This window comes from Eptatretus burgeri, chromosome 17, assembly GCF_056783735.1.
Source record: "Eptatretus burgeri isolate ZD-2024b chromosome 17, Ebu_testis_v1, whole genome shotgun sequence".
NCBI classification, from domain to species: Eukaryota; Metazoa; Chordata; class Myxini; order Myxiniformes; family Myxinidae; genus Eptatretus; species Eptatretus burgeri.
This window is the reverse complement of record NC_140977.1, coordinates 9085975-9158063: the sequence shown is the minus strand read 5'-3', so window position 1 is coordinate 9158063 and position 72089 is coordinate 9085975. Positions and strand designations below refer to the sequence as shown.

At 46.4% G+C, this 72089-nt stretch overlaps 2 protein-coding genes across 5 annotated transcripts in view; one reads left to right on the top strand and one right to left on the bottom strand.

Annotated features, from left to right (window-relative positions):
* Window positions 1-9235, bottom strand: part of LOC147009259 (uncharacterized) — a 51411-nt gene extending 42176 nt beyond the window's left edge. The window contains exons 1-5 of the mRNA XM_085863019.1: window positions 9126-9235; window positions 6333-6533; window positions 6186-6242; window positions 522-623; window positions 375-431 (exon numbers count right to left, since the gene is read on the bottom strand). Of these exons, the coding sequence (XP_085719145.1) occupies window positions 375-431; window positions 522-623; window positions 6186-6242; window positions 6333-6533; window positions 9126-9226 (518 nt within the window). The 5' untranslated portion in view covers window positions 9227-9235. The remainder of the gene's footprint in view (window positions 1-374; window positions 432-521; window positions 624-6185; window positions 6243-6332; window positions 6534-9125) is intronic.
* A 25460-nt stretch (window positions 9236-34695) lies between these two features.
* LOC147009258 (uncharacterized) lies at window positions 34696-62840 on the top strand. 4 transcript variants are annotated; one of them, XM_085862200.1, is made up of 6 exons: window positions 34696-34853; window positions 47290-47457; window positions 47547-47600; window positions 50685-50737; window positions 53108-53160; window positions 54145-62840. In XM_085862200.1, the coding sequence occupies exons 2-6, from the start codon at window positions 47300-47302 to the stop codon at window positions 54220-54222; spliced, it is 396 nt and encodes a 131-aa protein (XP_085718326.1). In that variant the 5' UTR covers window positions 34696-34853; window positions 47290-47299; the 3' UTR covers window positions 54223-62840. The 4 variants fall into 4 exon arrangements, with proteins under 4 accessions (XP_085718326.1, XP_085718328.1, XP_085718329.1 ...); XM_085862202.1 differs by having other exon boundaries at window positions 34697-34853; window positions 53549-62840; XM_085862203.1 differs by having other exon boundaries at window positions 34698-34853; window positions 62583-62840.
* Window positions 62841-72089: the final 9249 nt, after the last annotated feature.

The following is a 72089-nucleotide window of genomic DNA, read 5'->3' as shown; positions in this document are numbered from 1 at the left end:
GTCATGACCTGTTCTATTTTCCAGCTCTTCCACGAGCCTCGACTTTGTATGCAAAAAATATTAAATAAAATAAAATAAACCAAGAAAGGCACTCTCAATGATCTGTCACCCTTCATGTTAAGTACCACGATGACCGTTAATATCTGGGTCCAGATTCCAATCCAGGCTTGACAGGTCAAAGGAGAGTGTGAGCACGTTGAGGTACCCCAACCCCACAACCCCTAATCTATGGTACAGAAAACCATAAAGGAGTAAAATGTGATTGAGATGCGATGGGGTGAGGTTTCATCCTTCTCTCGAAAAGGAAAATCATTTTACATGTTTGTGTGTTTCACGTCAAGACATCCTGAAGGGATATTTGTTTCATTACTTACGTGGAATTTCTGGCAGCACCACGTTTCCACATAGTTTTAAATCTTCTGAACTTTTTCCTGAGGAGAAAAGGATTGAAAAGTCAATTTGTTACACACTTTGTGAGGAAGATACATCCAAAAAAACGAGCTTCAATGTAACGTATTTACTTGAGCCAATTCCACAGGGAGACTTTCTGGGCTGAAGGCGATGGTGTTGCTTCATTCACAAAAACATCTGATGAATCTTGAGACCGATTCATCTTTGCTTTCCTGAAAAAGAACAAAACTCTTCAATCCACAACCGAGTACAAATTTGCTAAACCAGATATCACACACATTCTCCATTTAAACAAATCTTTCCTTCAACTCATTTGCACTCCAATGGATCATTACTCCACTCAACACACAAAAAACAACAAAACACGAGAGCGAGGTGGATGACACGACATCGTAAATCCCCACGCTTCCCACCGAAAGCAAGGTTGAAAGATGGGAAAAGACTCCACCAAGATTGATGTCAAATTTTCCGTTTAACCCTTTGAACCCGAGCGGCTGTTTTACCAGCCGTGATTCAAACTTCGATACAGCCGAGTGGTGGGTTTACCGGCCACTATTCAAACTTCGATACAGCCGAGCGGCGGGTTTACCGGCCACTATTCAAACTTCGATACAGCCGAGTGGTGGGTTTACCGGCCGCTATTCAAACCTCCATACACCCGAGCGGCGGGTTTACCGGCCACTATTCAAACCTCCATGCACCCGAGCGGCGGGTTTACCGGCCACTATTCAAACCTCCATACACCCGAGCGGCGGGTTTACCGGCCACTATTCAAACCTCCATACAGCCGAGCGGCGGGTTTACCGGCCACTATTCAAACCTCCATACACCCGAGCGGTGGGTTCACCGGCCGCTATTCAAACCTCCATACACCCGAGCGGCGGGTTTACCGGCCACTATTCAAACCTCCATACACCCGAGCGGTGGGTTCACCGGCCGCTATTCAAACCTCCATACACCCGAGCGGCGGGTTTACCGGCCACTATTTAAACCTCCATACACCCGAGCGGCGGGTTTTCCGGCCACTATTCAAACCTCCATACAGCCGAGTGGTGGGCTTAGCGGCCACTATTCAAACCTCCATACAGCCGAGCGGCGGGTTTACCGGCCACTATTCAAACCTCCATACAGCCGAGCGGCGGGTTTTCCGGCCACTATTCAAACCTCCATACAGCCGAGTGGTGGGCTTAGCGGCCACTATTTAAACCTCCATACACCCGAGCGGTGGGTTTACCGGCCACTATTCAAACCTCCATACACCCGAGCGGCGGGTTTACCGGCCACTATTTAAACCTCCATGCAGGCGAGCTCAAGAGGTGCACAAGCCACGCCTTCAAACCGCGTCACTCAGGGTGACGGGGTTTAAGAGCCACGCCTTCAAACCTCCGTAGACCCGAGCGGCCAGATTTCTCTGCAGGGAGCCGAAAATCCAAGGAGCTCAGTGTTCAAAGGGCTAAAATGTTTCTGTTTTGACTCCTGTGACCCAAAGTCCCCACCCTCGAGGGAATGAACCAGCGGACAAATCCAAAAATCGTTACACATTTCATGAGTCCCTAATGTTGATTGCATGTCCAACGTGACTTGACAAAGATGTTTAGAAATGTGTCCGTCATTGCATTTTTTGTAATCTCACCTTTTGAACCCACCCCAGGGGCTCAGGGGCCAAAATGATCGTCTTGCATAGTCTTGCCATGTGGTGATCATAACTATCAAGTTTGGTGGAGTTATACACAACTGTTTATCAGGAAAGAGAAGTCCTTCATACTTCGTCTGTCCTTTATACCATGGAGACCCCTTTTCAGACTCCTCAAACCTTCAGACCTTTATACCCCTGAAGTCCCTTGACTCCCTTTCCACCCATTTGAACTCATCACCCACTCTTCATACCCTTTCGACATGCGAGACAGCCTTAAACCCCTTTTAGACTGATTGGATCCTTGACCATTTTCCGCTTTTGACCCTTGAGACCACTTCAAACTTTTCAGACACTTCAGAATCTTTTCGACCCCTTAGACATTTATATCCTTTTGAGATTATACCCTTGAGAGTTTAGACCCTAACTACTATTGGAACGTACCCTTTAGACCATGTGGAACCTTTTCGACGCACACCAAACAAACGTGTGAGAGGGAGAGGGAGAGAGGGAGAGAGAGAGAGAGAGAGAGAGAGAGAGAGAGAGAGAGAGAGAGAGAGAGAGAGAGAGAGAGAGAGAGAGAGAGAGAGAGAGAGAGAGAGAGAGAGAGAGAGAGAGAGAGAGAGAGAGAGAGAGAGAGAGAGAGAGAGAGAGAGAAGAGGGAGAGGGAGAGAGTGGAGAGGTGGAGGGGAGAGTGAAGAGGTGGAGAAGAAAGGAGAGAGGTGTTTGGGTGCGAGGAAGGGTGTGGGAGCAAGGATGGGTGGGGGGAATGAAAGATTGAGGTGAGAGGAAGGGAAGGCAGACGTGTGGTGGAGCGTTAATTGTGATTCATACTGTTTCATCAAAATGATTCTGAACACAATAACAGTGAAGATGGAAACAAAATTACATCTGAAATCCATTTTCTACCAGTCATACTATAAACATGATCCGGAGACAAACTCCCATCTGGACACTTCCGGAGATACACTCCCGTCCAGAGACAAACACCACCCGGATGCATCCAGAGACTAACACCACCCGGACACGTCTGGAGCCAAGCTGTCCGGAGACAAATACCGCTCAGACACGTCTGAAGAGAAACCACGCCCAGACATAATCACTGTCTGGATATTCTAAAGACAGAGACAGACAGATAGACAGAGAGAGGGAAGGGGAGAGTGAGAGAGGTGTGAGATGAGGGTGCTGAACTGAATGGGAGGGGGTAGAGCAAGGATCGGATGAAAAGAGAGAGGGGTGGGGGTAGGGGAGTTAACAGATTTCATATGTTATGCTTTAAGAAACACACACACACACACACACACACACACACACACACACACTAGTGGAGATAATATTGCACAAAGCAGTTGTTTCCCTGCATATTATGGATCAAATATTTGATGCAAGCAAATACAACCTGTTGCTTCACTGATTGGAATATCAAAGGGGGAGGGGGGAAGGGATGAGGAGAGATGGGAGGGAGAGAGGGTGGAGAGAGGGACAGGGTCGTGGGGAAGGGAAAAGGGTGTTCTGGACCTGCGTTTGACAGTATGACTCGAGGGAAAGCAGTGGGGAGAGGGGGACGATCCCATTATATGAACATTGCTGGATTGAACGAAATTGGGTGTGTTTAAACAGCACGTTCAAACGGGTCATACTAAACAATGCACGGACACTGCCCAGAGACGTCCGTGTGGTGTGGAGGAGCTTTGGGAGGAAGCAAGCATGGGGGGGGGGGGAAGGGGAAATAGTATGAGGAGAGGGAGAGGAGAGAACAGCGTGATGGAAGTGGTGGGGAGGCAGCGTGGGGAGGAAAAGTGGGGGGGGGTGGCCGAGTGAGGGACAGGAGAGCGGATGAGAAGGTAGCATGAGGTGAGGGGAGGGGAAGGCAGTGCGACACAGAGTGAGGGGGGAGGCAGCGTGGGGTGGGGGGGGTAGAAGCAATGGGAGGAGAAGCAATGGGGGTAGTGGTGAGGAAGAGTGAGGGAACGGTAGACCGATTCCTTATTGTTTCCCTGAAAAAGAACAATACTCTTTTATCCACAACTAAGTGAGTCCAAATGTGCTAAACCAGATATCATACTCTATCTCCATTGAAACAAATATTCCCTTGAAATCATTTGCACGGCAATGGATCCTTCACCCAACACCACATAAAACAACAAAATACGAGTGAAGTCGATGTGACACGTCATCGTAAATCCCCACGCTTCCCATCAAAATCAAGGTTTAAATTAGGGAAAACGTTCCACCAAGATTGACCAAATATCAAATTCTGAGTTTAAAAATTTCCCGTTTTGACCCCTGTGACCCCAAGTCCTTCCTCCATACTTCATACGTCGCCCAATGTTGATCACATGTACAAGGTTTCATGAAGAAATGTTTAAAATGTTCCCGTAGTTGAATTTTTTGGTGTTTGACCTTCTCACCTCATCAGGGTAGTGCTGGGAATTGTACTGTACTCACAGCTTCTTGCCATGTGATGATCATAACTACCAAGTTTGGTGAATTTCTCTCCAACCGTTTAGGAGATAGAGTGATGGATGGACAGACAGACAGATGGAGCCGATTACAAAAAGCGTGTGGATAATTAGTAAATAAATTGATTAATTTAATTAATGCGGCTCCCAGCGCTGGCAAATGATTCATTGGCATGACGTCCTTTGATTGGACGGCCCTTAAATTGATGTATCACCCCTCAGGTAAATCAACAGGGTCCAACATGACCATTTACATCAGGGTCAAGATTCAAAGGTAACCCCCAACCCTCCAACCAGGGTGAGGTTTAACCCTCTCTCACCAAGTGTTTCTACCGAAGGTGAGCAGACGATGTGTTTTCACCCCTGTTGCTGTCTGTAAAACACAATATCTCAAAAAAGTTGTGGCCGTATTCGGACCAAACGAGGTGGATGAGTTGGGTGTGTGACAAGGACGAATTAATTCGATTTTGATGAAGATCCAGATCAGACTATGAGAATTATTTTAGCGATTTTTCACCGTTGAGAGATCGGGCCAAACTAAACAGCAAGGTGTCCCTGCCTCGGGCCTGGTTTGAGGCTCTGCGAGCCACCTTGGAGTCTGACAAGAGACAGAAATGGTCCACGAGCTGCAGGCTGCCTGGAATTCAGCAGCAAGTAGAGTGTTGTTGTTGTTGTTCGGGTGGTGCAAATAAACGACACTTGCGCCTGCTCCAGGGCCGAGACCATCCTGCCAGCGCACTGAGCCTGAACTCGTGATGAAAAGAGAAAATCAATCAATGTTGTGGGAAAACCCACGGGAAATACCTTTGTCGTCTTTTCCTGAAGAATCAAAACATCTTCATGGATAAAATAAATCCCTGGTTAATCCTGAAGAAGATAAAGCTCGGAATTCTCAAACGCCCAATATTCACGGTTTTCCGTCTGCAGCGAACTCATTCAGAACAGGTTGCTCAGACAACGCGGTTAATGTGACATGACCGCCTCATTGTTACGTCAAACATTGTCGTCAATCAAGTGCCCCCCCCCTTCCATCTCATTCAGAAGTGCCCCTCGCTAGACTGAGTGGCTTCCCTTCGCATACCCTTCGGAGGAATGCGCTCTCCCGAGAGCCCTTCGAGTTTCCCTCTTTCCCTCTCCCTGGTACTTTGTAGCCGCTTCTAACACAATTAATCCGTTGGAGAAGTTGTCACAAGAGGATCGAGTCGAATTCAAGTGCTTCCTTGATGGAGGGGTACATGGACATTAGCTGCACATGTGGGCCAGGCTTGTGAATGTGCTCTTGAGATCAGTCCATCATTTACCCAACACCTCATCACCCTTGCTCTCTCCCCAGGAAGTAAATGCACAAACTAAAAACAAGTGGTTCTCTCACTTTATGGTTCTTTACATAGAAGGCACTCACATTGATCTGTTATCTTTCATAAAAAGCACCAGGATGACTGTTTATATCTGGGTCCGGATTCCAACCAAGGCGAGACAGGTCAGAGGAGAGTGCGAGCACCTTGAGATACCCCAACCCCACAACCCTGAATCTATGGTATAGAAAACAATAATTGAGAAAAATGCGATTGAGATACAGTGGGGTAAGGTTTAATCCTTCTCTCGAAAAGGAAAATCATTTTTCTTGTTTGTGCGTTTCACCTCATGACATCCTGAAGGGATATTTTTCCATTACTTACGTGGAACGTTCAGCAGCCTGACGCTTCCCCATCCTTTTAAGTTTTCTGAATCCATTCCTAAGGAGAAAAGGATTGAAAAGTCAATTTGTTACACACTTTGTGAGGAAGATCCATACAAAAACACGATCATCAATGTAACGTATTTACTTTAGGCGCTTCCAGAAGGAGACTTTCTTGACTGGAGTCCACGGTGTTGGTTCGTTCATCGAAACCTCTGATGAACCCAATGGCTCATTCACAGAAACGTCGAGTGAACCCAATCGCACGTTCACAGAAACGTCGAGTGAACACAATAGCTCGTTCATAGAAATATCTGATGAATCTTCACACCAATTCATCTTCGCGTCCCTGAAAAAGAACAATACTCTTCAATCCAGAACGAAATACAAATTTGCTCCACCAGATATCATACACATTCTCCATTGATACAAATCTTTCCTTCAACTCATTTTCACCACAATAGATCATTCCTTCACTCAACACCACATAAAACAACAAAACATGAGAGTGAGGTTGATGTCACGCCATCGTAAATCCCCACGCTTCACACCGAAAGCAAGGTTGAAAGATGGGAAAACATTCCACCAAGATTGATGTCAAATTTTCCGTTTAACCCTTTGAACCCGAGCGGCGGGTTTACCGGCCACTATTCAAACCTTCATACACCTGAGCGGTGGGTTTACCGGCCACTATTCAAACCTCCATACACCCGAGCGGTGGGTTTACCGGCCACTATTCAAACCTCCATACACCCGAGCGGTGGGTTTACCGGCCACTATTCAAACCTTCATACACCCGAGCGGTGGGTTTACCGGCGACTATTCAAACTTCCATACACCCGAGCGGTGGGTTTACCGGCGACTATTCAAACCTCCATACACCCGAGCGGTGGGTTTACCGGCGACTATTCAAACCTCCATACACCCGAGCGGTGGGTTTACCGGCCACTATTCAAACTTCCATACACCCGAGCGGTGGGTTTACCAGCCACTATTCAAACCGACATACACCCAAGTGATGGGTTTACCGGCCACTATTCAAACTTCCAAACACCCGAGCGGTGGGTTTACCGGCCACTATTCAAACCTCCATACATCGGAGCGGTGGATTTACCGGCCACTATTCAAACTTCCAAACACCCGAGCGGTGGGTTTTCCGGCCACTATTCAAACCTCAATACACCCAAGTGATGGGTTTACCGGCCACTATTCAAGCCTCCATACACCCAAGAGATGGGTTTACCAGCCACGCCCTCAAATATCCATAGACCCGAGCCGTGGGTTTGTCGGCCACTCTTCAAACGTCCGTGCACTCGAGTGGCCTGATTTTTCTTCCAAGAGCCCAGGATGGAGGAGCCGAAAATCTCAGGAGCTCAGTGTTCAAAGGGTTAAAAATTGATTCCTGTGACCCTGAGTCCCCACCCCCTGGGACATGAACCAGTGGTCAAATCCAAAAATCATTACACATTTCATGAGTCCCCAATGTTGATCGCATGTACAACGTGATGTGACAAAGATGTTTGGAAATGTGCCCGTCATTCCATTTATTTCCCCTTTTGACCCCACCACAGGGGCTCGGGGGCCAAAAAAGATCGTCTTGCATATTCTTGTCAGGTGGTGATCATCACTGTCAAGTTTGATGGAGTTATACAAAATCGTTTATGAGGAGAGAGAAGTCCTTCATACTCCGTCTGTCCTTTACACCATCGAGACCCCTTTTCAGACTCCTCAAACCTTTAGACCTTTATACCCCTGAAGTCCCTTGAGTCCCTTTGGACCGCTTTGACCTGGTCACCCACTCTTCACTCCCTTCAGACATGTTAGACAGCCTGAAACTCCTTTTCGACCGATTGGACCCTTGAGACCACTTCGACCTTTTAAGACACTTCAGATCCCTTGACACCCTTTCGACATTTACATCGTTTTGAGATTATACCCGAACGGCGATTGGAAAGTCCACTTTGGACCATACAGAACCATTTAGACATACACCACACAAACATCTACCGTCTTTTTGGAAAACACAAACAATACCTTTTTCAGCAAGTAATGTGCAAACTCGACCCACCAACAGGGAGGGTACACTGCGTGTTGCAAGATCCAAACATTGTTATCAGAGGTAAAGTGACATTGTTCACTGTGCTGTTTGAAAGTAAAAGTTCATTCCAAGTTTACACAATGAGGTTATCCTCCCGCCATCACGTGGTAACTTCTTCAGGTTAGTCCAGGTGTGCAGCTTTACCAATTCCCAACTTACACACAGGTGGACTGATTGAACGATATGTTAACAAATCAAAACTCAATGAAACTCCACACTCAGGGATACAGTACAGACATCAATAAATCTCCGTGCTGTGTCCCTGCCTCGGGCCTGGTTTGAGGCTTTTCGAGCCCCTTGGAGTCGGACAAGACAGAAACGGATCACCATCTGCAGGCTGCTTGGAATAACTGGGCGTAGTGGCGTGCGCCTGTAATCCGGCTACTCGGAGGATTGGCTTGGAGGATCGCTTGAGGACGGGTGCTCTGCACTGGGCAGGGTGGAGAGCAGCCCGGAATCATGGCGAAACCCAAATCCTGATCCCTGTGTCGTAAGAGGCGACCAGGGTTGCGTCAGGAAGGGCATCCGGCGTAAAACCTGTGCCAAATCAGTATGCGGATCATAACGGATGATCCGCTGTGGCGACCCCGAATGGGAGCAGCCGAAAGATGAACAACAACAACAACAACAGGCTGCTTGGAATAAAGCAGCAACTACAGTTGTTGTTGTTGTTGTTGTTGTTGTTGTTGTTGTTGTTGTTGTTGTTGTTGTTGTTCGGGTGGTGAAAATAAACTAAACTCGCGCCTGCTCCCGGGCCTAGGCCATCCTGCCAGCGCACTGAGCCTGCACTCGTGATGAAAAGAGAAAATCAATCAACGTTGTGGGAAAACCCGCGGGAAATACCTTTGTCGTCTTTTACTGAACAATCGAAACATCTTCATGGATAAAATAAATCCCTGGTTAATCCCGAAGAAGATAAAGTTCGGAATTCTCAAACGCGCCATCTTCACGGTTTTCCGTTCACAGCGAACTCAGTCAGAACAGGTTGCCAAGACAACGCGTTGTTGTGATATGACCGCGTCATTGTTACGTCAAACGTTGTCGTCACGCAGGTGACCCGCCCTCCCTCCTCAATGAGTTGAAGTGCAGTAACTATCGTAGATTCGAACTCGTGTTGGTGAGGAGAAAACACCAGAACGTTCGATCCGTGATTGTTTCCCTCGGGGCGGGACACACGTGATCGTGATTAAACCCTCTTCATGAAATATTTTATTAAATGTAAAACTTCCATTATCAACGTCCTGATGATGACTCTGTGTGTCTGGTGTGTTCCCTTGGATGATCGAATCTCTCATTTATTTCAACATTTCAACGTCATGACATAGCGAGGATCTGCGCATAATCAAATAATCCTTCACTGAAACATGGACATGAAGGGGAGGGAGAGGGGAGGGGAAGGGGAGGGGAAGGGTAGGGAGTATGACGGGAGGGAAAGGGGAGAAGGGGCGGGAGTGTGAGGGGAGGGGAAGGGGAGGGAAAGGAGAGGGGAAGGGGAGGGAAAGGAGAGGGAAAGGGGAGGGGTGAGAGGGGAGGGGTGAGAGGAGGGAGTGTGAGGGGTGAGGATTTGGAAAGGGGAGGGGTGAGGGGGGTCGTGTGAGGGGTGAGGGGAGGCACAGGGGAGGGAAAGGGGAGAGGTGTGAGGGGAGGGAAAGGGGAGGAGTGAGGGGAGGGAGTGTGAGGAGGGAGGGGAGGAACAGGGCAGGGGTGAGGAGAGGGAAAGGGGAGAGGTGTGAGGGGATGGAAAGGGGAGGGGTGAGGGGAGAGAGTGTGAGGGGTGAGGGGAGGGAAAAGGCAGGGTGAAGAGAGGGAAAAGGGGACGTGTGAGGGGAGGGAGAGGGAAGGAGTGAGGAGAGGGAGAGGGGAGGGGTGTGAGGAGAGGGAACGTGAGACCGATTCCTCATTGTTTCCCTGAAAAGAACAATACTATTTTATCCACAACTCAGTGAGTCCAAATGTGATAAACCAGATATTACACACAATCTCCATTTATACAAACATTCCCTTCAAATCACTTGCACGACAATGGATCCTTCACCCAACACGACATAAAACAACAAAACACGAGAGCGAGGTTGATGTGGTACACCATCGTAAATCCCAACGCTTCACACCTAAATCAAGTTTTAAATTTGGGAAAACGTTCCACCAAGATTGACCAGATATCAAATTCTCAGTTTACAAATTTTCTGTTTTGACTCCTGTGACCCCAAGTCCTTCCTCCATACTTCATACTGTTACAGATTTGGAAACCTTTTGTACACAAACAGCCAGAGTCCCCATAGTTCAGTTATTTCGATAAGTATGTGTATAGTTAGAATCCATTCCCTATGTCTAATCGGAATTTCGTATGTGCGCTGAGTTATTTTATAGTCAGGTTTAATACATCTACTACAACAACAACAACAACAACAACAACAACAACAACAACAACAGTGGCACCGTCCCTCACTCAACCCGGTCGCCATTGCCCACGTGTTTTTGGCTTGGGGCGTGGGCGGAGCCTCCATTGCCTCAGATCGAGGCTCCGCCCCAAGGAAGGGCATAGAGCGTTTCCTCCAGCCAATGAGCGAAGAGCGAGCATCACACGCACGCCCCAGCCAATGGGAAGCCAGCGTGCCAAAAGCTACGACAGAGCCTCTTCGGGTGGCGGGCCTCCGAGACGCCTCGACACCCCCCCCCCCGAGACGCCTCGTCCAATCAGGAGGCTGACCACTTCAGGGCTGGCTCTGCCTTAGCCAGATGGAGTGTTTGGCCCGACAATTAAGGGCGGCCACTCGTCGCAGGACAACCCCTCGTCCAATCCGGAGGCGAGTCCTTCAGATCGGTACCCTCGACCCACGGGGAAGGGATAGGAGAAGGGAAGGGTCGTCGTCATAAAAAGGGGAAGAAGGAGAAGGGAAGGTTCGCCCCGTCGTGAAAAAAGGGCCAGAAGAAGAAGGAGAAGAAGCCTCATCTTGCCTGCTGGCATTCCCGTCTTCCCGTGGGTGCTCGTCTCGTCTGGTCCTTTCCTGTGCTGGCTGGTGTCCATTGCGTCATTCCTGGTCCCTGGCGTTTGGTGCTGCGTTGTGGTGGTGGGTTCGAGTCCTGCCACCAGACAAGCTCGACCAGACCGCACGAGGCGGACAGGTGCAAGAATAGGCTCCTACCCTCAGCTTGCCTTTCCCTCCCGAGCTGAAGGGCCAAATAAAGGCCGCCGCCACCATTTATTTGGGTGTGCGTGTGTGTGTGTGTGTGTGTGTGTGTGTGTGTGTGTGTGTGTGTGTGTGTGTGTGTGTGTGTGTGTGTGTGTGTGTGTGTGTGTGTGTGTGTGTGTGTGGCGCCAGTCTTTTAAGTTGAACTGTTAAGTGCTTTTCGCTCACTGTACATTGCCTGCATTTCTTTTATTCGGATAACTCTGCTCTTTGTGTGCTCCCCTGCCCGATTATTATTTATAAATAAACCCCTGTGTTAAATGTTGCAGTTCGTTGTCCGTGTTTTCTTTCATTTGCCTAGCATGGTGTGGGTTTGAGAAATAGTGAGGCCGTCGGTGCCGTTAAGTTGTCATTGGGTCTGACGGACTCTGGTAATTTCGCCCGGTTACACTGGACCGAGGTCGCTTGAGCCACCCGGTTCGACAGAGTCCGTTGAGGGTGTGACTGCCCCGGTAATTTAACGACGTGGGTACTTAGGTATATGGACGCGACCCTACGCCGTCAGAGAATTGGCGATCACGGTCTTTAAGTGACCCGTGACCTTTCGGACTTATCTGAGAGACACGACCTAAATTCCAGATGTTCGGTGGGAGACGACTCCACTGCTCCACCCACCAGTCGTTTATCGCCACCGAACCCCGGCCCACAACAATACGTCCCCCAATGTTGATCACATGGACAAAGTTTCATGAAGAAATGTTTAAAATGTTCCCGTAATTGAATTTTTTGGTGTTTGACCTTCTCACCTCATCAGGGTTGAGCTAAAAATGATACTGCACTCACAGCTTCTTGCCACGTGATGATCATAACTACCAAGTTTGGTGAATTTCCTTCTTACCGTTTTGGAGATAGAGTGATGGACGGACAGACAGACAGACAGACAGACAGACAGACGGAGCCAATTACAATAAAGCGTGTGGATAATAAGTAAATAAATTGATTAATTTAATTAATGGGACTACCAGCACTGGCAAATGATTCATTTGCACAACGTCCTTTGATTGGACGGCCCTTAAATTGATCTATCACCCCTCAGGTAAATCAACAGGGTCCAACATGACCATTTACATCAGGGTCAAGATTCAAAATAAACCCCCAAAACCCACAACCAGGGTGAGGTTTAACCCTCTCACCAAGTGTTTCCACCCAAGGTGAGCGGACGTTGTTTTCACCCCTGTTGTTGTCTGTGAACACGATATCTCAAAAAGTTGTGGCCGGATTCGGACGAAACGAGGTGAATGAGTTGGGTGAGTGAGAAGGACGAATTAATTCGATTTTGGTGAAGATCCGGATCCGGATCCGACGATGAGAATTATTTAAGTGATTTTTCACCGTTGAGAGTTCGGGCAAAACTAAACAACAAGGTGTCCCTGCCTCGGGCCTGGTTTGAGGCTCTTCGAGCCCTTTGGAGTCGGACAAGACGCAGAAACGGATCACCATCTGCAGGCTGCTTGGAATTCAGCGGTAACAACAGTGTTGTTGTTGTTGTTGTTGTTGTTGTTCGGGTGGTGAAAATAAACGAAAACAACAAGGTGTCCCTGCCTCGGGCCTGGTTTGAGGCTCTTCGAGCCCCTTGGAGTCGCACAAAACTCAGAAACGGATCACCATCTGCAGGCTGCTTGGAATTCAGCAGCAACTACAATGTTGTTGTTGTTCGGGTGGTGAAAATAAACTAAACTTGCGCCTGCTCCGGGGCCGAGACCATCCTGTCAGTGCACTGAGCCTGTACTCGTGATGAAAAGATAAAATCAAATATAAGGGAATGTTCTTTTGAACATATGAGTCCCCGAGGACCACCAGGTGGCGCCATGAATAGATACACAGCGGGAGGTGATGCCGCTCGGCGAGTAGATGTTGAGCAGCGTCATCATGGTTGGGGTCTCGCAATATAAGATATGAGCGCGATTAAAAATACCGTTTTTTCCTCGAATCTTCATGTCTGTCAAAAAACCAGTGTCAAGGTGCACAACTACAGCTCATAACCTATCCATTGAGGTGTTTCCCCCCCCCCCCTGCTTTCCCGTCTTCACGCCACTGTCCACACAAAATTCATCAATCAATTCGATACAGAGTCCGGGGGACTCAATCAATGTTGTGGGAAAACCCGCGGGAAATACCTTTGTCGTCTTTTCCTCAAGAATCGAAACATCTTCATGGATAAAACAAATCCCTGGTTAATCCTGAAGAGGATAAAGTTCGGAATTCTCAAACGCGCCAATTCCACGGTTTTCCGTTCACAGCGAACTCAGTCAGAACAGGTTGCCAAGACAACGCGTTGTTGTTATATGACCGCGTCATTGTGACGTCACTCAAATGCCCCCTCCCCCCTCCTCTCAATGACAATGACGAGTTGAAGTGCAGTAACTATCGTAGATTCGAACTCGTGTCGGTGAGGAGAAAACACCAGAACGTTCGATCCGTGATTGTTTCCCTCGGGGCAGGACACACGTGATCGTGATTAAACCCTCTTCATGAAATATTTTATTAAATGTAAAACTTCCATTATCAACGTCCTGATGATGACTCTGTGTGTCTGGTGTGTTCCCTTGGATGATCGAATCTCTCATTTATTTCAAAAAATCTTCATATTTCACCGTTAAACCTGACGGTGTGTTCAGTGCAGCGTTGTGTTGTATGACATCATGACGTCGCGAGGGTCTCTGCATAATAAACTGGTCCTTCACTGAAACATGGACATGAAGGGGAGGGAAAGGGGAGGGAGTGTGAGGGGAGGGAAAGGGGGAGTAAGGGGATGGGAAGGGGGGGGGAAGGGGAGGGAAAGGAGATGGAAAGGGGAGGGGTGAGGGGAGGGAGTGTGAGGGGAGGGAAAGGAAAGGGAAAGGGGAGGCAGTGTGAGGGGAGGGAGTGTGAGGAAGGGAAAGCAGAGGGAGTGTGAGGGGAGGGAAAGGGGAGGGAGTGTGAGGGGAGGGAAAGGGGAGGGAGTGTGAGGGGAGGGAAAGGGGACGGAGTGTGAGGGGAGGGAAAGGGGAGGGAGTGTGAGGTGAAGGAAAGGGGAGGGAGCGTGAGGGGAGGGAAAGGGGAGGGAGTGTGAGGGGAGGGAAAGGGGAGAGGTGTGACAGTAGGGAAAGGGGAGGGAGTGTGAGGGGAGGGAGTGTGAGGGGAGGGAAAGGGGAGAGGTGTGACAGTAGGGAAAGGGGAGGGAGTGTGAGGGGAGGGAGTGTGAGGGGAGGAAGTGTGAGGGGAGGGAAAGGGGAGGCAGTGTGAGGGGAGGGAGTGTGAGGGGAGGGAAAGCAGAGGGAGTGTGAGGGGAGGGAAAGGGGAGGGAGTGTGAGGGGAGGGAAAGGGGAGGGAGTGTGAGGGGAGGGTAAGGGGACGGAGTGTGAGGGGAGGGAAAGGGGAGGGAGTGTGAGGGGAGGGAGTGTGAGGGGAGGGAAAGGGGAGGGAGTGTGAGGGGAGGGAAAGGGGAGGGTGAGGGGAGGGAAAGAGGAGGGAAAAGGGGAGAGTGTGATGAGGGAGTGTGAGGGGAGGGAAAGAGGAGGGAGTGTGAGGGATGAAAAGAGGAGGGAGTGTGAGGGGAGGGAGTGTGGGGGGAGGGAAAGGGGAAGGAGTGTGAGGTGAGGGAAAGGGGAGGGAGTGTGAGGGGAGGGAAAGGGGAGGGAGTGTGAGAAAAGGGAAAGGGGTGGGAGTGTGAGGGGATGGAAAGGGGAGCGAGTGTGAGGAGAGGGAAAGGGGAGGTAGTGTGAGGGGAGGGAAAGGGGAGGAGTGAGGGGAGGAAAAGGGGAGGGGTGAGGGGAGGAAAAGGGGCGGAAAAGGGGAGGGGTGAGGACAGGGAAAGAGTAGAGTGTGAGGGGAGGGAACGGGAGACCGAATTCCTCATTGTTTCCCTGTAAAAGAACAACACTCTTTCATCCACAACGAAGTGAGTACAAATGTGCTAAATATCATACACAATCTTCATTTATACAAATATTCCCTTCAAATCACTTGCATGACAATTGATCCTTCACCCAACACCACATAAAACAACGAAATACAAGAGTGAAGTCGATGTGACACACCATCGTAAATCCCAACACTTCCCACCTAAATTAAAGTTGAAATTTGGGAAAACGTTCCACCAAGATTGACCAAATATCAAATTCTGAGTTTACAAATTTTCCGTTTTGACCCATGTGACCCTCAGTCCTTCCTCCATACTCCATACTGTTGTGGTGCCGGGTATCGGTGGCGAGCACGACCGCTCGGGAGAGCAGTGGAGTCGGCTCCACCGAACACACCGGAATTTAGGTCATGACCCGAGGATAAGTCCGAATGGCACGGGTCCCTTACAGGACCTTGAATCACCAATAATTTGACCGCGTGGGGTAGGGTTAATTAACAACTTCAATATACCTAAGTACCCACGCGGCAAAGCTTACCGGGGAATTCACACCCTCAACAAGCCTCGAGCGGAATGAGCCATTACCGTGCTCGAACCCTGTGTAACCCGGGCGGATGGTTACCGAGGCCTACCGGTCCATATGAACAATTTGCCGCTTTGCTATTGCCCAACACGCACCATTCTAAGCCAATGAAAGAAACACAGAAACGAGCTGGTACATTCAACAAAAGGTATATTTATTTAAAACAATAATTGGGGAGGAGAACACAGAGCAGAGTTATTATGAATACAGAAAGGTATCAAATATACAAGAAATTCCTCAAACAATTCGACTTAGAGACAGGGCCCACGGACACAAACACGCACACACAAATACCCAGAAAGAGATGGATTTCGAGATCTTTATTGCCCCTTCAGCTCGGAGGGAAGACGAGCTGAGGGAAGAGAACGTGCTGGTTACCTGGCCGCGTTCACGCGGCTGTACGACCGCACCTTCCCGGAGCACCAGTCGCCAAAGAAACGGACCAGGGCAGCCGAACCCAGTGGAGGCGAGACGACGTGATCTCCCGTGATGAGATGGTCGACCGCTTGTTGTAATACGCCAGACGAGACGCCTCCGATGGGCGGGATCCAGTCAACCGCAGTCGCAGGCAGAAGCGCCTCGAGCAGACGGGACGCACTCTTCAATTCTCTTTCGTCGTCCTTTATGGGGCGCAGTCCGCTGCTCCGTCGGCTGCTCCCCTTGGGTGGACGGCGTGTCGCGGCTCCGCCTTCTTGAGAAGGACCGCCCCGGCTTTGGTCCGTGCGTTGCCCATTGGGCGTAAAATGACGCATACCCTTATTTGGTGCCAAACCAGAACGAAACGCTTCGTGACCATATTTGGTGCGAAATCCACACCGCCTGGGATATGGAATTCTGCCCACACACACGCCCACATGGCGGCGAACACGCAAAGAATTCCGTGAGCAGAGTGTTGTTGTTATTTTTGTTGTTGTTGTGGTTGGGGTAAAAATCCTATCCATAAAATAATTGCCCAGCGCACGTACACTTAATCACCCATTAAACATAGGACGGGACCCTACCTCGACACACATACTTACCGATATAACTGATCTATAGGACCTGGCTGTTGTGTGCAGTAAGCTTCCAAATTCGTAACAATACGTCCCCCAATATTGATCACATGTACAAGGTTTCATGAAGAAATGTTTAAAATGTTCCCGTAATTGAATTTTTTGGTGTTTGACATTCTCACCTCATCAGGGTGGTGCTTGGAATGATACTGCACTCACAGCTTCTTGCCAAGTGATGATCATAACTACCAAGTTTGGTGAATTTCTTTCTAACCATTTCGGAGAAAGAGTGACAGACAGACAGACAGACAGATGGACAGACAGACAGAGATACAGAGGTGATTGCAAAAAAGCGTGTGGATAATAAGTAAATAAATTGATTAATTTAAATAATGAGGCTCCCAATGATTCATTAGCATGACGTCCTTTGATTGGACGGCCCTTAAATTGATCTATCAGCCCTCAGGTAAATCAACAGGGTCCAACATGACCATTTACATCAGGGTTAAGATTCAAAGGTAACCCCCAAACCCCCCAACCAGGGTGAGGTTTAACCCTCTCACCAAGTGTTTCCACCCAAGGTGAGCGGACGTTGTGTTTTCACCCCTGTTGTTGTCTGTGAACACGATATCTCAAAACGTTGTGGCCGGATTCGGACGAAACGAGGTGAATGAGTTGGGTTTGTGAGAAGGACGAATTAATTCGATTTTGATGAAGATCCAGATCCGGATCCGACGATAACAATTATTCTCGTGATTTTTCACCGTTGAGAGATCGGGCAAAACTAAACAACAAGGTGTCCCTGACTCGGGCCTGGTTTGAGGCTCTACGAGCCCCTTGGAGTCGGACAGGACACAGAAATGGATCACGATCTGCAGGCTGCTTGGAATTTAGCAGCAACTACAGTGTTGTTGTTGTTGTTGTTGTTGTTAGGGTGGTGAAAATAAACTAAACTTGCGCCTGCTCCGGAGCCTAGGCCATCCTGCCAGCGCACTGAGCCTGTACTCGTGATGAAAAGATAAAATCAATCAACGTTGTGGGAAAACCCACGGGAAATACCTTTGTCGTCTTTTCCTCAAGAATCGAAACATCTTCATGGATAAAATAAATCCCTGGTTAATCCTGAAGAAGATAAAGTTCGGAATTCTCAAACGCCCAATATTCACGGTTATCCGTTCACAGCGAACTCAGTCAGAACGGGTTGCCAAGACAACGCGTTGTTGTGATATGACCGCCTCATTGTGACGTCAAACGTTGTCGTCCCTCAAGAGCCCCCCCACCCCCGGTCTCCTTCACAACGAGGAGTTTAAGTGCAGTTACAATTCATCGAGTCAAACTCGTGTCGACTCTCTGTGTGTCTGGTGTGTTTCCTTCGATGATCGAATCTCCAATTTATTTCAAAAAATCATCATATTTTCCCGTTCATCCTGACGGTGTGTTCGGTGCACTATTGTGTTGGATGACGTCACGACGTAGGGAGGGTCTGCCTATGCGCATCATAATCGGGTCCTTCTGTGACGTCTATAGGAACGTGTTAACACGTTAATATCATGTACATGTCGAGCACACTGTCATTTTCAACCATGTCATGGAGAAACATGTATTGTGTACGTAATATATAGACGGCGACCAACGACCACAACTCGGTAGTGGAGCATCGCAGAGGGTCGTGCGACGGCTCTTCACATTCGGAGGAGTCTCTCGTACACTGTGGACCCTGGTCTTGCCCCCTCAGAGAACCGTTTCTTTGTCAGCACGAAATGTGAATATCTCATATTTGGCCTTTTCAGTACAAATTATTCACAAGGCGATAATTAATCGATATATCGATTAATGATCGATCTATATCTATCGATCCATTTATATTGTGTGATAGAGGAGTGAATCAAACTATTTATGATCAATGAAAACTGCAATGTCAGGATGACGAACCACAGTCAGACAAAATGCAGACACGTACGATGTACTGTTGCGAATCTGGAAGCCATGAGCACACAGACATACAGTGTGTGTGTGTGTGTGTGTGTGTGTGTGTGTGTGTGTGTGTGTGTGTGTGTGTGTGTGTGTGTGTGTGTGTGTGTGTGTGTGTGTGTGTGTGTGTGTGTGTGTGTGTGTGTGTGTGTGTGTGTGTGTGTGTGTCGCCAGTCGAATAAGTAGGAAATTGTATAAGTACGTGCTGTACATACGTGCCTTCTATATTCGGATAACTCTGCCCTTACGTGCTTCCTTTTTTCCCCACCTATTGTTTAATAAATATCCCCATTTGTGAAATGTATCAGCTCATTCGTGTCATTTCCTCCATTGGCTTCACGTTCTGCGTGTTGGAAAACTAGCAACGCCGTTGTGCTGCCGTAAGGGGACATCTGGACCGACAGGGCTTCGGCAACCGTCCGCTCGGGTTGCGCACGGGTTGGGCCCGCTAACGGCTCGACTCGTACGAGCACCGTCGAGGGTGAATTTCTCCGGGAGTTGGACAACGTGGGTATTTAGGTTAATTGAAATTGGCAATCGACCCTACCCCACGTGGTCGACCTATTGGCGAACTTCGGTCCGAAAGGGACCCGAACTTTTCAGAGTTTTCCAAAAAAGTACGATCTAAATTCCGGGTGATCGGTGGAGCCGACTCTACTGCTCCATCTTGCGGTCATGCTCGTCGCCGATACCCCAGCCCCGCAACAGTACAACATGCACATTCGTACTTACGTTATCAATCACTAAACCGTGCTTTTCGCTTCACGAGCGCAGAGTAACAATGTATTCATCCAGCCTCAGGGCAAACAATGACCTCCACTGAGAAATGTTCAAAATAATTAGTGTGGATACCTTACCCAATCCATACTCTCACTAGTACCTTACCCAATCCATACTCTCACTAGTACCTTACCCAATCCATACTCTCACTCGTACCTCACCCACTCCATACTATCACTGTAGTACACATACACTCGGGTGTTTAGTAAATGTGCTCGAGTAAGAATTTCGTTTTCTGTCCCCCAAGTACCTGCCCTGTCCATACGAGAAGCTCTTGTGTCGGTTTCAACACTGGACACACCAGTGGAAAGGATGAATGGCTCAATATCAGACATGTATGCGACAATTGTGGATCGCACAGCTCCATGTTGTTGTGAGCCACTGATGATATGTGCAATGAGCGAAACAAAGTTACGTCTGATTAATTGAACAGTGATTACTCCACTCGATGTAAGATGTCAAAACAAAGATGAAATGAACACTAAATGTGAGTTCAAATATTTCTTTAACTCGTGGGCCCGTTGATCTGATGGACCAAATTTTAATTGGTCTTCACATCCTTGTTGCATACCCCCCTGCTGTCCTGCTTGAGCATTCGATTGCCTTTCACGAAGCCCAGATGTGATTGGGACCAACGCAAGGATTTTCTGAACTGTTCGTAATCATTATTGCCGTACGATACCACAATTATTATTATTATTATTATTATTATTATTGTAAATATTATGAGAATTAATTCGTTTAAAATGCTTTGTTTCAATGTTATCATTGATTTTGTGATTTATTTTGTAATTAGAATGCCATGCCGTGGTAGAAGGACTTATTAAGGTGCGTAATATTGTTACGAATCTGGAAACCATTCGCATTCACACATTCAGTTGACCCAAAGTTTCGTTATTTCGTTAAGTACATGTGGATGGTTAGAATCTCTCCCATCTGTCTAATGGGAATTTCATGTGTGCTGCGAGTTTCTTTCTAGTTAGTTTTCTGCTTCAATCCCCTCCACTCCGTCAGCTCCATTACGCACGTGTTCAAGGCCACGAACGTAGACGGAGTTTCCATCACTTCAGAGCCGACTCCGCCCCAGCAAGATGGAATGTTCCTCTCGTCCAATCAGGGGTGAGATCGCTTCAGCTCTGACTCCGCCCCATCAAGAAAGAATGTTTCCCCTGTTGACATGGGGAAGACAAAGGCGCCTCTCTCCGGGGAGGAGCACCGAGACGCCGACACGCCCCTCCTCCTCCAATCGCGGCTGGCCACCACGACACCCAAAAAACGCCCTGTCCGATCCGGAGGCCGAGAGCGGATCCCTCCACCCTTCACGTTGGGGGGGGGAGGGGATAAGAAGGATCACGAGCTGTATCCGTGTGTGTGTGTGTGGTTCCTTGGTTCCTTGGTTCCTTGGAGGTCGATCCTTGCTTCTGGTCTGCCCGGCTCTCCTGGTCGTCGGTCATCGTTCATGGTTGGTCGGGTCGTTCGTAGGATTTTGGCTGCGCTCGTTGGATTCTGGATCATAGGTTCGAGTCCCACCGTGGTGGGTTGTGTTGGAGCGCTCAAGCTGGGGATCCCCGTTCCTTTCCACAGACTCCGAGCTCCACAAGTGCGAGTCGGTAAACCCCACGAGGCGGCCAGGTACCCGACCAAACTCTAAGCCCCAGCTTGCCTATCCTCTATGGCTGGAGGGTCCAATAAAGGCCAGCCGGCTCCATTTCTTTTTGTGTGTGTGTGTGTCTGTCTGTGGCCAGTCTTGTAAGTAGAACTGTTAAGTGATTGCCATTGTACATTTGCCTGCATTGATATTCGCGGTTCAGTCTGCTCTGTGTTTCCCTCCCGATTGCCTATTGTAAATAAATAACTGTTAAATGTTCCAGTTCGTTGTCTGTGTTTTCTTTCATCGACCCAGTATGGTTCGGGCTTGAGAATTAGGGAGGCCAATTGTGCCGTAAATTGTAATTTGTGCCGGTGCAGCTTTGGTAATTCCTGTTCGGTTACTCCGGATCCGAGTGGGTAACAGCGACTCGGTTCGTACAAAGCCGGCCGAGGGTGTGGCTTCCCCGGCAGCTAGACTGCGCGGCTAATTAGGTGAATTGGAATCAGACAAAAAGACCCTAACCGCGCGGTCGAAATATTGGCATCCACGGTCCATCAAGCGACCCGTCGACTTCGGAGTTATCCAGAGTGACGACCTTCAATTCCGGGTGTTCGGGTGGAGACGGCCCAACTGCTCCATCTAGCGGTCGTTCCTTGCCCCCGAACCCGGCACTACAACAATATTCCTCAACATTCAATATTCCTCACTTCCGGTTCCGGTTTTGAGCGGCAAGAGGTCTCCTTCGGGGCTCCCTGCTGACGTTCTCAAAGTTAAGTTCCGGTTGTTATTTGTCCCGTTTTAACTGTTTAATTTTCTCACCTACATGTTAATGTGTGTTCCTAGTTCGGTTTTGTTTCAAAAATCGTGCTATTTTGTGAGTATTTATGTCGACGTTCTTACTTGGTGTTTGAGGCCTAGTCCTAGGCTTGAGGCCTACCGGTTCCACTCGGTGTTCGATCGTTTTTTTTTTGTTTGTTTGTTTGTTTTTTCTCCCCATTACCTTCAATTTCTATCCTCCCCATTACCTTCAATTTTCATCCTCCCCACTTTCCAAACATCCCCCATTCTCCCAATTAATCTCTTTCTTATCTCAAAAAAATATATATATATATATATATATATATATATATATATACCCAACAACAACAACAACAACACGCTCACCTTCTCCCGATTCTGCTACTTCTTCTTCCTCTTAACTTCCTCCTCGTCTTCCTCGATTTTTTTTTATTTTTTTTTTTTTACACTTCCATGACCTAATCTGTTGAACTCTCTCATTCATTAATATTAACAACAAAAACGATCTTATAATGCTTCATCTTCCTCTCTCACACATGTGGTACTCTTTACTGTTTCACAATGCACTTCTCTTCTGCTATCTTAACAGACTGCTCTCATTTCGACCTCTCCTTCATTCCTTGCCTAAAAAATCCAACTATTACAGCGCTTCTTCTCTCCATGCTCTGAATTCGCCTTCATTGCATCCATCAAGAATTGTGTTAAATCGCATCTCTGACCTAAAACTTTTAAAAACCACAGTTTGCCATGGATGCTCGCTTTCCATCAACCATTCTTTTTTTCCAACTTCAGTGCCAACTCACCCCCCTCACCCCTCACTCTCACTCTCAAAGCAACCATCCCACTCTTCTCCCTCCAAGCCTCCCTCTCACCTCTTTCAAAAATTCCCCCCTCACCTTTCTCCCACCTTTCATCCCCCTCACTCTTCCTCCTCTAAGTTGCCCCCCTCTCATCCACCAACCTCCCTCCCTCCACTGCCCTCTCACCTCCATGTCTTCACTCCACCTCCTCAAAGCCTCAACTGCCATCTTCCTTGTCTCTTGTCCCCCCTCTCTCCCAGCACCACAGAGCCTTTTCTCCTCCTCATTCGGCCCCCTCCCCTCGCTATTCTGCAATACCCCACACTCCTTCAGCAACCCTCCTTACCTCCCCCTCGTCCCTCGTCCTACCCTCCCCCACCCCTCCACCTCCTGCACCCAAAGCCTCCTCCCCTACCTCTTCATTAAAAGTGTGGACCTCAAATATCCGGGGCCTTCGCTCAAACCTTTCAGATCTTTCCATGCAGGTTGCCACTGACAAACCAGACATTATCTGCCTAACAGAAACTTTCCTCTCCCAAGACGTGTCTGACTCCCAAGTATCTCTCCCTGGTTACTCCCTCTTACGGTATGACAGACCTGAGCCTCGTCCTAGTGGAGGTGTTGCTCTCTTCATCAAAGACTCTATTCCTCACTCTCCCTGCACTGCTCTCACTCCCCCACACCCCCAGGAATACCTCTGGCTTCGGCTTCCCCTCCACTCCCACCTCATGTTTATATGTGTACTGTACCGTCCACTGAACAGTGATGACTCCATCTACACCTCACTCTCCGAAAACATGGACCATCTTCCATCTTCTCATCCAAACTCTCTCTTCCTCTTATGTGGCGACTTCAATTGTCATCACGCCAGTTGGCTAGGTGTGGGTACCTCTCTCACCTGCCATGGGACATCAGCAAAAGCTTTCTGTGACTCATTGGGACTGACTCAATCGGTCAACTTCCCGACCCGGATCTCAACCAATGGTACTCCATCGCTTCTGGATCTGATTTTGACAAATTTCCCTGACAATATCTGCTGCTCTTCCTTCGCTCCAATTGGTTCTTCTGACCACGTCCTTGTTAAAGTGGACATCTCTCTGGCTGTTATCAGAGAACCACCTCACCGCCGTCGAGTCTGGCATTTCACTCAAGCCGACTGGCAGGGTCTCCGAGCAGCCATCAAACTTACAGACTGGTCTCCTATCACTACTTTCTCAAACATCAACTCATCCTGGGAATTCTTTCAAAGAAACTTGCTCTCCCTCATGCACAGATTTATCCCCTCTCGTGTTCAGTTGTCTTACCCTTCCTCCCGCCCTTGGTTTACTGAAGCTTGTGGCGAGGCAGTTGTCCTGAAACAACTTGCCTTTGCCTCATGGAAAGCAAACCCAACTGAGGGCAATCTCAGTTCTTTCCACAAAGCTCGGAACAAGTGTGTATCTACCCTCAGGAGAGCCAGAAAACAACATCTTTCTCATCTCAAGTCTGAACTCTCAAACCTCTCTCCCTCCTCAAAATCCTGGTGGCGTTTAATCAAATCTGTTTCTGGTGTATGTTCCCCCTCCATCCCCTCCCTTACCTCAAATGGCCGCACTGCTGATTTCACACGTGATAAAGCTGAATGTCTAAACTCGGTGTTTGCAGCTAAATCTTGTGTCCCAAACCCATCACTATCTCTACCCACTTTACCCAGTCGCACCCAACTGTCCCTGGACTCTGTATCCTTTTCTCCTGACAAGGTGGAGAGCTTGCTTTCAAACCTCGAGTCAGATTCTGCAACCGGTCCAGACGGCATCAGCCCACGTGTCCTCAAAGCCTGCTCTTCTGCTCTTGCTCACCCTCTCTCTGTTCTATTCACCCTTTCATTTTCCCAAGGTCATCTGCCATCTGCTTGGAAATCTGCTAACATCACTGCCCTGCATAAAAAAGGTGCAAAAACAGATCCCTGTAACTACAGACCAATCAGCCTTCTCCCAATCATCAGCAAGGTTATGGAATCCATCATCGCTTCAGACATGAAATCCTTCCTCTTCTCCAATGGCTTGATTTCCAATCATCAATTTGGTTTCAGACCAGGTCACTCTACCCTGGATATGCTGCTACTGCTCTCCCATCAATGGATGGAGGTCCTCAATGCCAGACAGGAAATCCGAGCCGTATCCCTGGACATATCACGTGCTTTTGACACAGTCTGGCACCCTGCCCTACTCACCAAACTCTCTTCCCATGGTATTCAAGGCCATCTCCACTCATGGCTCGCAGACTTCCTCTCCTGTCGCAGTCAACGTGTGGCCCTAAATGGAGTTCTTTCATCCCCTCTTCCTGTGCAGGCTGGAGCTCCTCAAGGTAGCGTTCTGGGCCCTGTTCTTTTTCTGGTTTTCATCAATGATCTCTCGGACTCTCTGGAAAATCCTCTAGTTCTCTTTGCCGATGACTCCACCCTCTGCCGTACCATCTGTCATCCCTCAGACCGGCAAGCAGCAGCTTCTTCGCTCACTGCAGATCTGGATAAAATCACAAACTGGTCCAACACGTGGAACATGTCTTTCAATCCACACAAATCTCACACTCTCACTATGTCTCTTCGAAAGGACCGTTTACAAAACCCCCATCCACTTTCTCAACAATCCTCTGGAAGAAGTCTTTTCTTTCAAGCTTCTGGGTCTCACTATCTGCCATGACCTTTCCTGGGAAAGTCACATTTCCAACCTTGCCTCAAAAGCCAGTCGCCGACTGGGAATCCTCCGTCGTGCAAAGTCCTTCCTCGGCCCTCTTGAGCTCCTGACTACTTACAAAGCTTTTGTCCGTAGCCTGATGGAGTACTGCTCTCCCCTCTGGGCTGGTGCTCCTGCCTCCCACCTTTCTCGACTTCACGCTGTCGAAACCAGGGCTTTTAAGATCATTGGCATCTCCCGCAATGAAGCTGAGTCTTTGGGCCTCTCACTCAATCACCGCAGGTTGGTCGGTGGTCTTTCTGTCTTCTACCGACTCCTCTCCAGCCTTGCCCCCCTGCTCTCTCTGCGATTTGTCCCAACCACATTTCCACAGGGCGCTCAAGGTCCGCCAACAACCCCCTTCTGGTAAAACTACCAAAATCACGAATCACTGCTCACCTTCACTCTTTCATTCCTCTTTTTCCCGCCTTTGGAATAAACTTCCTCACTCTATTCTTTCCCATTCTTCCCTCCAGGCTTTCAAAACAGCTGTTCACCACCACCTCTTATCTTCCCCCATCCAAATCCTCGATCTTTTCTACCCCCGATAATCCACCCAAGCCCACTTCCTTCAATTCTCCTGCTTTCCTTCCTGAAAGTCCCTGTAATGTCCATCTTCTCCTCGCCATGTTCCCCGTCCCATCCCCATCCCTCTCCCTTCCACAGTTCACCTGTGTCTGTTCCCCAATGTTTTGTCCCTTCCACTCCCGCCCCTCTTGTCTCATGCCTCCTTGCTGTGAGTTGTGTGTTAGCTCTCATACGAGCCTCGACCAAGGTATACAAAAAAAAAAAAAAAAAAAATTGGGTGGGTGCCTGGAATGTCCTATCCCCAAGAGAGGATGATCACCTGTCTCTGTCATCATCTGAGCTCAAGCGTTTGGATATCGGTATTGCAGCACTCTCTGAGGTTCGGAGACCGGATTGCGGTGAGATCATGGCGGGTGGTTCCACCTACTGTTGGTCTGGTCAGTCCGATGGTTACCATGCCCAAGGCGTTGCTGTAGCTGTGTCCAAGAAGCTGATTCCAATGATAATTGAGGTAACACTGGTCAACGAGCGTTTTCTGAGACAAAGGATTCGTCACTCCTTGGGTGTCATTTTCCTGGTCTCTGTAAATGCTCAGACTGAGGGCAAGTGATCTCACCATGAAGGACCCATTCTATGCCACGCTCGAGTCTGTGGTGGATCAGTGCCCCAGGTGAGATACTCTTCTAGTCTTGGGGGATTTTCAATGTATCGACCGGTCTACCAGAGTGCTCAGTTTCTCAATACTGACCACAGGCTTGTTGTGGCAACTCTGAAGTTACATCTAAAACCGAGGAGAATGGCACCATCCCACCATTTGAGAACTGACCAAGTGGAGATTTGGGGGGGGGGGGTGAGGTCTGAGTGTTTTGGGGGATCCTGAAGAGTTGTGGAGTGCCTTCAAGACCACCGTCCTTGATGTTGCCGGTAGATGTCTTGGAACTCCCCAGAGGGTGAAGATGAATTTTGTCTCTCAAGGGACACTGGATACCATTGATCAGAGTCACAGGGCTTGACTGAATGGCAGAGCTGAGCTGTTCAGGGAGCTGAGGTGTAAAACTGTACCTGCACTAAGGTTGGACAAGGAGGCCTATGTGTGAGGAATCTGTGAGGCGATAGAGCATCACATGTGGTTAAGTGATTCTCATCCTGCTTACAGGGGAATTCACGCATTGCGTTCCTCCAAGCCTGTCCCTCTGTGTACTGCCGTTAGAGCAGAGGGTGATGGGCTCTTAACAGAGGTGTCTGAAGTGAAGGCCCGCTGGACCGGTTACTTTGAGCGGTTGTACCAGGCTGATACACCAGCTGTCGAATTGGATGTCAGGGGTGTTACAATCCCTATTGCTGACCCTCCAATCAACTGTGGTCCACCTTCGTTTGTGGAAACACAGGCTGCGGTGAACCAGTTGAAATGGGGTAAAGCTCCAGGGATCTGTGGCATCCATGCAGAACTTCTCAAGGCTGGTGGTGTCATGGCAGTTTTGGCCACACCTTAAGACAGAAAATCCTTTAGTTCAGTTTAAGCTGTTTTTTCAGTTACAAATATGACACTCTTCGTGCACAAGAGGAAGCTTAGCCCACAACGATGTCTCAAGCAAAAACTTAACTGTACATAGCGTATTGCAAGTATATGTATGTGATCCCTCCAGGGCGTGGTTAGTACATCAGAATAAATTAACTGAACAAAGAAAGACCTCTTGGAGAAACAACAGATGGAACTTTGTGAGCTTAGAATCACAAACACAGGATGAAAACGCTCTGTTATCGGAGCTTACTTATTGCCCTGGTGAAAGAGTATTTGATTCCTTGCTGCTGGCCCAGATGGTCAGCAGACAGATAAGGTTTTACGACAACAGGGGAATGTGTGTATTCTGCCTCCTTCTCGCTTTCCCAGCATATAGTTAGTAAATTCTTTCTCAAAGCACTCATTGAAGTGATTTGGCATTTTACCTCATTATAAATTCAATTAACAATTTAATTTCCCACAGTGGAAATGCTGTACTCGTGTCGTTGCATACAGTTCTAGGCTCTGCCTGGGACACAGGCATCATTCCAACTGACTAGAAGAGGGGCCTTGTTGTCCCTCTCTGGAAAGGGAATGGTGATCGTCAAGACTGCAACAACTACCGAGGGATGAAGCTGCTCTCAGTGCCAAGCAAGGTCTTTGCTCGGATAATTCTTGACAGGGTTCGCCACCATCTGCTTGAGCATCAGCGTCCAGAGCAGTCATGCTTTACACTAAAGAGGTCAACGATTGACCGTATCCTTTCTCTTCGGGGCCTCACTGAACGCAGACGAAAGTTTCAGCAGGGGCTGCTTGCAGCTTATGTTGATCTCTGTAATGCATTTGATTCAGTGAATCGGGATGCCCTCTAGAGGATTTTTAGAACGTGGGGTGCCACTAAAACTGATCAATCTGATGTCTGAAATCTACTCTGGTGCTGAGAGTGCTGTGAGATGTGGTGATACCATCTCTGACTTATTTCCAGTTGTTACTGGAGTTCATCAGGGGTGTGTACTGGCCCCCCACATTTTTCAGTGCTTGTATGGACTGGATTCTAGGGAGGATGTTGGAGAGATGATGCTGCTGTGTATTGTTTGGGAATGTCAAGATCTCTGACCTTGATTTCACAGATGATGCAGTCATCTTTGTGGAGACTCTAGATCTCTTTTTGGGGGCCCTCGAAGTACTGAATGAGGAGTTGGAGCCGTTGGGATTACGACTTTCGGCTTTCCTGGGGCAAAACTACAATCCAGACTTTCAATGACATCTTGGATGCTGCTATCTTGTCTGAACCTGTTTGTGGTGAGGATGTTGAGGTCGTGGAGAGATTCACTTACCATGGCGGTGATATTTATGTCTCTGCTGGCTGTGAGTCAGAGGTCAATAGACGTCTGGGTCAGGCCTGGGGAGTCATGGATTCACTGGATAATGGATGTGGTGCTGCCGGGACCTGTGCGGGAGGACGAAATTCCGAGTCTTCAGGTCTTTGGCGCTTCCGGTCTTTCTCTATGGATGTGAGACTTGGACTCTGACCAGTAATCTGAGATGGAGAGTTAATTCCTTTGGTATCAGGTCTCTTCAGAGAATCCTTGGCTATAGCTGGTCGGACTTTTGCCCAACGAGCGGTTTCTCAGAGAGACTCAAATGAGATTTGTAACTTGCATAGTTCCTGAGCATCAGCTGCGGCTGTATGGACATGTGGCTCGTTTTTCTGACGCCGATCCTGCTCACCAGATTCTCTCAGCGAGGGAGCCTCGTTAGTCGAGGAGGAGGGGTTCGTGATCATGTGTATCCCGTGTGAAGCACTCGCACCTCGCTATTATTTTATTTTCATAAATATAACATTGAAAAACAAGGGATTACCCGATGCATGATATTTCTGCTGATATTATTCGATGTCCACATGGTCGATGTTGAGGCAAATGCATCGCGGCCCCGCACCATCAGTCCGATTGATAGTCGTACAGTCCCTGCCTGTTATTTTACAAAGGAATATAGTTTTGTGTACGTTTCGTGGAATCCTTTCAAGATATCAAAATTACAATGCCAAAGGAGGATACACGAGGTAATACTCTGTCGGATGGTACCAGAATCGTTGCCATTGACAGAGGTAGCTCGGAAATATGCCGGCTGAAAAAATTATTATTATTATTATTATCTATATATTAATTTTAATTCCATGTATTACTACTGAAGGACCAAGCCTGGTGTTGGCGCAGTGGTTAGGGCATCGGTTTGGGACCCAAAAGGTCCTGAGTTCAAGCCCCATTGGGCCACTGAATATATATATATATATATATATATATATATATATATATATATATATATATATATATATATATATATATATATATATATATATATAGATAGATATATAGTCGTATAACACCAGGGTGTTGACTCAGCATGTCATCCTTCCGAGGTCGGCGAAATGAGTATCAGTGTACTGGGCCCGGTGTATGCCCCGGTTGGAATTGGTGTACCATATCCCTGTGTGTCGTTAGAGGCGACCAGGGTTGCGTCAGGAAGGGCATCCGGCGTAAAAACCTATGCCAAACCATTCTGCGGACAACAAAACGAATTTACATCCTGGATCGGTTGAGGCCCGGGTTACCAACGACCGCCACCGATACCGGGGGTCAGCAGGGTACCAGTGGAAATTGTGCTACTGCTGGGCGAAGGAGGAGAAGTAGACGGGGAAGGCGAGTCCGGAGGCAGTGGGAGAGGGGGAAGGGTAGAAGTGTGGAGGTGAGAGTTGGAACTCCGAATTTTGGGACGATGACTGGCAAAGGGCGAGAGTTGGCTGATATGATGGAGAGAAGAAAGGTGGACATACTGCGTGTACAAGAGACCAAGTGGATGGGGAGTAAGGCTCGGAGCATTGGAGGTGGTTTCAAACTGTTCTACCATGGTGCGGATGGGAGGAGAAATGGTGTCGGGGTAATCCTGAAAGAAGATTATGTCAAGAGGGTATTTGAGGTGAGGAGAGTGTCTGATCGAGTGATGAGTGTGAAGTTGGAAATTGAAGGGGTGATGATGAATGTCATCAGTGCATATGCCTCGCATATGGGGTGTGAGATGGAATATAAAGATTTCTGGAGTGAGTTAGATGAAGTGGTGGAGAGTGTATCCAAGGATGAAAGAGTGGTGATTGGAGCATATTTCAATGGGCATGTTGGGGAAGGGAATAAAGAGGAGGAGGAGGAGGAGGAGGAGGAGGTGATGGGTAGGCACGGTCTCAACAAGACAAATGTGAAAGGGCAAATGGTGGTAGAGTTTGCAAAAAGAATGGAAATGGCAGTGGTAAATACGTATTTCAAGAAGAAGGAGGGTACACAGGGTGACGTACAAGAGTGGAGGAAAGTGGATTACATCTTAAGCAGGAGATGCAACCTGAAAGAGATTAGAGACTTAACTGTAAGGTGGTGGCAGGGGAGAGTGAAGCTCGACAGCATCGATTGGTGGTCTGCAGGATGATTTTGGAGGTGAGGTTGAGGAAGAGAGTGAGGGCTGAACCAAGGATCAGATGGTGGAAGCTGAAGGAGGAAGACTGTTGCATGGAATTTAGGGAGGAGGCGATACAGGTGTTGGATGATGGGAAAGATGGGTGGGATGATTGGGCAACTTCAGTAGAAGTGTTGAGGGAAATAGCTTGGAAGGTACTTGGTGTGACATCTGGATGTAGGAAGGAAAATAAGCAGACTTGGTGGTGGAACGAGGAAGTACAGGAAAGTATAAGGAAGAAGGGGTTGGCGAAAAAGAAGTGGGATAGTCAGAGAGATGAAGAAAGTAGGTAGGAGTACAAGGAGTGGTGGCGAAAGGCAAAGAGAGAGGTGGCAAAGGCTAAGAAAAAGGCATATGACGAGCTGTATGAGAGGTTGGATACAAAAGAAGGGCAAAAGGATTTATACCGATTGGCAAGACAGAGGGACCGAGCTGGGAAGGATGTGCTGCAGGTTAGGGTGATAAAGGACGTAAATGGGAATGTGCTGACGAGCGAGGAGAGTGTGTTGAGAAGGTGGATGGAGTACTTTGAGGAGCTGATGAATGAAGAAAAAAAGAGAGAGAGAGAGAGAGAAAGAGAAAAAGAGAGAAAAAGAGAGAAAAAGAGAAAGAGAAAGAGAAAGAAAAAGAGAAAGAGAAAGAGAAAGAGAAAGAGAAAGAGAAAGAGAAAGAGAAAGAGAAAGAGAGAGAGAGAGAGAGAGAGAGAGAGAGAGAGAGAGAGAGAGAGAGAGAGAGAGAGAGAGAGAGAGAGAGAGAGAGAGAGAGAGAGAGAGAGAGAGAGAGAGAGAGAGAGAGAGAGAGAGAGAGAGAGAGTTGGAAGAGGTGGAGATAGTGAATGAGGAAGTGGGATGGATCAGTAAGGATGAAGTGAGGACTGCTATGAAGAGGATGAAAAGTGGAAAGGCGGTTGGCCCAGATGGTATACCAGTGGAGGCATGGAAGTGCTTTAGAGAGATGGCAGTGGGGTTGTTAACCAGATTGTTTAATAAAGTCTTGGAAAGTGAGAGGATGCCGGAGGAGTGGAGATTAAGTGTACTGGTTCCGATTTTCAAGAACAAGGGTGATGTGCAGAGCTGTGGAAATTACAGAGGGATAAAGTTGTTAAGCCACACCATGAAGTTGTGGGAAAGAGTAGTGGAAGCTCGGTTGAGAAGAGAGGTGACGATCTGTGAGCAGCAATATGGGTTTATGCCTGGAAAGAGCACCACTGATGCGATGTTTTCTTTGAGAATGTTGATGGAGAAGTATAGGGAAGGTCAGAAGGAGTTACATTGTGTGTTTGTGGATTTAGAGAAAGCTTATGATAGGGTGCCAAGAGAGGAGTTGTGGCATTGTATGAGGAAGTCGGGAGTGGTGGAGAAGTATGTGAGGATCGTGCAGGATATGTATGAGGACAGTGTGACAGCGGTGAGGTGTGCGGAAGGAATGACGGACCGGTTTAAGGTAAAAGTGGGATTGCACCAAGGATCGACGCTGAGCCCTTTCCTGTTTGCAATGGTGAGGAACAGATTGACGGACGAGATCAGACTGGAGTCTCCATGGACTATGATGTTCGCGGATGACATCATGACTGTAGGGAGAGTAGGGAGCAGACTGAGGCGAGCCTTGAGAGGTGGAGGTACGCACTGGAGAGAAGGGGAATGATAATCAGTCGGAGTAAGACGGAGTACATGTGCGTAAATGAGAGGGAGGGTGGTGGTATGGTGCGGTTGCAAGGAGTTGAGGTGGGGAAGGTGGATGGGTTTAAATACTTGGGATCAACGATCCAAAGTAACGGAGAGTGTGGTAGAGAAGTGAAAAAGAGAGTGCAGGCAGGATGGAGTGGGTGGAGAAGAGTTGCAGGAGTGATTTGTGACAGAAGGGTAGCTGCAAGAGTGAAGGGGAAAGTATATAAGACGGTAGTGAGACCAGCTATGTTGTATGGTTTGGAGGCGGTGGCGCTAACAATAAGACAGGAAGCGGAGCTGGAGGTGGCAGAGTTAAAGATGCTGCGATTCTCGTTGGGAGTGACGAGGATGGATAGGATAAGAAATGAGTATATTAGAGGGACAGCGCAGGTAGGACGGTTTGGAGACAAAGTGAGAGAGGCGAGATTGAGATGGTTTGGACATGTGCACAGGAGGGAAACGGAGTATATCGGGAGAAGGATGCTGAAGATGGAGCCGCCAGGCAGCAGGAGAAGAGGAAGGCCAAAGAAGAGGTTCATGGATGCGGTGGGGGCGGACATGCGGGTGGTTGGAGTGTCAATGGAAGATGTGGAGGATAGAGCGAAATGGAGACGGTTGATCCGCTGTGGCGACTAAATAAGAACAGAGTTCAATTTGTTCGACCACTTTATTAGCGTGGAACGACAATAATCAAACAAGTATTGAACAGGTTGAAACACCCACAACATCCCTGGCTCCGGGTCAGGCTGCGCATGCGCACTGGCACAGGGGACCGTCGATATGTGGAATTACCGTAAAGTACAATGTTCTCGAGCGACCCCTAAATGGAGCAGCCGAAAGAAGAAGAAGAAGATATTAATACTGAAGGACCAATTTTGTGCTCCTCCTGGCCGTCGCATTACGTTTTTCTCGGTACTGTGACCAAGACTGAAAGAAACCTCGTATCTGTAAGAGTGCATCGCACATCGTGGTAATAGTCAACTTTCAACTCTGAAGCAGAATAAACACTTTTAGTTGAGACGGGGGTGAGGAGTGAAGAGGTGGAGGCAGGGAGTGGAGGCGGGGGGGGGGAGTGGAGGCGGGGGGCAAGTGGGGCGGGGAATCAAGAGACGGGGGGCGGGGACTGAAGAGGCGGAGGCAGGGAGTGGAGGCGGGGGGGCAAGTGGGGCGGGGAATCAAGAGACGGGGGGCGGGGAGTGAAGAGGCGCGGGCAGGGCCAAGCAAATTGAAGGCCAGGGGGGGGGAATAGGGCAGGGGCGGGGGATGAGTAGGCGGGGCAATCACGCCCTGTCCAGTCCATGTCCCTCGAGTGTGGGTGAGCTGGTTGAATGAACGGAATCCGTCTGTGACGGGGTTTCGGTAGTTATTACTATTACTGGGGTACCAGTCCAATGGACGAGGTAACCTATTGTTTTTCTTCTGCTTATTTTTTCTTCTTCTTCTTCTTCTTCATGTTATGAAGGAGAACATGAAGTCCCGGGATTGTCCGATGTCGTGTTTTTGGTTGTTTTATTTTTTTTTGCCTTTTCCATGGTCTGGAGAACTGAAAAGTGATCCCTGCCTCAATCAGCTGAACAAACCAAGTTTTGGAGCCAAATCGACTTTTTAGTGAAGATACTCCGACTTTAGTTTTGTTCGTAGCACATGGGGAGGCCATTGTTTTCCGTGCCATCCCGACATGGAGACACAATGACGGTTGTTCTTCCGCCTGTTCGCTGCTACACGCTGATTGGCTGTGTGAGAAGGTTATGTGCAATGTGATTGGCTGTGAGAAGACTATGTGCAATGTGATTGGCTGTGTGAGAAGGTTATGTGCAATGTGATTGGCTGTGAGAAGACTATGTGCAATGTGATTGGCTGTGTGAGAAGGTTATGTGCAATGTGATTGGCTGTGTGAGAAGACTATGTGCAATGTGATTGGCTGCTGGCATTTTTCGTAGAGGTTTATTAAAAGCTGATATTCGAAAGCCGATTCCATATTTGACAATTTGAAATGACGGCTTAAATAATTGTGTCGAAATCTGAAGTGAAATCGGAAAAAAAATAGGAAAGTTCTACATTCTCTTCACCGGATGTGATATAATTCAATAATATGGACCGCGGACCTGAGGTAAAATGGCTCCAAGATTCATTTTTCACTCTTTCCAAAGGTTCAGTAATTATTGTCCGTGTGATTTTATTTTACATTTAACGTACATATATTTATATATACGGTATATTTATATATATATATATATATATATATATATATATCTATATATATATATATATCGACATATGTATGTGTATATATTTATCTCGACATAAATATAAATATATTGTTGCGGATTTCAGAATCCCGTCTGATGACTGCATCCACACATCCAGAGGTCCTTCGACAGTTATTTCCTGAAATGCATATGTCCGGATGAGCCCCATCCCCATGTCGAATAGGATTTTAAATGTGAGGATGTGTTGAGAAGGGTGAACAATAGATCCCCTCTCTCATGGGAAAAGCTTTTTTCTTTAAGAAAGACATTTATACACGTTTTTTTCGCGAGCGCTGACGCCTGCCCTTTATCGAGCGCACGGGTTGTCATGGTAACGGTGCACAAGCTTGTGTGGACTTTGCGGCCGCCGAGAAGGGCCGCATATATAAAAATAATTGGAGAGGTCCGTTCAAGGAGAAAAAGTGAGAGAAGAAGCGGGTAAGCGAGGAAGCCAGCGAGTGAGCGTGTGGGTCGTTCACAACGAGTGAGGCGCAGGTCAGTCAGCAACAGACCGTGTGGGTCACTGGACGTCACCAGTTTCGTGAAGTGTGAAGAGTTGCCCGTGTCACAGCGCCAGGGTCTAAACCTGCAACGGACGATCTCGGTGCCCCCAAGACGTCGACTGGTGTTCAAGGCTGTTCGCGAGTGGGTGCACGGCAAGGCTGGGTGCTGGCGACGGACAAGACACTCACACACATATTTCAGGACGTTTTCACTTCACGGGCGACTTCCCTCTGGTGAGTGAGACGACTCTTCTACCCCCCCCCCTCCCCGAACGATCTGCTGGGTACCCTTTTCTGTGTTTTGTTGTAAGTAAGTCAATGCCCCCTCCTCCCCCCAATAAACATCTGCAAGCTTGGTGTTGGCTCAGTGGTTAGGGTGGCGGCTTGGGATGCTAGATACTAGAGTCCTGAGTTCAAGCCCCGTCGGCCGCTGAATTAATACATCAGGGAGTTGACTCAGCCTGTTCATCCTTCCGAGGTTGGCGAAATAAGTACCAGTTCCAGTGTGTGTACTGGTAGAGGGGCACTGCACCAGCGACAGTCACGCTTCAAGAAATGATAGCTACCCCAGCAGCTAAGCTGCCACACGACCACCAGCTTCTGCTCTCCGTCTCCTTCCTGTCATTAACCTCCGCCATCTTCGAAGATGGATGGAGGTTACTGTTTTCACCCCTTTCTGTTTGTTTGTTTGTTTGTTTGTGAACAGTATTACGGAAAAACTCCTCGACGGATTTCGACGAAACTTGGTGGGGGGGTTAGGTATGGTCTAAGGATCATGCCATTAAATTTTGGCCTTGGTCCCTTCCCCCCCCAAAAAAAAATTGTTAGAGAAAAATGTTTTTTTGCATTTCTACATGTTTTAAGTGATTTCCAACCCCCCCAATTTTTTTACCCCTCCCAAAAAAATAGAGAATTTCTTTTTTTGCATTTCTATGTTTTCAGTGGTTCTAATCGCTCTACCGCAAACGGGACGAGGAAGGTGGCACGAGTCACTTTTCACTGAGTTGATGATGTTTATTTGTTTTTATTATTACCAGAAATAACAAGACTCGGCAAGAAGAGGGATCCGGGGCGATTCGACGGGATGGTGTGGGATCGGGCGTGGGGAAAAACACAGACAATTCCAATGAATATACAGTTCTCAATCCCTCTAAGGCGCCAAGCACACACACACACAAACACACACACACACACACACACACACACACACACACACACACACACACACACACACACACACACACACACACACACACACACACACACACACACACAAAACGTAGCTATTTCTGGTGGTCAGGCTGGACCGTGGTGTGGACGCAACTGTCCCTGGATCGGCGTCGGACGAGCTGGCCTTGCTCTCGTCAGGGGGGCAGGAGAAACCGTGGTGCTGTCGACCTCCTGGTCTTGGCCCAAGTCCGCTCACAGCCGCCAGGGAACCAGTTCTGGCGCCAAGTTGCAAGCAGGAGAGGGAGGCAGGTCCGCCTGCCGTTCGACCCTGTACTCCGAGTCAGCAGAACCCCAGAGCCAACCAAGGTGAGGCACGAGGCTCAGCAAGGCTCCAAGACACGATGAAGAACACGATCGAATCAGCACAACAACAAGGACGCTCTCCGCGCAACAGCCTCCACACCAAAAAAACACGATCTTTTTGGTTGTAATCTTCTTCCTCTTCCTTTTCGACCCCGAACAGAACCTTTTTATCCTCCTGTCCTCGTCACTTCCAATCGAGCCGTTTATTGGCCCACAGCCGTCGCCTTCTGCCAATCGTGATCACGGGGCGGAGCCATCCGCTGCACTGTCCTGTGACGTCACGGCCAGTCTCCAGAGAATACCAAAAGGGGTTTACGCAAACACACTTACCCTATCCCGTGTCCCTATCTAATTACGTGACAATTATCATTTCCCCCCTTGAAGAAATGAACATTTACTAGACAACTTATCACCACTGAATTGCTACTTATTACATCGAGATCCTGGTTAACTCGAACAGCATGGCATACCTAATTAAACATCCTAATTACCCTTTGAATGCATACCCCCCCCCTCAAACGTAACAATATATATATATATATATATATATATATATATATATATATATATATATATATATATATATATATATATATATATATTGTTGCGAATTCGCGCCCGCCGGCGTGCGATCGGCCACGTAACTCGAATCGCGACACGTCGCCCACCAGACGGACAATTCAGTCGTGAACCTTAGGGAACTACCGCCCGGAGCCAGTCACAGGTGGGGGTTTAACCTCACCACGATCGTGCCAATTGCCCACCCATGCAGGATAGGGTTGCTTGCTAAATTCGACCTACATAAGTACCTGCGCGAGTGGTTGACCGGGCGATCGTACCACGCAACAGGCCGACTCCGGACACGAACCGCTTAAGCGGTTCGTTCCGTATTACAGGGATAACCGAGCGGAGTTATCGTCGGCCTTGACCGTTCCGATTAATTACCGGGCGTTTTAAACCCACTATCAATCCCTTACGTGATGCAAGATGGAGATTCAATAAAAGGAAGGAGACGAAGAAAAGCGGGAAAACAGTTCACCAAGCAATGCACTTTATTCACACACACACAGACAAGCACGTATATACAGCCATACAGTCATGCAACAAAAGCAAATGCAATACAACGCAGAGCTACAACCGAATAAAAGCAAAGGTTTATTTACATGCACTTAAACAGTTTCTACTTTACAAGACACGGCGCCACAGCATACATTCAACCCGAAAGAAAGAAAGCCACCCTCATAGGCGAGGAGGCAGACAGGTCCGTAGACCAAATGTACGTGGATCCTGGAGGATCAGCCAGGTTTATGAGACCGGGGAGGTCTTACCGGCGTCCTTGTGACGCGATGGCGGGCAAGCCGCAATGTTTGCGCAGCTGCACATCGGCTCCGTGGCCCTGGCATGGTCGGCGAGTCCTCTCCAGCGTGCTCCGCGCGAGCGGTTTTGTTGGCACCACATTTAGGGTGGGGGAGGAACGGGGGCCCCCTCGGCACTATTTCAGCGCGAATTGGGGGGGGGAAATCGCTGATGCTCAGGGAGAGGGGTATGGCTGGCTGGCTTGGATCCCGCGACGAGACGAGCGACCCCCACACCGCAACCGCGTTGCTGACTTCCGTCTTCCCTCCAACTCCTCCGCAACTTCTCTCCAACTCTTCTCAAACTCTTCCCAGCTCAACTTCTCCCGAACTCCTCTCGAACTCCTCCCAGCTCAACTCACGCGCGCGATCGCCTTGCGCTCGCATCTTCATAGGTCTCAGGAGGAGCCTATATGCAAATATTCGGATGAAAACGCGATTGGAGGCGGGGCCACGCCACCCTCTGTTCAGCCATTGGTCGGGCAGAAAGGGGGCATGAAGCATTCCTGATCCGAATTCTGCTCGTGGAGAATCCACGTTCATCGTGCTTGGAGGCGGGGCCATACCGCCCGACGCTTGCCCATTGGACGGAGAAAAAGGGGCGTGAAGCCTTCTGGATCCGAATTCTCCCTCGGAAAGGCCGCCATTCGCACTCGCGGCTCGATGCGTTTGGCACCGATCGCTGAACGGGCCCTAGACAGCCCGACGTTCGGTGTTCACAGGTGGTGCGGTTGGTAGTTGGGGTGGTCGTGGTTGTTGTGATGGTGGCATGGTTGGCGTTGTGGTTAAGGTGGTTGTTTTAATGGTGGTTGAGACGTGGTTGGTTCAAAATAACGACAGAAAAGAAAAAGGGCTATCTCAAAGCGTCGCAGCCTCGATGAATCACACATATTCCCTCTATACAATGGGTTTGGGCTAACTACACATGGACTTATCGATATATCTCACCTGAGGACTCTTTATGGTGTAATGCGAATTTCCACAACGGTAACAATATTCACAGCAATTCACAGCCGCGCACCTTCGGCATGACGTCATGGCAGCTGTTCGCGTCCCTCGTCCCTCTTGGACGGCACCATCTGGCAGGGATTCACCCTCCTGCCGGATTCCAACCATACGCGCAGCTATGACGTCATCCGGCGCATCAAAAAAAAACAAGCCCCGCATTTCGAGGGGTTCCCCACGCGAACACATGTGCTCTACCCGTTGGAGCTTAACACAAGCTCGCGTGGAGAACCCATCCGGTCCAAATCCGTTGTCCTGCCTAACCTTTGTCCGTCCGCGGGACCGGCAACATCCACCGCTGGCGTTTCCGGACCGGGTTTCACTCCCGCAAGCGCGCACGTGACGGCCTCGTGCGTTGCACGGCACGAACCTCGCGCTCGCTGCCGTGCAAACCCGGCGCGGTCCGCATTACGGCTACGGCCGCTACCCGGCCCTTGTCCATCTGTCGCCGTCGTCGTCTCCATTCCACCCACGCACACCTGCGTGTTACGACGCTCACACACCACGACATGACATTCACCCCGGGAGACGCGGCTGCATGTTCGCACATGCCCACCGTCATCTCCCTTGCATACCGCTCTCTCACACACACGGTCTCTCTTGCACTCGGCCGTTCACTCACGCATGCCCTTTCACTCGCAAACGTGGTTCCCACTCACACACGGTGTGCTGGGGGGGCACGCACTCCGGTACACTCGCAACCACACCACTCACACACGGGGCCGCACTCGCACCTTTCTCCACACACACCGGGACAATCACACTGGGGAATCGGGTCACCTCTAGGGCTCCCAGCACCTCCATGCCCCCCAACCTCTGTGTGCACCTGTCCACAGTACTCGCCCCCTCGAACTCGCTCGACACGACCGAACCCATCTGGTCGTGACTCGCTTCAAGGGAGAATAGCGTCTCCCTCCGTTCCCGAAGGAGGCTATCCAGCTGCTCGCACCGGGTCCCCACACGTTCTGCCATCTCGCCCCCATCGTCCTCCACTACCTCCGTGTGTGTGTTCGTCCTCAACCCGTCCTTATCGTGCAGTCTCGACTCTACTTTTTCTATCTCCCGAGTCTCTGTACATTTGATTTCTGTTGTCTCTTTGTGTCTATTAGTTTCTTCCTGGATCCTCGTCTCTGTTTCCTCCTTCGTTTTATTTAATTCATTCTCGACTCGGTCTATCTCCCGTGTCTCTGGCAATACTTCTACTTCCCTCTTTGTCTCTGTTGCTTCCCTCTTCTCCATTTTTATTTGTGTCTCCTTTATTAGGGTTGGTCCTAACTGTTGCTTCATCCGACGAGTGGTGTCGATCAAGTCCTGCACCACCGACATTGCTCCTTGTGGTGCTGTCACACATCCCACCTTATTGCGTTGTTCTACTTCCTGGCCCGTTTTGAGTCGTTCCTCCGCTCGGAACTACCTGAGTTCTTCGTTCTCCCTCTGGAATTTTTCAATCTCCATGGACTCCAATCTTGCTCCCTGTTTTAGTTGTTCAATTTCAAACACACATTGTTCTTGTTTTCTACCCCACAGTTTCTCCTGCTCCTCATTTTCCAATCTCATCGTTTCTTTCAATTGGCTCATTTCCTTCCTGTGCTTCATTCGCTGTTCTCTCTACTCTTCCTTGTTTCCTCTCCTGTCCTTCCTTCTCCAGTTTCATGGTTTGCTTCATTTGGTTAATCTCCTTTTTGTGTTTCATTTGCTGCTGTCTCATTACTCTTCCTTCATTACTCTTTCTTGCATCGCATTCTTAAATCTGGCCTTCGCTTCCAGCTGTTCGATCTGTACAGTGTGGTTCCTTAACGTTTCATTATCTGATGTCGTTCTTTCTTCTCTCACCATCCTCAACTCATTTTGTAATTCCGTCTCTTTGTTTTGGTGTTTCTGTAACTCAGAAGCTTTCTTTTCAAATTCCTTTCTCATTTCCACACACTCCGACCTTGCATTGGCTTCTAATTGTTCGATCTGTACAGTGTGGTTCCTTCACGTTTCCAGCTCGTCTTGTAATTCCCTTTCTTTGTTTTCGTGTTTCAGTATCTCAGAATTTTTTTTTTCTAATTCCTCCCTCAATTTGCATGCTTCTTCACTCATTTCATCCCTTCTTTCCACTGCTTCCCTCCTCAATTCGTCCCTTTTTTTTTTTTTTTTACTGTATTCCTTTAGTTTTTTCTGCCATTCCTTTCCCATTCTTATCTCCCCTTCCAGGATTTCTCTTTTAAACTGGCTTGCCCTTACCTCTCGCTTCAGTAGTTCCAATTCCCCATCTTGTTTGCGTTTTTCCTTTTCGAGCTTTGTTTTCCTTTCTCCTTCCTTCCTCATTTCTCCCTGCAGTTCTTCGAACTGTTCTGACTTTTCCAGCAATTCCTCCATCCTTTCCTCCAGCTGTCCCTCTCCTCTTTTAATCTTCTGTTCTCGGCTTTCGCTTTCCTGATTGCCTGTTCTTATCTCTTCCTTCAATTGTTCCAACTCCCCATCGTGTTCACATTTTTTCTCAGCCAACTGTATTTCCCCCACAAGTTCTTTGAACCGCCTTGCCCCCTCCAATATTTTTTCCATTAGTAGTTTTACTTCCAAATCGTGCTCCTTTTGTTTCTTTTCGAGCTCGGTTTTCCATTCTTCCTCGAAGTTCTTTCTATCCTGGGAGTTACCAATCTGTTCTTCCTCTATTCTTTTGTTCAGTTTGCTCTTTGCATATTCCAACTGATGGGTATACCACACTACCAAATTCTTTTTCCCACAAAGTTTGTCGACTCTGTTGGCTAGGTCATGTTTTTGCCACCGAATTCGTTCCAGTAAATCGTCCAATCGCTGTGTCCCCCCGTACATGTAATTTTTCTGAAGCTCGTCTGCGTGCCATTGTGACTCGTCCACTCCACTTTGCACCTCCTCAATATATTCTTCATAACGCTTCACCTTTTCCAAGACATCCCCCAATTGTGCCTGAAGCCTGCCAATGCTCGCATAGTCATCCTGCCACGCCTGCCATGGCACATGCCGTGACCACGTGGTTTGAACCGGTGACTGGGAGCTCACGCCTCGTGCTGTGCCGTTAGTTGTGCTATTAATATCAGCCCGCTTCGTGCTGCGCTGAGGTGCGATCGCGCTGCCATTGTGCGACTCCGTTTGCCGGCAAAGTTCGTGCTCAAGCCGCTCGCACTGACCACAGTTAGTGGTGGGGTTATAATTATAAAAAGAACCGACCCGGGCCATGGATCCTACATTGAAACACATATTTAATACCCCCGGCTCCCGCTCGCCTTGAAACGCCATCTTATTTCAGGTAAGCGATTTAATTTAAATTGCTTGTAATTTGGAGGGAATCGGTGGTCGCTCCACTCACCCCTGAACTGATTCCCGTGAATTTAGCTTGGAGGCGGGAGAGTTTGTTTCCCGCTCGCTGACACCAATGTTGCGAGGAGGGGGATGAGTTCGTATCCCACGACCTGACGCCAATGTTGCGAATTCTGGCCCGCCCGGCGTGCGATCGGCCACGTAACTCAAATGGCGGCTCAACGAACTCAACGTAACTCAACGAACTCAAATTCGTTCCGTATTACGGGGATAACCGAGCGGAGTTATCGTCGGCTTTGACGGTTCCGATTAATTACCGGGTGTTTTAAAACCCACTATTAATCCCTTACGTGATGCAAGATGGAGATTCAACAAAGGAAAGGACGCAGCAAAACGGAGAACAATTGGACAAGCACACTTTTATTTCACACACACCAGCACGTATATACAGCCATACAGTAATGCACATATAAAAGCAAGGACACAACGCAGAGCTACAACCGAATATAATTATTACACAGGGACACTTAAACAGTTCTACTTGACCAGACTGGCGCCACACACACACATTTACACCAAACCCCAAAAGAAAATGGAAGTGCGACTTCCCTGAGCGCGTCGAGTCCTCCTCCCGCGACCTCAGCTCCCAGCTCCTCCGGCGTGGTCGTTGAGCTCGTGCCTCGCGCCGCACGTGTGGTCCGCTCGACAGCACGGACGGGGTTTTGGGGAACGGACGGGGTTTTTTCAGCGCTATTTTCCGCGCTCGCTCCCGGGGTCCCAGGGCTCGCGCGAGGATCAAAGAAGCAAGGCCAAACGACGGCAAGATGAACCCATAGGAACAAGAACCCGACTGGAACAAGAACCCGACAAGAAGCCCCCCGAACCCTCCTCGTCCGTTCCTTTTGTAGCGCAGGGCCCCGCCCTTTGCCCCACCCCGTTTCTGGCTCCACCTCCCTTCTGGAAGCTTCCTAAAAAGGGGCGTGCCCTCTCGTTCCCCCCTCCCCGTGCCGTGCGTGGGGGGGGGCGAGGAAAGTCAGTCTTGGCTCGGGGCCAGGGAATTATTCCCCAAAAATCAGGCCCCCACCTTTTTTCACCTTTGACCTCTGGCCCAAATCGCACCTCCCCCATGCCAAAGCACAGGAAAAGCAGAAGGGAAAATCCCACAGGCGTTGTTGGTTTTCTTCCCCCCGCACCGTACGACGAGGGAAGAAAGATTCGGGCGGGAGATGCCTCTTCACACCCCGGCCGCCGCTGCCACTCCGCCCTCCCATCCGTCCCGCAGAGATCGTGACCGCACGGTGCTCGTTGAATGGCGAGTGGCGAAGATGTGGTAGCGTAGTTGTGGAAGGTGGCGTCGTGTAGTGAATGGCGTGATTGTTGAGATGTTGGTTGTGGCGATGTTCGTTGTTGTTCTTGCACCAAATTAACAATAGCCAAAGAAAAACGGCTAACCCAAAGCATCGCAGCCCGGATGAATCACACATATTCCCTCTATACAACGGGTTTGGGCTAACTACACATGAACTTACCGATATATCTCACCTGAGGACCCTTTATGGTGTAATGCGAATTTCCACAACCGTAACAATATATACATATTCTGGCATATTTTTATTTTTTCTTGTTTTATTGCCCTTTTAGAGCCTGGGACTATGAAATCCCCTAACAAAATGACTAGTTTATCAACAACTCATATTTACGTGTTTAAATTATTCAACTTATTACCACTAATCAATGTAAAAAAAATTGAGATGATCCGGGTGGATACTTAATTACAGCGGTTTTACCAAACTTTCCAACCCAAATGTCTGACTGCACGTCACAGTTTTTAAAAAAAAATGCTTTTATTCTTCTGTACATCAGATTATTTTCACTAAAATTTATTTACAAATGGGGCACAGTGATATAGATATAATAGTATAAAAAAATATTGAAAACATGCATGGCTTTGGTTTGGAGTAATTTTGCATTTTGTCCGACTGTACGTCACACTTTTTTGAATTTGATTAAAAAATTAATTTTCTTAAAAATTGTTTTAATATTTTTCCAGGTATTTAAAAAATATTTTATTAATTTAGAAGGCAGTTAAAACAGTTTTGGAGAATTTAGAGAGCTTTTTGTTACTCCCAGAATTGATTGAATTGAAAATTTACGTCCAAGAATTTGTTCGATAAATCTCTTTTAGTGCTTTTCAGCATCTGACAGTCACTGAATAGAGCAGTAATAAAGAAATAGGTATGTATTATTTCTTAATAATCCCAGAAATTGGTATTGTGATTATTAGATTAGTTGCTAGAATAAGTTACATACTCTGACCTTCATTTATTTTGCCAAAAAAGAAAAAAAAGAAAAATTAGGTAATTTCCTTGAAAACTCGCAAAACCATCAGAATAGGTACCCCTTCTTCAAAGTATCATATTTTGGTAGAAATATATGTAATTAAGCTATGGGTAATTCCATGGGAAAAGTTACCTGGTGGCTATTTTTTGAAAGTGCATTTTTCATTAAACCTTATATATCATATGACAGATCATGAATTGATATAATTAAATTTTTGCAATATTAGCTTCACCAAGCAGTGTCTGTATACATTGTGGTAGCATCTCCGGACGTTTATTAATAAATGTCCGGAGATGTTACGTCCGTTACGCTCAGTTGTTACGTCCGTTACATTACATTTGCCATCGTACTGCCGACTCGGTATCATTAATTCCTCAAATAAATGCTGGGAATACAATGACTTACCTATACCAAGCTGCTATACCAGATTTAGTCTTCTGTCGTAGAACACTTCACAGAAATTTGTGAGCAAAACGATCATCATGCTAAACCGGGTATTTTGACGGTTACGTCCGTTACGAAGATTCATCATACCGTAGCACTCAGGCAAAAATTCTTAATCTCATATAATTACCATTTCCTGGCACCTTTGTGTTCACTGCGCAAAATAAACTAATACATTTGGTACGATAACCTTGTTCTTCATGAAATATTTTTGAGAACTGCCAATAAGTTCTGTCTGAATGTTACATCCGTTACGGTGGAATTACCCCGACACGGTTTTTTGTTCTGAACTCAGTTAGACTTACACTTTCAGGAAAATGTAGTGAAAAAACAATGGAACAAACTTCGTTTTTTGACATTTTAGAAACAGAATGGTAACCACTTACATGCGTTGAGCATGTACATTCGTGTCCTGCTCTGTGCAGTAATAAGGTGTCACGAGCTAAGCACGGGTCTGCCTTCGAGCACGTTCCGTACAGTCCGCGTGGATCCACCATGGCCCACGTGGTCAGCGCTCGCATTCACCCGATCTGTGTCAGAAATTGAGGGGAACGATCGGTTTATGATTATATGGAGGATTGGAATGAAAACGATATTGATATAAGTGTCAGATGGAGAAATGGAGGGAAAAGAGAATGCCAATAAAATTAGTCCAGAAATGGGTTGAAAGGAATGCGCTGCCGGTACTGAGATTTCCCAGCATTTGGACTCCAAATAAAAGGGTACGTTCCAATAGTAGTTCGGGTCTAAACTCGAAAGTGTATAATCTCAAAAGGATGTAAATGTCCAAGGGGTCTAAAGGGATCTGAAGTGTCTAAAAATGTAAAAGTGGTTTGAAGGGTCAAAAGTGCTAAATGGTCAAGGGTCCAATCAGTCAAAAAGGGGTTTAAGGCTGTCTAGCATGACAAAAGGGAATGAATAGTGGGTGATAAGGTCAAAGTGGTCTAAAGGGAGTCAAGGAACTTCAGGAGTATAAAGATCTAAAGATTCTGGGAGTCTGAAAAGGGGTCGAGATGGTATAAAAGGACAAACGGAGTATGAAGGACTTTTCTCTCCTCAGAAACAGTTGTGCATAACTCCACCAAACTTGATAGTTATGATCACCAGATGGCAAGAATTTGCAAGAGCATGATCATTTTTGTCTCCGGAGCTCCTGGGGTGGGGTCAAAAGGTGAAATAAAAAATGCAATGCAATAACGGGCACATTTCTAAACATCTTTGTCATGTCACGTTGGACATGCAATCAACATTGGTGACTCATGAAATGTGGAACAATTTTTCGATTTGATCACTGGTTCATGCCCCAGGGGTTGGGGACTTAGGGTCACAGGAGTCAAACCAGAAATATTTTAACCCTTTGAACCCTGAGCTCCTTGGATTTTCGGCTTCCCCATCCCGGGCTCGCTGGAGAAAAATCCGGCCGCTCGGGTCTACGGAGGTTTGAAGGCGCGGCTGGTAAACCCACTGCTTGGGTTTGTGGAGGTTTGAATAGTGGCCGGTATACCCACAGCTCGGCTGTATGGAGGTTTGAATCACGGCTGGTAAAACAGCTGCTCGGGTTCAAAGGGTTAAACTGAAAATTTGACATCAATCTTGTTGGAACATTTTCCCATCGTTCAACCTTGCTTTAGGTGGGAAGCGTGGGGATTTACGATGGCGTGCCATCAACCTCGCTCTCGTGTTTTGTTGTTTTATGTGTGGTGAATGGAGGAATGATCCATTAGAGTGCAAATGATTTGAAGGAAAGACTTGTTTAAATGGAGAATGTGAATGATATCTGGTTTAGCACATTTGTACTCAGTTGTGGATTGAAGAGTATTGTTCTTTTTCAGGGAAGCAAAGATGAGTCAGTCTCAAGATTCAGCAGATGTTGCGATGAACAAGCGATTGGGTTCACCAGATGTTGCTGTGAACGAGCGATTGGGTTCATCAGATGTTGCGATGAACGACCCAACACCGACAACTGCATCAAAGAAAGTCTCCCTGCGGAATTATCTAACGTAAATAAGTTACTTTGAAGCTCGTTTTTTGGATGTATCTTCCTCACAAAGTGTGCAACAAATTGACTTTTCCATCCTTTTCTCCTTAGGAAAATGTACAAAAGATTTAAAAGGACGTGGAAAGGTGCTGCTGGACATTCCACGTAAGTAATGGGAATAATACAGGATGTCATGATGTGAAACGCCCAAACAAGTAAATGATATTCCTCTTAGAGAGAAGGATTAAACATCACCCTGTCATATCTTAATCACATTTTACTCAATTATTGTTTTCTGTACCATGGATTAGGGGTTGTGGGGTTGGGGTACCTTGAGGTGCTGGCACTCTCCTCTGACCTGTCTCGCCTGGATTGGAATCTGGACCCACATATAAAGGGTCATCCTGGTGCTTTACATGAAGGGTGATAGATCAATGATAGTGCCTTTTTTACTTAATTTAATTTAATTTTTTGGATACAAAGTTGAGTCTCGTGGAAGAACTGGAATGTAGAACAGGTCATGACCAAACAGAACAAAATGAACAGTAAAAAGAGGAGGAAAGGCCAACAGCAGGGTTGAGGGACAACATAAAGAGAGACTTTGGTGTGGGGAGGATGCACGTGGTGAAGATGGTTCCTTGGATACTTGGAAACTTGGATAAAGATGGGTTGGGGCAGATTAATGGGGAAGAAAAGAGCTTGGGTTTCGATGGGGGGCTGGGGGGGGGTAATCTGTGATGGTGGTGAACAGTAACTTTGAAAAGCAAGGGAAAACATTCAACAACAAAATAATTATTCCACTGTATTTTAAAGTTTTCTTCAAAACTGAAATGCACGATGCATCATCAGTTACAGTTGTCAACTTACAATGAGCAGGTGCATGACATTACTCCAAAATAAATAAATAAATAAATAAACATCCAGAAGCACTTTCCACCAACAAGTGGCCTCGTGAAAACGACCAGCCCAAAGTTCTCCTGAAGATGCAAGAAGCACTTTAAAGTGGTCTTTGGGGGCTTTGTGTTCGCGGCTTGAGGTCTCGATATGGATCTTGAGTTGAATCCTCCATGACTCTGACCATCAGTCTAAGTGAATCATCTTCCACCCATCACAAAACTCGCTTCCTCTGCTTCCTCTGCATCGTCTGCCACTGTCTCTTCCTCTTCATCAGATTCTCCCAATTCTTCCTCTACCTTTTCCTCATGTTGCTCTCCAGCCTGCTTACTCTTTTTGGCCAAGTGATCAGCTGCCTTTTTTGCTTTCAACTTGGCACGCTTCACACGTTTACGTGCCGTGCGCCGGAGGCCTCTCACCATTCTTCTCCAAATTCTTCTCCGGGCGAGGTTTTGCAGTCCATTCCTTCATTCATTCTGGGATGACGACTGGTTGCTCTGAGAACGTAAAGCTCGAGGACCACTTGTTTTTTTCGTTTGTGTATTTACTTCTTGGGGAGAGAATAAGGGTGTTGAGGTTTGTTTGGTGACCGATGACCAGATCTCGAGAGCACATTCACTAGTCTGGCCCACATGGGCAGCCAATGTCTGTCTACCCCTCAATCCCAAATTAATCCTGGAATTGAGTGCAGTACTGTCTTTGAAATTTCCATTTTGACGAAACCTTAAACTGTTTCACCAACCCATTTGCGCACTTCCCTCTTGATGCTTGGATCCAAAAGTGGAAAATGAAAAACATGTGATTTCAATGATGCTCACATCCACTTCGCAATGGCACGCATTTCTTGGCCTCGTTGTGCTGATACTTAGTCGGGTTGTGGTCAAGTCAGGTTGTTGACTGTCTGGATATTGAATACACAGAAAACCTGTGATGGTTGAAGGCCCCAAGAGGGCATCGTGCACCTCTGGGGCGAATAAAAGCACATACACACGGAATTTGAGTGAGAAATATCTTGTTATTCTGTTTTGCAATGAAATCAATTTGCATTCATGGGATAAATATGCATTGCAAGTGTGAGTTAGCATAGGTTTCTGTTCTTTTCTCCCCTATTTACCTTGTCTGTCCTCTACATTTCGCAACACATGCACTCTCACTCACTTTCAGATTCATTACCTACCTCATAACGAGTGCAATTGCAGGGCTTTAGCAGAGTGGTGGAACCTCTCAAGTGACAACAGGAATGTTTTGAAGCTTCTTTAAGCTTCCCCCCCAAACCTTCCCCCACAAACCTTCTCATCCCAGGCGTGATTCCGCTGCGATGCGGCTCCGCCAATCAGGTGCGGCCACATCAAAGGAGAAGTTGCTTCACAACAGCCAGGAAAGGAGTGGGTTTGGGTGGGGGTGGGGGGGTGATAGAAGGAGAGATGCGCAAGCCGTTCAAAGCCTTTTCCCTTGGAGCTTTTTCCACCTTTCATCTTTTCCGCTTGAATGCGTCAAGCTCGACAGAGTTTTGCCCTTCCACTCACTTCGACTTTCATTCTGCTTTGCGCTTTTGTTACATTCTTCCACACCTTCAACCTCTCCACTCAATTTATTTCCATGTATGCGTTTTCCCACAGGCCGCAACGTGTCTTCTCCTTTGCTTTTCTTTGTTCATACTTTCTGTGGCTTTTACTGACGCACTTACGGACCCGGTGCGTCTGCTCCGCACCAAGTCCATTGCCACACTGCCACGTTTTCCCTCGCACCAATGAAACGAGATATCCCGGAGCCACGCAGGTCATCGCGTTGGAACGGATGAACCTCCCTCAGTTTCCCCACATGACCGGGTGCTGCCACAGGAGGGAGAGAGGAACCGTGAGGGAGGCGAGCCTGAATCGCCGAGCAGTGTGCTCAGTCACCTTCATTGAGGTTGCTGAACATGTGCCGGAGCACGTATAAGACCCCGCACTTATCTTTCGCACACTATATTTCTTCCTGGGACAATTGGTCTGAGTAGGGAATTGTAACGGTAGTCCATAGAGATTACATAAGAGAGTGGCGTTGGTTCGCTCAGCCAATGAAGTAGTCACCACGTAGTTTCCTGCACGCGTCCCCATCTGCTTCGTTCTTTTCACAGGTATGGTAAACCGACCCTGGGCACGAAGATCCGGCCAGAAGTGAGTGTTGTTGATGGCGTCGGTGGTCTTTTTATAGACATGTCGGTTCGGAGTTATCTGCCCGCGTGTCCATCACAAACTGATGCGGTTTCATGATCACTGACCTGACTGTATTTTCATTCTGCCATTGCATTTTATTTGTAACATTTTTGTAAGTGCAATTTTACAAAATCTATTTTTTCATTATTTTCTTTAGGAATTCAAAGCCCCACGTGGGAAAAGCATCTTTTCAGCAAGAACCACCAACAGGTGAGGTGTGAGAGTTGTTGAGGATTAAATGATTTTCACTAAATTAATGCCGTGTCTTGGTTATGCATATTTTGCATGTGTTGGGATATTTAAGGACCTGTAAAAGGTTGTTGGTGTTTTTAAATATATATTTTTGGGTGGGGGAAGGGGGAGTTACCAGATCTGGTGGAGGTGTGCGCTCCACCGAGTGCCCTTCTGGTTCTAAATGTGATGTAAGTGGAGAACACCTGTTCGCACGTGTTGCTCGATCCAAACATTGTTATTCGAGGTAAAGTGACATTGTTCACTGTGCTGTACGTAAGTAGAAGTTCATTCCAAGTTTACACAATGAGGTTATCGTCCCCTATCCCATGGTAACTTCTTCAGGTTAGTGTTTACAACAAAACCCATGCCCCTCCCCTGAGGGGAAGAAAATGAAATAACAAATAAATAAATAAATAGAACTTCAAAATTAAAGAAATACAAAAAAACATTCTTTTTATTTCATAAATTAAAAACTTTTTTTGTATTTTCTTCCTTGGATATCGTGTGGATGGGTTGGTGTGGTGTTTGCGCAGGCATGAAGGGCTGACTTGGGCTGAAGGGCCTCTACCTGTGTTGGATTTCCTTGTTGAGGAAACAAACAGGAAACGCTCCCCTCCCCAAAATCCACAATGGTACGGTCCATAGAAAAGATTTGTTGGAGGCTGAAAAGATACACCATCCCCTTCCCTAAAATCCACCATGGTACGGTCTATAGAAAAGCTTGTTCGGAGGCTTCAAATATTCACCATCCCCACCCCAAAATCCACAATGGTACGGTCCCCAGACAAGTTTGGCAAGTGGTCTCTCCCTCTGACTCCCCATTTATTAATCTCTTTCCTTCTTCCTCAGACTTTGTTGCCACTTCCAACACAATAAATCCGTTTGGGAAGTTGTCACAAGAGGATCGAGTCAAACTCCAAACGACGGTCCAGACAGAACTGGTTTAAATGGATCCTGCCATGTTGTGAAGCGGTGCCGAGCACTCCGTTCCGTGAGAGTGCTTGCTTGAGCGTTTTGAATCCAGAAAGCAGCTTACCAACGGAACACACCCCTGGTTTCAAAAGCCCTTTTCGGTGGCCTGCACGTTCATAGGAACGTGTCAACACGTTAATATCATGTACATGTCGAGCACACTGTAATTTTCAACCAATTCATGGAGAAACATTTATTCTGTACATAATATATAGACGGCGACCAACGACCACAACTCGACAGTGGAGCATCGCAGAGGGTCGTGCGACGGCTCTTTACATTCGGAGGAATCTCTCGTACACTGTGGACCCTGGTCTTGCCCCCCTCAGAGAACCGTTTCTTTGTCAGCATGAAATGTGAATATCTCATATTTGGCCTTTCAGTACAAATTATTCACAAGGCGATAATTAATCGATATATCGATCTATATCTATCGATCCATTTATATTGTGTGATAGAGGAGTGAATCAAACTATTTATGATCAATCAAAACTGCAATGTCGGGATGACAAACCACAGTCAAACAAAATGCAGACACGTACGATGTACAACGTGGACATAAGTACTTACGTTACCAATCGCTAAACCGTGATTTTCGCTTCGTGAGCGCAGAGTAACAATGTATTCATCCAGTCTCAGGGCAAACAATGACCTGCACTGAGAAATGTCCAAAAAATTAGTGTGGATACCTTTCCCAATCCATACTCTCACTAGTATCTTACACAATCCATACTCTCACTAGTACCTTACCCAATCCATACTCTCACGAGTACCTTACACAATCCATACTCTCACGAGTACCTTACCCAATCAATACTCTCACGAGTACCTTACACAATCCATACTCTCACTAGTACCTTCCACAATCCATACTCTCACTGCCTTACACACTCCATACCCTCACTAGTACCTGACACAATCCGTACTCTCACTAGTACCTTACACAATCCATACTCTTACTAGTATGTTACACAATCCACACTCTCACGAGTACCTTACACAATCCATACTCTCATGAGTACCTTACACAATCCGTACTCTCACTAGTACCTTACACAATCCATACTCTCATTGCCTTACACAATCTATACTCTTACTAGTACCTTACACAATCCATACTCTCACTAGTACCTTACACAATCCATACTCTTACTCGTACCTTACACAATCCACACTCTCACTAGTACCTTACACAATCCGTACTCTCACTCGTACTCTCACTAGTACCTTACACAATCCGTACTCTCACTAGTACCTTACACAATCCGTACTCTCACTAGTAACTTACCCAATCCGTACTCTCACTCGCATTTTATTTGTAATATTTTTGTAAGTGCAGTTTTGCAAAATCTGTTTTTTCATTATTTTCTTCAGGAATTCAAATCCTCAAGTGGGAAAAGCATCTTTTCTGGAAGAGCTACCAACAGGTGAGGTGTGAGAGAGTTGTTGAGGATTAAATGCTTTTCACTAAATGAATGCCGTGTCTCGGTTACGCATATTTTACATGTGTTGGGATATTTAAGGACCTGTAAAAGGTTGTTGGTGTTTTTAAAAATATATTTTTAACTTGCCGGTGGAGTCTGCTCGGTTCGTGGCTTCCTGTTCACGGTGACCCAGATGACTTTGCCCTCACCGCAGCAACCTTTCTCGTGCATGCTCCGATCATTTTGTTTTGTTCCTCGAGCAACACCATGGCGACGTTTTAACTGCTTTTCACCTCATTCCTTCACAATCGCAGCTTTAATAGTTTATCTCAAGTTTAATACCATCTTTCAACAGCTTGCAGGTGCATATTTTGCACTTTCAATTTTGCAGGTTTGCACAGGAATCGTGACTTGCTTGGGATGACGGCAATAACTTCTTTTCTCTTGGTCGAAACACATGTGTCTTTGACGTACCATCAGAAGTCAATGCCAATCTTTGCCTTTTGAACTTTTTCTGTAGTTTTGGCAAAGCAACTTTTTACCTTCTCCACTAAAAGTTGTGGCTGGAGGTTATGTCTCCACTCGTATCTGTTTGTTTGTCTGTCTGTCTGTGAGCAGGATATCTCAAAATGTTGTGGATGGATTCGGCCGGAATTTGGTGGACAGGTTAAGTGTCTTACAAGAACGAATTGATTAGATTTTGGTGAAGATCCAGATCCGGGTATTAGAATTTTTAAAAGTGATTCTTCACCATTGAGAGATTGGGCCAACAACGATGTACAGCACGATATCTCAAAAAGTTGTGGACGAGTTATGACAAAACTTGGTGGATGAGTTGGTCGGTGACAAGAATAAGCCGATTAAACTTTGGTTCAGGTTTGGATCCAGATCCGACCTGTCGGTGGGATACAAAATGTAAACTATTCATTCTGGCGGAGGTATGCGCTCCACTGAGTGCTGTTCTTTCTGAATGCCTTTCCTCTTCAGGTTTGGGTTGGTGAAGCAACCAATTTTTTTCAACCAAATGCTGAGAAATATTTGGAATCATTTCTGCTTTTCACGTAACACAAAACACACCAACACAAACAGACTTTCAAACTCACAGCACATTCAAAGTGACACATGTAACTTACATACGAACATGACACATGTTTGTGACATGTCATGACACATGAACAGAACATGACAACAAGCTTGTCTCACCATCCTCATCATTGATTGAGGTCCCTGGAGTTATTTGTCATTTTGGTCCTTTGCTCTGCTAACCATTGTGGGAAATATGCTGAATGGATGTTTCAGGCATTGGCCCTTTTGATTTTAAGATGTGTCTGAAATGCCACTTCTCCTTACCTCCCACGGCAATTCACATACCACTCTCAATATTTGGTGAAGAAAATTTCACTGTTCTTGTTTTTTTTTCGACACAGACCTGTTATTGTTGTTATAAAGACAAGTTTTTCATTTGTGAGGCAACTATTGTGATTAGTTATAGATTCTCCCAAGTCCATGCATTTGATGTAAGATCTAATTACTGTCAGATTGGAGCAAGTTCAGAACCATGAGTTAAATAAGCCAGGTAATGAAGATTCTTCCAAATGTGACCCACGAGCAAATGAAATAGAAGATGATGATATCGCAGTGCAGAACAGTATGGATTAAGAAAAGGAAACCGCACCTTCTTACATGTTATTGCCAAGAAGAATCATTGTAATAAGTTGGAAAGAATGAAAATCGACTGAGCACGTACAGTATGTACATTGGCAGGTATAACCATCGCAAAGAAGCATCCGATCTGTAATATTTGGCCATGTTGAGTGTCTCCCCAATCTCCAAAACACAATACTGCCGGACCCTGACGTTCACGGGGTTGGGGGGGGGGGTGAGGAGTACGTTCCTGGAAAATTCTGTGAATGTCGGGGCATTGTTTCAATGGGTAAAAGGGAGATAGGTTCCCCGCGGTTCATGATTTGTGAAGAATACCGCAAATGTAAACACCGCGAATGTTGCAGTATTGTTTTTAATGGAAAGGGGGAACGTTCCCGGCGGTTTATGATTCGTAAGCCAGAATTTTAAAAGTTTTAAATTATTTTCGAAGGCAAATGCACATGGTTAAGTTCATAAAAAATGCTTCCAAAGAAAAAATAAAAACGACAACACCAGGTACCATTTCCAATGTTTTTATTGAAGGAATGCAATTACAGTTTATTAAAAGGACTTTACAAACCGCACCAGAATGGTGAAAAAAAAACAACAACAATAACAGCAGGTATATTCAGGTTCCCTGTGTATTTTCGTTCATTTTTCGTGGAGATTTGCAACCAGCTGCATTTTTTGGGGGATTTGACCTGACAACACCAAAACCAATGTTTCCATTTGAAACAATCCATTTTTCGGCCGCCATCTTGGATTTCAAAATTGCCACCGTTTCATACCGATTTCAGTTAATATCTTGAAAAGTAAGCAAGATATTGTGTTTATTTCAATGGATATATCCACATTTTTGGGGTCGAGGAAAATGTTGGTGCAAGCAAAAATTGGCTGTGATGGCAGCCATCTTTGATAAGCCGCCATTTTGGATTCCAAGATGGCCACCACTGAAAAAGCAATCCCATGACCATAATTTTCACCTCCAGCTTGGCAATACGCTGTTGATATGGTGATTTTTCAACCAGTGTTAGCTACTTAGAGGGGTTAAGAAAATGATGGTGTGACAAGAACAATTTTCAATAGATCGAAAGAATGTGAACATTACATTAATTTTATCAGAAATTTGTTTACTGTATTTTCAGGTTGTAGCCCATAATGACTGACCGGCCAATTCTTAGGAAGGAATCCACACCCAATGACTGGCAACTTTGCATCCTGTGCAAGAGTCATGATGCAGCAAAAGGAACTCTTGTTCAGCCACGCTTCCATCAGACAAGAATCTCTGCTTTTCTGTCAGATGGATAATGAGCAGCAGCTGTTTTCTGCCAGCACTGACAATGCTGGAAAGACTCTTCAGGATGATATAGAAAAGTCCAATGACCAACTGCTCAGAACTAGAATAAACTGTTGTATCTCGCCCAATGATGCCCATGCAATGTACATCAAGTATCATAAACCCTGCTGGACTAAACATGTTTTCCATGTTTTACGGGGTGAACTCACAGTTGAGAGACACAGAAAAAGATCGCCTTTTGCAATGGGCATGCTTGATTGAGTTGAGCCATGTCATTGGCATTCAAACAAGACACAAGGAATACCTCTCGATGGAGGATATTGAAACTACCGACACAAATATGCTGGGTGGTCCCGATGCCTTAAAAAAACCATGACTATCACCAACATATCGTCGATAGTGGTTGAAAGAGAAAATCCTGTCTGAGTTGCCGACTGTAGCTTCAGTTCTTTAAAAAACAGGAGAAAATCATCTGTACTCTACTCCCCAGAGGCTTGTAATGAAACACGAGTGCAATCAGCACTTGAAAGAGAGGAGGAGGAAATGAGTAATATGAATCTCATATACAAGGCAGCAGTTGTGATATGAAAGGCTATCACTGGTTTTGCAACAAAAACATCACTGGTGGCTCTTTGGGTAATATGCAAGTCACCAGCTTTGACAGTGATGTCCCTGCTGAACTGTATTCATTGATTCGCTGGGTTATGGTTGGACCAGTTTCCAAGCTACAGACGGAAAAGAGATCCCGCTTCGTTGATCTATCCGCGCTTACAGTGTGCCAAAACATGATGTATGGGTACAAATCAACACAACAGGTGCAAAACAAGCCAAAGGATTCTTCCACGGCATTTTGGGCTCCATACTACAGAGAAAATGCTCAGGTTAAAGGGCTGGCACTTACTGCACATCATGACACACAAAACAAATCACTGATTGAATTACTCAGTGCTCAAGGCTTTTGTATCCAATGCAATCATGTTCTTCAATTAGACTGCCATTTCTAATGCAGTTGTGGAAAACAGCAAGCTGACTTAAGCATTATATGTCGCACAATTTATAAAGACGGGAGCTTTTCCTTTCTTTGCTGCAGATAATGCAGACTTTGATGAAGATACCTCAGATGGTAAGGGTGCAACACATGGCACCATCATTGCCATGTACCAAAGAGTGACTGCAGATGGACAACCTTTAGCTCCACCACTTGACATTGTAGAATCGAAGAGCCTGACTATCACCATATCATGTTCCACTGTTAGAGTATAGTAAGCCCAAGCCACAGACAGTCAAGAGGGACACTGACTTCACTGTAAGCAAGACTGGCATCCCAGAAAAATACAAATTGACACACCTTGGATGGGTATTTGTATCCTTTCTTGCAAAGGCAAGAGATGGAGCAAGTAAGATACCTGGCTGGACAGGATTCAACTCATTGATTTCTTGAAGCCAACCTCAAATACATGTTGGTGCATTGCCTCTGCTTCCTGAAGAAGCACATGACAAGTCAACACTGCTGACTGTAATTGTGCAGGTCAATCAGTTAAGACACATGGCAGTTGGAGATTCTCATCCCACAATAATAACTTTTGATCTTGCATTGGATGAAAAAGTGGTGCAGCTGTGAGATGCCAGACCTGATCTGAAGGATAAAGTTGTTCCAAGGCTAGGGGAACTGCATGTTGTGATGGCTGCATTGAGGGCTATTGGCATATCCATGGAGAACTCTGGCATTGATGATGCTTGAGCTGAAGCTGACCTGGATGGCTCAGCCACAACAAGACAGATATTGAAGTGCACACACTACCAATGTGCACTTCGAGCTCACATCTATTCATACATGGCCTTGTACGATCTCGCTCTGGATGAATTCTTCAAACAATATCCTCATTTACGTGATTGTTGCTTGGAGACAGCAAATGCTGCAGCTGATGCCTGTGGTAAGGAGGATAAGAAGGAAAAGGTGGAATCAGTCAGAGAGGCAAAAACCTGTCTGGAAAAGGCTATGACATCAGACATTGTCACTGCATTTAACCTGTGGAAGGAAAAGCGATACAAATATGCAGTGTTTAGGGAAACCCTGAACTATTTGCAACATGTCGAGATAGTCCTGTTTTTTGTCGCGGTATCATGCAATGCAGATATGGAACTCCACCAAGCAGGAGGAGAGCTGCGAAACAAGATTTTCTTTTCCATCAACCACATAAAATACAAAAGACTCTTGACATGCTATCTTGCAGACATGAAGGATATCAAGGAGAAGCATCCAGGGACATGGAAGGAATTGGAGGGTGGCTGCTTGTCAGTTCGCAAGAATGATGTACCTTTCAGTTCCATTGGCATGGATCATGCCATTGAACATTTGAATAGGCAAATGAAAGCCAGATCAGGATTGGTTGGATTATCAAACAATGTCAATGCCAGACAGAGGTTTTTCTTTGCCACTCCAGAACTATCATGCATGTCAGCAAAATTCAAGACTGTTCTTCATTGAGGCGAACAGCCAATTGACTGAGCACCATGACCTTAGTCCAAGTGATGTGAAATAGGTGCACACAGCTGCAGACAAAATAAAGAATGCAATTCTTGTACATGGGAACCCTTTTGCAGTTGAAGGGGACAAGCTGTACAACATGATTACCCTGGCTTATGTTCCTGATGAGTATGTGGAGCAGATACTAAATGCAAATGACAGTGGTCAAAAGTTGTGTGAAGAATTTGTGGAAGACACGATAAATGGTGATACAAGCCTTTGGGCTAAGGTCACAAAAGTAGGGAACAGAATGTTTCTCTCTGAGAACAAAACAATGTCCAGTAACCTGCATGACAAGACAGTATATCTGAAGGAGACAAAAAATCTGTATGCAAGACTTCTGATGCTTGCAAAATCCAGCAGAGACATAGATCTAAAACATGCCATTGGAGACCATGAATTCACCCTTGCACCAAGAGCACCGTTTTCACCTGATGGTAAAAGTCTGATCTAACAGATTACCTTGCAATGAAAGTGATGATGTACAACAAGGACTCACCAAAACTTATTGTTGTGTCTGCATCTGGGTGCACAAGAAGCAACAGCAATATAGCATTTGAGAACAACAACCACAAAGAGGCTGACACCTTCCGATCCATCATGCAGTGTTGGCATCCCACAGAAATCCACCTGATGCAGAAATCATGTTCTCACCAGAAACTGATGTGCTTGTACTTGTAGTTGCCAACTATCACCTTTTCCTCAGAAAAAACATCCATTTCAATGGTGTCTGGGATCATTGACATGTAGCCTATTGCTGCAGCACTTGGAGTTCAAAGAGCATAGGCACTGCCTGCATTGCATGCCTTCTCAGGAGCTGACACTATTGGGAAATTCAACCGAATCGGCAAAGCGACATGGCTCAAAGTCTTCATGAAAGCAGGTGATGATGTCATTGAAGCTTTTCAGCAGCTCATGGATGATGATGGTGTCAGTTAGCAACAGTTGGCTGGACTTGCATATTTTGTGTGTGAGGTATATTGCCCTCAGAGAATTCACATCGAGAGAATTCCAGACTTACGATGGTATCTCTTCTGCAAACACATGGTGGAAAGTGACAGACTGCCACCAACAATGGGAGCATTGAAGCAGAATATTTTTAGAGTTCATGTCCAGACTAGAGTGTGGGGTCAAGCTAGTATTGCATATCAGACCTTCATAGATCCACTGAAGAATTTATTCTTCCAAGACGCCAATGGAATCTTATGCCCCATACTACAGATGATCTTCCTGCACCAAACGCCATAATTGAGATGGTTTCTTGTCACTGCAAGGGCGATTGCTCAACACACAGGTGTGGTTGCAGGTCACACAATCTTGCCTGCACAGACCTCTGTTCATGCAACACTGAATGCCAAAATGATGACGACTCCGTCAGTATTCCTGTGTGAAATGACAGTTCAGAAAATGGCAATTGAACTAAAACAGTTTGGTCCAGCGAATATGATTTCTATTGATTGATTCCAGTGTCACAGTTTGTATGTTCATTTGGTACATTTTGCAGAATATTCTTGTCAGATATCATAAAGTGAAGGAAGTTTTTATCTGAGAAGTTGACAATGCACCAGCCATAAACCATAAAGTCGGTGCTCGATGCCTGCACTATACAAACATGTACTTCATGCCACACGTTCTGTCAACAGGCATACATGGTAATGACCTGTTGCCACAAAATAGCTGTAAGTGAAACAGAAATAACTACTGGTGGGCAAATATCGTAGGTTGCAGCAAGCCAACACCAAAACTTTTTCAAATAGCTCCACCAACACTTTCCTTGACTTTGAAAATGTGGAGCCCCCGAGGCCACTCGGTTCACAATTCTTATGCTGCAAGTAAGTTGTCGACCAAAATAGATTTTGAATGGTGACCATCGTGGATAATAAGACAACCTGCATTTTGAATTCTTGCATAATTTCAATTTTATGTCAATACATGCATCAATTTCTTCAGCTTCAAATGTTACGTTCTTATCACTACGAATTGTGTTCCAATTTTAACACAATAATTGATACAATAACAAACAAAAAAGGTTTTTTTATGTCAGCCATCTTGAATTCCAAGATAGCTGCCATCAAAATCCATTTCTACTTGCACCATCATTTTCCTCCACCCCAAAAATGTGGGTATAGCCATTGAAATCATTTTCGTATCTTGCTTAGTTTTTGAGTTATTAATAAAAACAGCAACTAAATGGTGGCCATTTTGTAATCCATGATGGTGGCTGAAAAAGTATTTGATGCAAATGGAAACTATGGTTTATGTATTTAGTGGACCAAGGGCTTTCCAAAAATTGGAATAGTTACAAATCTTCATCGATATTGAATGAAAGTTTGGCTCTTAACATCATGAAACTGACTATACAACCCGATGTGAGTGCAGAATTAAACTTATAACGTCATCAGTCATGTGATCTGGTGCCCATATTGGATTGAAAATAAAAACGTTTAAGAAAATCTTCTTCTCCGGAACCGTGAAACAGATCGATGCGAAACCTTATACACATGATCGACTTGTCATAGGGAGTACAGTTTGAATTTTTTTTCTTCATATTCACCGTCATTGACGCAATCTAGTCTGATTGTGCACAAAAGTGGTCTTTAAATATACCAATATAATCAATCAATAATCAATAAAGCTATGGATAATGTCAATTTATGTGATGTAATCGGTGCATGGATGATACGGGTACGTGGGCTGTAACAGCAGTGGGCCATCATAGTTGCGTGTTCACTGTTCAGTTAACGATGGGTATTTTTGTTCAGAATGAGCATGCGAAGCGAGTTTTTTTGGAGTTCAAGTGTCCTGTTATGGCCCTTACCATGGACATTCAGTGAAGCACTATTCTGATTGTTTTATTGTCGGGGATGGGAATAGAACCTAGACGAGACAGCTGAAAGTCAGTGTGCGACCTCTGCAGCATCCTGTCAAACCTCAAAGACCAATAATGAGGTGAATTAAATTGCATTTTAATCTCAAAATGTAAATTGATTCTCCAGGGCTCATCATTGGAGTCTCTCTGAAACATGAAATGTTGTGATGGATGGTCTCTTTATATCAAATATTTTTCAGTTTTGTTCACATGTGGCATCATAAAAAGTATGAGTGGCGTCTCAATGAAGTAAGAAGCAATCCAATCGGGTGTTTGCAAACTCCAACAACGATTTTGATTTACTGTATAGGAAGACCCCGACATTCGTGGGGGGATACGTTCCTGAAAAATGCCACGAATGTCAAATCTGCGAATATCAGGGCATTGTTTCAATGGAAAAAGGAGGGACAGGTTCCATGTGGTTCATGATTAAGAAGGGAAAATCAAAAATCCCATGAAAAACGATGACTACGCCCATGACACATTTTATGAACCGCGAATACGCAGGGTCCACCCACAGACATTGGGGTCCGACAGTCCTTCAAAAAAAAGTGAATAGTTCAGTAATAAGTGAGAAATGAATGCCACAAAAGTACAATTTGTAACTTCTTTTGTAAAAACTGCAACAAGTTTCAATGAAAACCACACTTACGAATGTTTGGATGGACCAGTTCACTCAGTAATAAAGCTTCATAAAAGAGCTGCAAAAGAAGAATGAAAAGTAATGATTAAGGAAATAAACTCATTCAATAAGCTGTATAAAGGTTAACAACCCACAATGACAACCACAAAATTGTAACTCACACCGAGAGAGACTCAACATCCTCGGGGGACAGCATGCTCCATCACAGACAAATATCTAAACTGTATAAGTTCAGCAGACTAAACACCGTCATCTTAACAATCAGACAAACTTACAAATAATGTCGTGTACTCCTGCGCAATCTTCACTGCAACCTGAAAGAAGAAGAGTTTAACCCTTCAATTTTTGAGTGAGCTATCTAGCACACAGCCATCCCTCTTTATCACACAATACACATTACTTTCCATTGTCATTGGATTTACTCATATCATGGAATCTTCTACAGCAATAATGTGGGGCCTGTACGTCTCGAGATACGCATCCTTCATCTAAACCGAAATAAAGGAGACAAATGGAGATGCAGGAGAATCTTCAACTCCCTTTGCCATCGTTCTTCTTCCAAGTCTCCCTCTGTTGTATTCCTCTGCCATGCTGTCTGTGTTTTCTTGCTTTCCATTGTGTTCTTTCTGAACTGTTTTGATTTGTTCTGTGTTTATGCTCTTCCATGAGCTGTGGTCTTGCTCAAAAAAACTGAAAGGAAAGAACAGGAAATGTATGCTTGTACCTTTTTGTCAGAGTAAACGTTCCTTGCTTCCAATATGATTCCAAAGCATCCTTTTCCAAGTTTAGAGGAAACCTCCCAGTGCCAAACCTGATAACAAAAGCAAAAACATGGAGTTTCACAACAGTACTTCTGGATTACTCTTGTGGCATGCTTACAGACTAAGCAGATGATCTGGTGCATCCTACATGCACACATAATAACGATAAGCTCCATATACCAGACTGTAAAAGTGTAAATTTTCACGCTGAGCAAAGTGAAAACGTGTTTGTGACATTTGAAATTTTGCGGAGAGGGCGGAAGACACAACCTCAATGATCTTAACCAAATTAAACCACAGTGAATGTTTACATTGGGAGAAAATAACTTGCAATGTAACCAGAACTAAAGAGAAACAGGCAAGAAAACACACTTTATTAAAAAATAAATTAAGATTTACATCCTCTGCATAAATCATACGGAATGAATGAAGAAATGTACGGAATCAATGTGGCACTGCTTTAACCAAGCTTGTAGGTTTCTAGAAACATCGAAGTTCATCTGCTTTTAAAATTTGCTTCAAATGATGAAGCAACTTTTATGTTGATTTGTGGACGCTGAAGTACCATACTGTAGTTGCGAAACGCGTCAACCTACTCCACACGTGCTGGCCAAGTGTGTTGCTTGCAACTCAATGCAGCACAATGTTAAATTTAAACGTCCAGCACGTGCATTATTTGTACCATCTGGTACTGTCATCTGATAATCTCTCGAGAAAACAACCAAAAACAAATATATTCGCACATTGTAAAATTCATGCTTCTCCATTATCATGTGAAATGCGTGGATATTGATGTGCTGCAAAAATGTCCACTTTCATCTATATGTATGTATGTGTGTATATATATATATATATATATATATATATATATATATATATATATATATATATATATATATATATATGTGCAATCCTGTGTCTTGCTTACCTGGCACTTGACAACATTAACCACCTGATCACCCTCCTTTTCATTTTCATCAGTCTCAATGCCCTTATCTTCCTTCAGCTGATTATCCTCATCATCTTTCATGTCCGCTCATTCTTTCAATTCTTCACTGTCCTCCTCTTGAATAACACTGAGATGACATCCTGCAAAGATGAGATGATATCCACATTAAACAGATATTGTGACAGACAATCATCAATGGCGAGAACAACATCGTGTTCAGATGTGTGCACTCTGGAAATTATGTCTTCAGTTTCATCAATTACCGGCTTGTTCTTCTTCTTGACCAGCCATTTCTTCTTATACCATGTCCTCGAGGAAAGGCTCAAGGGCTCATAGAACATGCAAGATTTGCACAAGTCTTTCAGGAACTTGTTGGCCAGGCCTGACATGATTAGAGTTGGTGAAGGCAGGAATTTGTTCAGGGTGCTGGCGAAAACTTAGCAACTCTTAGTGAAAGATACTGAGTGATCTTTCACGAGCCCCCCAACTAATGCTACCAGACGGGGCACCCAACGTAACGTCCAGTTGAGGAACCGCACGGTTGTGATGCAATGCCCTACCTGCGAGGCACCAATCCGAGTTCATTAAACATGGATGGAATCAACAGATCGTTGATCGAAGTGATATAACCGTCGTTGAAAGTGAGAAGAAGCTTACGTTTCGGGTGTTAACCCTTCATCAAAGCCAAAAGAGTCGGACAAAATCTACACCAGTCCTCACTAGCAAGATTAATTTGTGATTCAACAGTCTGCTCAGGGTCAGGTATATTTGCTTCATCTGCACTACCCTGTCGGACACATGTAGAAACAACAGTGATAAAGATAAATTTACGAATCGGGGGATTCTGTTCAGGCAAAGGATGAAGGAACAAGAGCGAGAATTGCTTTGCAATACATATCCCCTCGTGCTGTGATATTTTCTAAATCCTAAAAGGACATAATTCTGTGAAAAATTGATGAAACGCTCTGAAACTCGAACTTGTTTGTTGTCCCCTCCAGGCTTCCCTCCAGGCCTTCAAAACAACTCTTCACCACCACCTCTTATCTAACCCCATCCAAAACCTCGATCTTTTCTACCCCCGTTAATCCATCCAAAACCCACCTCCTTCAAATTCCCTGCTTTCCTTCCTGAAAGTCCCTGTGGTGTCCATCTTGTACACCCCTTGTTCACCGCCCCATCCCTCTCCCTTCCACAGATCTCCTAATGTCTCTGCTCCCCACTGTTTTGTCCTTCCCTCTCCCGCCCCTCGTCTCATGCCCCGTTGCTGTGCGTTGTGTGTAAGCTCTCATACGAGACTCGACATTGTATAAAAAGATTTTTTCAAAACTTCTTCTGTAACTTGTCATACTGAAGCCATGTACCAACTTGCAGTTGGAGATATTAAAGGGTGTGTGAAAAAATTCTGAAAAATCACAGGTGGGACGGATGGACGGACAGCAAACCTATGGTCCTCTCCAGTTAAACCAGTAGGGGACAGATAATTGTGGACAGAACAAATGCACCTCACACTGTATTGGACAACAATAAATCGAGAAAGTTTGTGGATGGGTATCAAAGAGGATATTTTAGAACGAGACATAACATGGCAAGCATATTATAAAAACCGTGTTCTTCTTGATCTCATTACATGTAATTCTGTTTTGATCACATTATTGGAAGGAATGAGCTGCTTTGGAGAAGGCTCATCAAAGAACAATCAAAAAGTTTTCAGGACAGGTTTGAATGATGAGATAGAGAGAAGAAGAGGAGAGGAGAAAGAGGAGGAGAAGATGTGAAGACGTGGAGAAGAATCGACGGAGGATGGGAGAAGGAGGGGAGGATTATGAAGATTAGGATGAGGACGAAGAGGAAGCAGAGGAAGATGTTACATTGGAGATGATAAGAAAAAAATATCAAGAAAACCAAATATTGTTCAGTGGACAGAAAACCTCCATCGTGGTAATCGCCCACTCCATCCCAAGCCTATTGACCCGCAGCTTCAAAGCCTGTACTCCGGACTCACCTTCCTTCTCAGCGAGGCAGTGCTTTAACGCCTCGGTGCTCACGTTTTTACACATGCATTCATACAGTACATGAGGTGAAAGGCACAGCACTCTTTCAGCACATCAGGGTGAGAGGCAAGGTCTGCCTTCAACTTTTCGTCTGTGAGAAACACAAAAACAATCAATTTGGGAGCATCAACAAGCATGCAAATGGTTAAGGTGAGATATCAAAAGAGCAATTGTGTGAACCACCACTCATAAGAAGAAAATACAGTTGCATCACTCTCTGCTGCAATGGAATCGGTCAGTGGCTGGCATATTAAATGGACCATGTCATTCAATCATGAATAATCTCATGTCTTCTGTCTTCTGCAGACACATTTGTTTCACCCACAATGTGACACGTGGACTGGTCTCTCCTTCCATCTGCATCCATCTCTGCAGCAGATACTCTTTCTTCTTGTGATCGTAACAATGGTGTTGTCTTGAGCATTAAATTGCTTGCTCTCCGAAGAACAGTGACACTTGTGGTCCACTCGACGAGGCAGGATTTCGACTGCATTTTATCACCTCGTACTAAATTTTCATTAAAATCCCTCGGTCTGACAGGATGGCCTGGAGTAGAGGTACGCAGACTCTCCTCTGAGGTGTCTTGCCTGTCTTTGAATCCCGACCGACCTGTAAACTGTCATCCGGGTGTTTCGCAGGGTGATTTATCAGTGCGTGTGCTATCCCTTGGATGGATGTCAAACTGGTCTGTCAGTATTCGTTGGTGGACGTCAAAGACCGCACGGTGTCTTTCGTGGAGTCGTGAGCTATCATTGGCACCTTGAACAAATTATGAATTCCTGCTCTCGCCAAAAGAGGGCACTGTTTCAGCGGCACAGCCCCGCCCGCAGCCTTGTGCTGAAAATGAACGAAGAGTAAGAAGATTAAAATTCCTGCATGCTCTCTCACCATCATCATCTCTCACCATCATCATCTCATCTCTCACCATCATATTGGCAGGTGACATCACCGATCCAGAGGTTGGCTATTATGCTGCCGCATTCAAATATTTATTGAGTCCCCCAAAGCAGCTCACCCATTCCATCATCTTGTGTGTTCATTTTATTACCTGCTTTCCTCTTCGTCAATCAATCCTACCAGTCAGTACTGTGGGACCCTGACATTCGCCATTCGCGGACCCTGCGTATTTGCGGTGACCTCCTTCTACATTTGCGACCCTGTGCAGTATTGGCAGTTTTTGCGCATGCAAAAACACATCTTCCACCAGCTAAGCATGCAGCAGCTGTGCTTATGCAAAAAACATCTTCCATGAGCATCACGTATGACCTGCTTCTGCATTCATGGCCCTGTGCTTCACGCTTTCAGGGTTTTTCATGGGCACATAAAAATTTTGTAAAACGTTTGGTGCCAGCACGAGTGATGTGATTGCGGCTACGAGTGATGCGCTGAGCACTGCGGGTACGAGTGGCCCCAGTCAATTCTGAGTGAGCAGGGGATGGTTTGACCACTTCAAAAAGCATTAAAGTCTCCACAATGCCAAACTGCAGGAGAGCATGCCTCTGTGGAGCACGAGGCGGCCAAAACATTCCCTGCTCAACTCTCGCAACCCATCAAGAAGGGGTACCTGCCAGAGCAGATGTTCATTGATGACAAGACAGGCCTGGTTTAGCAAAAAATGCCAACACAAACTTTTATCTCGAAGCGTGAGCGGACAGCATCGGGGTTCAAGGCAGCAAAGGAACGAGAAATTCTTCTCTTCTGCACAAATGCAAAACGGGACTGGAAAACGAAGCCCATGATGCTCTCAAGAGCAAGAGTAAACGCCCACTGCCTGTGTTTCTTTTGGGGGCGGGGCGACTGGAAAGGTGCGGGGAACTGCAGCAATTTTCATGGAATGTTTCCACAACTGTTTCGTCTCTCAGGTGGAGAGGTATCTGATGGGAGAAAAAAAAAACTTGCGTTCGAGGTTCTCCTGCTTGTCTCTAACGCTAATGCACCCCCCCCGGGTATCTGAAGATGGCTCTCCCGAACGTCAAGGTGATATTCCTGCCGCCCAACACCACCTCCATGATCCAGCTGCTCGACCAAGGGGTAATCTCCCCTTTCAAAACTTACTTTACCCGCCGCACCGTTCACCACCTTTTGGATGCGATGGACTCTGACACAGAGCTCACTGTTGAGCAGTGTTGGAAACAGTTCAACACAGCCCACTGCATCGGTGCCATCAAAGAGTTACTGAACGAGGTGAGAGCCTCCATCATCAACACCTGTTGGCAAAACTTGTGGCCTCAAGCAGTGAAGAACTTCACAGGCTTTCCCACCAACACAGAGAAGAGCAATTAAATTTCTGGGTTGGCATGGCAGGTGGGAGAGGAATGGTTTGACGACATGGATCCTGAGGAGTTGGATGATCTTATCGCCTCACATGCAGAGGAGCTCACTGATGAGGAGTTGGACGCCATTATCAAGTTTTCCTCGGAGCAGGAGGATCGTGACTAGGAGGAAGTGGTGTCAAGGTCCAACCCAACGGTCAACTGCCTCGGTGACGTGCTGTGGGACACGCAGGCAATTGCTGACAGGCTGCAAGACGCCGATGCGGTCATGGAGCCTTACCTCAAGTTCAAGAGGGGGTTGGATGATGGGATGCTCCAATGCAAGAAGCGACATCGAAACCTCACCTGCATCGGCTTCAGTACCCTCACCTACATTCCTTTCGGTTTAAGACTCATCAGCACGCTCACCTGCATTGTCTTCAGAGGAGTTCAATGAGTTCACTGGATTTTTATTCATCATTTGAAAAGTTGTGTTTGTGGAAAGAAAAATTTAAAACGGTACTCATCAGGTTCACGATGTTAAAAGCCAAACTTTCGTTCAATATCGATGGAGATTTGTAACTATTCCCATTTTTGGAAAGCCCTTGGTCTGGTATTGACTTGTTGCAACCTACTATATTTGCCCACCAGTAGTTCTTTCTGTATCACTTACAGCTATTTTGTGGCAACAGGTAATGACCATGCACACCTGCTGACAGAACGTGTGGCATGAAGTACATGTTCGTGCAGTGCAGGGCATCGAGCACCCACTAAAGTGGCTTTATGGCTGGTGCATTGTCAACTTCTAAAACAAAAACTTCCTTCACTTTATGATATCTGACAAGAGTATTCTGCAAAATGTACCAAATCAACATACAAACTGTGACACTGGAATCAATCCATAGAAATCATATTCACTGGACCAAACATTTTTTGTTCAATTGTCATATTCTGAACTGTCATCAAAAACAGGAATACTGAGGGAGTCGTCATCATTTTGGCATTCATTATTGCATGAACAGAGGTTTGTGCAGGCAAGATTGTGTAACCTGCAACCACACCTGTGTGTTGAGCAATCGCCCTTGCAGTGACAAGAAACCATCTCAATTGTGTCGTTTGGTGCAGGAAGATCATCTGTAGTATGGGGTATTAGATTACCATTAGCGTCTTGGAAGAATCCATTCTTCAGTGGATCGACAAAGATCTGATGTGCATTACTGGCTTGACCCCACACTCTAGCCTGGACATGGACTCTCAGAATATTCTGCTTCAATGCTCCCATTGTTGGTGGCATTCTGTCACTTTCCACCATGTGTTTGCAGAAGCGATACCATCGTAAGTCTGGAATGCTATCGATGTGAATTCCCTTGGGGCAATATACCTCACACACAAATTATGCAAGTACAGCCAACTGTTGCTCACTGACACCATCATCATCCATGAGCTGCTGAAAAGCTTCAATGACATCATCACCTGCTTTCATGAAGACTTTGAGCCATGTCGCTTTGCCGATTCGGTTGAATTTCCCAAGAGTGTCAGCTCCTGAGAAGGCATGCAATGCAGGCAGTGCCTATGCTCTTTGTCTTCCAAGTGCTGCAGCAGTAGGCTCCATGTCAATGATCCCGGACACTATTGAAATGGATGTTTTTTCTGAGGAAAAGATGATAGTTGGCAACTACAAGTACAAGCACATCAGTGTCTGGTGAGAAAAACATGATTTCTGCATCAGGTGGATTTTTGTGAGATGCCAACGCTGTATGATGGATCAAAAGGATGTCGGCCTCTTCGTGGTTGTTGTTCTCAAACACAATCGTTATATTGCTGTTGCTTCTTGTGCACCCAGATGCAGACACAACAATAAGTTTTGGTGAGTCGTTGTTGTACACAATCAATGTCATCGCAAGGTAATCTGTTAGATCAGACTTTGTCTTGTCATGCGAGAGGAATTTCTCGGCAAAGAAAAACCTCTGTCTGGCATTGACATTGTTTGATATTCCAACCAATTCTGATCTGGCTTTCATTTCCCTCTTCAGATGTTCAATGGCATGATCCGCACCAATGGAAGTGAAAGGTACATCATTCTTGCGAACTGACAAGTATCCCCCCTCCAGTTCCTTCCATGTCTCTGGATGCTTCTCCTTGAGATCCTTCATGTCTGCAAGATAGCGTGGCCAGAGTCTTTTGTATTGTGACGTCCACGGGACTTGAACAGTCCCGCCAACGTAGAATGAGCCGAAACGATGGAGGCGGTTTATTTATTTATAACCCAAACATGGCGGTTCTAATCGCTCGACCGCAAACGGGACGAGGAATGTGGCACGAGTCACTTTTCACTGAGTTGATGATGTTTATTTGTTTTTACTATTAACCAGAAATAACAAGACTCGGCAAGAAAAGGGATCCGCGGCGATTCGACGGGATGGTGTGGGATCGGGCGTGGGGAAAAACACAGACAATTCCAATGAATATACAGATCTCAAACCCTCTCAGGCGCCAAGCACACACACACACACACACACACACACACACACACACACACACACACACACACACACACACACACACACACACACACACACACACACACAAAACGTAGCTATTTCTGGTGGTCAGGCTGGACCGTGGTGTGGACGCAACTGTCCCTGGATCGGCGTCGGACGAGCTGGCCTTGCTCTCGTCAGGGGGGCAGGAGAAACCGTGGTGTTGTCGACCTCCTGGTCTTTGCCCAAGTCCGCTCACAGCCGCCAGGGAACCAGTTCTGGCGCCAAGTGGCGTGCAGGAGAGGGAGGCAGGTCCGCCCGCCTTCGACCCCGTACTCCGAGTCAGCAGAACCCCAGAGCCAACCAAGGTGAGGCACGAGGCTCAGCAAGGCTCCAAGACACGATGAAGAACACGATCGAATCAGCACAACAACAAGGACGCTCTCCGCGCAACAGCCTCCACACCAAAAAAACACGATCTTTTTGTCCCGATCTTCTTCTTCCTCTTCCTTTTCGACCCCGAACAGAACCTTTTTATCCTCCTGTCCTCGTCACTTCCAATCGAGCCGTTTATTGGCCCACCACCGTTGCCTTCTGCCAATCGTGACCACGGGGCGGAGCCATCCGCTGCACTGTCCTGTGACGTCACAGCCAGCCTCCAGAGAATACCAAAAGGGGTTTACGCAGACACACTTACCCTATCCCGTGTCCCTATCTAATTACGTGACAATTATCGTTTCCCCCCCCTTGAAGAAATGAACATTTACTAGACAACTTATCACCACTGAATTGCTACTTATTACATCGAGATCCTGGTAAACTCGAACAGCATGGCATACCTAATTAAACATCCTAATTACCCTTTGAATGCATACCCCCCCCCTCAAACGTAACAGTATTTTACGTGGTCGATGGAAAAGAAAAGCTTCTTTAGCTGTTCTCCTGCTGCTAGGTGGAGTTCCATAACTGCATTGCGTGATACCGCGACAAAAAACAGGACTATCTCGACACGTTGCAAATAGTTCAGGGTTGCCCAAAACATTGCATCTTTGGATCGCTTTTCCTTCCACAGATTAAATGCAGTGACAATGTCTGATGTCATAGCCTTTTCCAGACAGGTTTTTGCCTCTCTGGCTGATTCCACCTTTTCCTTCTTCTGCTCCTTACCACAGGCATCAGCGACAGCATCTGCTATCTTCAAGCAACAATCACGTTAATGAGGATATTCTTTGAAGAATTCATCCAGAGCGAAATCGTACAAGGCCATGTATGAATAGATGTGAGCTCGAAGTGCACGTTTGTAGTGTGTGCACTTCAATATCTGTCTTGTTGTGCCTGAGCCACATAGGTCAGCTTCAGCCAGAGCATCATCAATGCCAGAGTTCTCCATGGATACGCCAATAGCCCTCAATGCGGCCATCACAACATGCAGTTCCCCTCGCCTTGGAACAACTTTGTT

Bases quoted from the DNA above. Each gene is read 5' to 3' on its own strand.
- LOC147009258 (XM_085862200.1), top strand. From the start codon at position 47,300: ATGAGTCAGTCTCAAGATTCAGCAGATGTTGCGATGAACAAGCGATTG. The intron at 50,738-53,107 runs GTGAGGTGTGAG...TATTTTCTTCAG, and splicing joins TCAGCAAGAACCACCAACAG to GAATTCAAATCCTCAAGTGG. The intron at 53,161-54,144 runs GTGAGGTGTGAG...TTTCCTCTTCAG, and splicing joins TCTGGAAGAGCTACCAACAG to GTTTGGGTTGGTGAAGCAAC.